The sequence below is a fragment of the Miscanthus floridulus genome, chromosome 2 (assembly GCF_019320115.1).
Source record: "Miscanthus floridulus cultivar M001 chromosome 2, ASM1932011v1, whole genome shotgun sequence".
NCBI classification, from domain to species: domain Eukaryota; kingdom Viridiplantae; phylum Streptophyta; class Magnoliopsida; order Poales; family Poaceae; genus Miscanthus; species Miscanthus floridulus.
Genome location: NC_089581.1, coordinates 135,418,553 through 135,489,283, shown reverse-complemented (window position 1 = coordinate 135,489,283; position 70,731 = coordinate 135,418,553). Strand labels below are relative to the sequence as shown.

Below are 70,731 nucleotides of genomic sequence, written 5' to 3'. Positions count from 1 at the left end.
CAGCGGGGATTCAGCCGGCTTGCAGCCAGCCATAATACTTGCTCTTATACTCCATGCATAATGTCTGCAGAAGAGATTAAGTGCGTGGCAAAAGCGCTACCAGCGGATGAAGAGAAGCACCTATGTCTTGGTGGCCAAAATCGCCGGAGAAGCTGGAGGTTGAAACTTGTAAGGCTCTAGTTTGGTTTAGTCCCTAGACTAAAGTTTAGTCCAACTTTAGTTATATGGTGTTTGGTTTGGGTGATTAAAAGAGACTAAACCTATTTATGATGACCAAAACACTCCTATTTATTGCTTGCTGCTGCCCCTGGAAGATTTGGCTGAACGTAATAATGAGGGGCAGCCTCTATCTAAAGTGGAGGTTTTAGTCTATTCTAGTCACTCTTTGGTGACTAGATGACTAAAGACCTTTTAGTCAGTTTTAATCAGGATGTTTGGCTTCAAAGTGACTAAATTTAGGTGACTAAAATTTAGCCAGCCCAAACCAAACACTCAGAAACGACTAGCTAAGTGCATCATATATATATATATTAATCGTTCTATTTTGATTATCTAAAAAGAACTCGTATGATTGATTATGTCTCACTGTGCCAGATCTGATAATCACCACCCATCGGAAGCTTCCATCACTACCGGAATCCATGTCGGCAGAGGTTAATTGACAGTGATGGGGTGACCTATTGTTGCTGGGTAGGTGACCTTGCAGTGATTAAAGGCATAGCACTGTCGGTTCATAGTAGGAACCGAGATTGATATTTAGTGGCAGATCAAGGATTTTAACTAAGGGTATGCCGCATAAAAAAATTCATATATAATTCGGTAAAGTCATTTACCAATTCGATAAAAGATCACAAAATTTGTACCATAATTCGGTATACAAGCACTAAATAATATTATGATAAGTCTTAAATTTAAAGATTATAAGTTGGAAGCTTCCCCATATTACAATATAAATACTTTAACACCATGTTGATAATTTAAAATGAGGCATGAAAGAGCATAAAAAAACTTACAATCAAGAGAGATCAAATACGATTGTCTTGATTATAAAAGAAAAATGGAATCAATGTCTTTGATTCTCCTTGTAAGTGAACAACTTTTAGAAAAAGCAATGTAAATCACATGGGATCGGGATGACAGCTAGAATCATAGTTCATAGAATTGCATGATCTAGTTTGCTACGTTTATACAACATACATCATATGAATATCTGATATTGATGTTTGGTGATATACACAAATAATGATAAGTAATCTAGCTGGTCTCCATGATATACACAAACTAATGATAGGTAATTAATTTGGCAAATTTCTTAGAAAGGTAATAAGATCAAATCAAGAAAATGCAAAGTTGTTACATGTCAGATTTGCAAGCATATGCTTGCCCAAGTACTAGCAGTGGAATTATTTCAGCTTCTTTGTCTAGTTGTCAATTAAGTAGCTAGTACTTTCTTCTACCCAAATCCCGATTTAGACCTAATTAACACCAATTAGCCTCTGTATTAACTACCGCAGACTGATTTTCTCCCTACGGTTGGGAGCAATCCCCTCGGCCCGCAACCTCCGTCAGGGGAGCTGGCATCCCCCGCGTGTGATCCAATACCTGTCCGAGATTGTCTCTCATGTCGGTGGGGCACCGTCACGGGCCTGCAGCGCGCGTTTCTCGCGAAAGGATTTGGTCACCCGTGCTGCTGCGGTTCACTGTGGCCCAGCCAACAAACACACGGACGGAAGGAGAGCACGGGATCTTGGAAAAAATTCATCCGCGCCCGTGACCTTTTCTCCTCTTCCCCAAATCCTTTCCTCTCCTAGCTGCTGGCCACTCAAAGTAGAACCTCTCTGCCCCCAAGGCCACAGCCAGCAGCGCCGCCGGCCTCCTCCACCAGCAGCATCGCCCGCCGTCCCCTGCCACCACAGCCCCGCCGCCCCTACCATCACCGCCGCCTCCCCAACCATCAGCACCTGCCGTCGGCCAACAGACCCGTCGCCCCCGCCCCTAGCCACCAGATCCGCCGCAATCGCCTCCGACCCAGACCCCAGCCCCGCCGTCCCCATCCACCAGGTTCGGATTTTCCCGTTTTTCTTCCCCCTCTCAACTCATCCCCAAAGAAGTGCTTCAGATCTGAATATCCATAATTGTGTAGGGTTTGTTGCCTAGGCTTTTGGCATGACCACCACGAAATTGGTTGTTGCTGGCGTACATAAGATGATGGATCCGCAACATTGATGGTCTCTAACGAAAGTTGTTCTTTTATATATGGGAAAATTTTATTTTTTTATTTTTGGTCTATATCAAATTGTATTCTTTAATTTACACCAATTGGGAGAGGGGAAGTATGTCAGAGATAATTTCTTGAGCATCCACCATAACGGTAGTGCAAGCTTCCATCATGCAGTCCTCAAATCTTAAATATTGTGCTGGTTAGTTATCTCTCTGAATTTTTTAGTTGTACTCTATGTCCATTGCATCTGGTTAGTTGCCTCTCTGAATTTTTTAGCTGTACGCAGCAGGGAAGCAGTATTAATGCTTAATAATGATTTCTCATATTAACTATGCATTACAATTAGGGTTCTGATGACAAATTGTTCATTGATTTGCATCTGAAAAATATCAGTTCCATTCTTTTTACAACACAGTAGATAGAACTTAGTAGTTTAGTATTTTAGTAGGACCGGTTTAGTGTTTCACAAGACACTGCATGTAAATGTTAGTTTTTTAGTAGGCCTGCTTGTGGTTCACTGATTAATGGAGTGATGAACATTTAGTTATAATATGTGTATACAAATCTGATTGATTTCTCTCTATACAAATTTGATGTGCATACAATGTCCCTGCTCAATGTTAACCCTTTTTCCCAGGTTTAGTGCATCATTGCAAACTGAAAGAACTGCACTAGGAGCCTTTTGGAGATAAATCCGATAAAATGAAATGTACTTGCTTGATATAGCACCGTATGAGATAGCCTGACATACCACAAGGTACAAGTAGTCATACCACCTAACATGCTTGAGGATAGTTGTCATTGCTACCTGCTATATCTTAATATTGTTGTTTTCTTTAGTTTCTTACTGCAACGATGCTCATTTGTTTGTAATTTTTTTCTTGAATCCAACATCAAGTATGTATAATTTCAGATTAGTCACTTTTAATCCTGACTTATTATTTGTGAAACTAAACTTTGTGAATGATAGCTGTAAGTGCTCCCACTTAAGTTTTGTATCAGTGCAAATGTTGTGTGACAACTATCTTATTTGTACAGAAAGCTCCTCTTGATTTTTTTGCTTTATAAATGTGAGGCCTGTGGCGTGTTGATTTGTTTATGGAATATGCAAGTGATGTATCTTTCATGTTTATGGTTACAGGGTCCAGATGTGCAGTAGCAGGTTGGTTGGCAGCTCCTAGATGTGTTGAGGCAACATGGCAGCTTCAGGGTTCTTCACTAATAGCGCGTGGTGCATCAAGGGTGGTGAGCATCACCCTATACCCTCCCATCTCTGGCTCTTCTTGCTTGTATCTGCAAGTTATAAAACTCTAATTTTACCAACTCAGTGTTCTTGGCACTGATCCTACTAGAAGACAACTAGTGCCAAGCTGTTATTTACAATGAGCAGCCTTCTGATATACTCATGGGGATTAAATCTAAACATATATCTTGGGTTCTTTTTGCCTTATGGTTATGTTTGTTGTGACATGAGTTGTACATTTGAGGCATATGCTACTTTAATGTTTTCTTTCACCATATGCATATAAGGGAATCCTTTTCATGCAGGTAAAAAGGATAAAACCGCTTCTGCGGGAAAGATGCTTTGCAGATAGATTAGGTAAAAAAAATATTCATCAACTAATATGCATATAAGGGAATCATGTATTAGCTTGCCTCCTAGCCTGCTAATATTGCCTCTTGCCTGAATGCCTGCTATACTAGTATTGCTAAATGCGAGTCATTGACTCTTCTATATTTGTATAGGTCATTGCCTTAATCTATCTGAGTTACATAATTACAATGGTAGTGTTGTTTGGATTTTTGGCTGATATGCTAATATGATCATTGCCTAATATGCATATTTTACGTTTCCTCAATACATTGGATGGAGTAGCATTGTTGAAATCTCACATTCTAGTTTTTGCATAATTTGTTCTTGTGCTGTGCAAGCTATGAACATATATATAGTCTAGTTGTCAACTAGTACCAAGTTTGCTTATACCTGAAGAACACGATGTTTAGTTCTTAGCATGGATTTAGAATGTACCTGCCATCTAGATATCTTGTGATGACTGAATCACTTATCAAAATAAAGTCAGTAGAACCAAGTTGCATTGCAGATCAAATGTTAGATAATTGTTTATTTTGCTATTGTTTTCTATTTAGAATCTACATAGTGGATGAATTTAGCTATATGTACCTGCCATCTAGATCTCTTTTGACTGAATCACTGGACAACAAATTTTGTAAAACCAAGACTATTACTTACAAGTGAAGTACACTATGAACATTAAGGAGTAACTATATCTGCCAACAAGAATATGTAAAAACATCATAGTGCTTTGCCAATATATTGTAGTGCTCTCTATGGTCACTCTTTTAATTCAAAGACATTGGACATCCAATCAGCTATATTATTTTACTACATATTTAACAAGATTTCTCATGAATTGTTATTTTTCTTGTTTTGACTAAAGGATATGGAGATGAATGGATGTGTAGCAGCTGTTGTGTATTGCTGTCGAAGGGCTTGTAGGAAGTAGCAATTACTAAACTTCTATTTCCTATACGTTAGCTACATGAACTATAGCACTGTAACTTGGGTTTGCTTACTTTATTTTGCAAGGCATTTAGAATGGCTAAAGATTTGTTAACCATTGAACTATCTAATGTATGAACAATTTGAATGATGATATGTATTAGACAATTGAGTATTTGAGTTACATGTATCAGACAATTGAGTGTAACATTTAATGCTTAAGGATCGGCTAATGAATTTTTTGAATAGTTAAATGAGCTTTTATGGATATTAAAAATAAGGTTTCCCTGACAGTTGTTGACTGACACAGAATGGTGGAACCTTTCCTGTCGGTGTTGTAACTGACAAGGAAAGTTTAAACCTTCCCTGACGGGGAAACTCTCTCCTGATGGATAAGGAAAAACCGATGGGGAAACTCTCTCCTGACGGTAGCAACCATCAGGAATCATTCCGTGATGGTTTTTCGTCAGGGAAAGTAGGCTTTCCCTGTCAGTCTATCCCTGACGGCTTACCTCTGACGGCAACCATCACAGATGATCATCCCTGACGGTTTTTGACACTTCTCCTGACGGAACAGGCCGTCACGAAAAAACTTGGCTGGGGTAGTGATTGTAAAGCTTAGTATGACTCTAATCGGACTCTGCCTCCGCGGTCGGCATGGCCAAATCTAAGGCTCTTGGTGGGTGCTGGGCTACTGGCTTTGTTCACGCTGATGACTGGACGACGAGGATAGTAGGCACAGGTGCAGTGCTTGGCGGCTTCTTGGATGGGATCGTAAATCGCAAGTCGCGAGAAAGAGTAGCGCGGCATGGGTCCGCGGCAGTGCGGCACCTGGGGTCTTGAGCTATCATGATGGTGTGGCTTCTCTTCATTCATGATCCATGTCACGTTAGATGCCAGCTACATCCTTGCTTCGTTCTATCTCCGTGCCCATTGGCGGATCTAGAATTTTATCGTAGGGTATGCCGTACAAAAAAAAATCTTATACAATTTGGTAATACCATTTATGAAATCTGTAAACAATTGCAAATCCGCAAAATAATTATACATACATCTACTAAACAATATGACAAGTCTTAAATTCAAAGATTAAATCAAAATTCAGAAACTATTTCACAAATTGTGATGACATAAATAGTTCAAACGCGATAAAGATATAGTTAAAATTATAGGCATAAAAGAGAGTTAAATACTTACAATGCTAGTTATTTGACTTATTTAGGTGATTTACAATGATTTGAAGCGGTAGTAGTAGCCGTCGCTGCCTTCTTGGCTGTGTGTTTCTGGAAAAGAGATAATATCTCCGTTTCTTTTCTTGAACAATTCTAAAAGATAATGTAACTAATTATGTATGCTTAGAGATGATAAATTATAAAATAATTAAATCTGGCAAACCTGTGCAAGTCGTGTTGAATTCTTGAAGTCTTTGCGAGTCTGCGTACTTTACAAATTACAAGTGCAGTGGTGGCAGCAGTGGTCCAGGTAGCTGCTGAATGCCTTCCCGGCCAGAAGCCCAGAACGCCGGCAACAGCAGTTGGCCAGCCGGCCAGAACTACAGAACGTAGGCACCGCTGTCCGCGCTGACTTCTTTTTCAGGAACGAAATGGGTAGAATCACAGCTAGGACGAGATCGCCAGAACGCGCCTCGCGAGTTCGTGAGGCAGGCCATAGACGAAGCGAGAGCGGCGCGGCGGCGGCTGTTGGGGATTGGGATCGTGACTTCGCAACGCACCCAGTGGACTTAGCGGGAGGCAGGCAAAGCATCGTGTGTGTGTTTCTTTTTCTTTTTACATTATATACACAGATATATTACTCGTGTTGGCTGGACCGGCTGTAGATCCGCCACTGTCCGTGCCGATGATCGAGTGGGAGGGAAAATCCTACTCATTCAGGTCTGGTTTGGAACGCAGGAATTTCATAGGATTTGTACAAGAATTTCACATACATCCGTTCAGTTTCATAGAAAAAAATATAGGAATAGAAAAAAAAAAGTTCTCGTGTTTCAAACAGGCCCTAAACACTTCGAGCGGTAGCTGATTGCTGGAAAAGAAATGAGTGAAGGCAACATCAGAGTTTATTTTTCTCATAAGAAAAACCATGGGGATCGCTACCACTGTTGTCAGTTGTCACACACTCACACCCTGTTAATAAGCCAACCAATCAACGTGACAGCTTAATTAGAATAGACTCGTCGCAGGAGGCCGATCGACACGCGAGACCGGCCACGTGGACCCGCTGTAGCCATCAACGTACAGGATGCCCAAAAGGAAGGTTCCACCGGTGATGGATCCGCCGACCACGCCGTGCAGCTAGTGTGTACGTGGCCGTCCACGGCCCACGGCGACTCCCTTTTAGTTTTCAGGGCATGATGGGCTCTTGTCGTCGTACAACGACGACGACGACTCTCCTCGACGTGCATGTGTACCAAGTAACCGCTGACACATGTACATTTATGTATACACGCTAGGACTACCTTTAATACCGTCCATGGCGATCACCTGCCTTAAGTTAGTTTAATAAGAAAAAAATACCTTAATCGTCGTATCTGTTCAGAGAGAAGCTTTGAACAAGTATCGATCACCACCGGCACTACATGCAAGACTGATGTGAATGAATGGTAAACAAGAATAATACACAGGACCGAGGAGTATGTACATATGGGTTAGTAGCTTCTACCCAACTCTAGCTAATCATAACTAGGTGACGTTTTGGACAGAAAATCGTGCACCAACGTATTCTACAATTTCTTTTTCAAAAAAAAATATACTTTCATGCATGCCACCTAAATTAACATAACTAAGTGGCCATTATTTGTTATAAGATTTGGAACAAAATGCTGTAAAAAATACCCTAAGTCCTAAGATATTAGCCGTTTTTTGGAAGAAATAAAATGCTAGAGGGAAGGGAATCAACAAATCGTCGGCTATCAACACATAAGCTTAAAGAAAAGTCGGTCGTCCTACTTGATCGCAGGTGCTAGCAAAACCCTTTTCTCATCTGCAGACGAGCAACTAGGTTTCTGGATTCTTGGCTTCCACTGTATATATATTTCGCTGAGTCACTATAACCTATGCTTCTATATATTCTGGATGCTTGACTTCGAATCGTTTAAAAAAAAAAAATAGGACAGGAAAATGGCTGGTGAGGTAGCCACACAAGTCACTGAATGAAACCATGCATAGTACATGCGTCAACCGGGGCTGCTCTACACAAAAAGTTGCTTTTTTATCTTCTTTTAACCTTAGCCCCTCCTACCTAATACATATATGCATAAAATTTTAAGAGAGGGCTTAGGGGGGCTCCACGTGCCCAGGATCGGTAGGGGGGCTAGAGCCCCCCTAGTCCCACCGCTGGCTTCGTCACTGCTTACGAGGCCAATTTAGTGCTTGACAGATAAAATAAAGAGAGAGGAATTTGTATGTAGAGACCCCGAGAGAGAAATGTGTGTAGCGCAGCGCAGTCTCTGTCATCAGAATCAGGAATTGCAACTACAGACAATTTAACTGATAGAGTGAGCTAGGAGATATCATATAATTAAAATAATAATAATCCGCGGCTGCTACATACAGTATTTATATATGTAATGGTCGATTATATATTTATTTAACCAGCAGTCAAGTACTGACTGCTTGATACTCCAGCAGTAGAATAGAATAGGGAGAGGCTGGAGCATCAGTGAAGTAAGCAAGCAAGCGTGTTGTATGTAACTTGTAATCTAATAACAATAAACAAAAAACGGTTGGGTTAACGTCTAGGTGTCATGTATCCTACGCACGGCCACAACTAACCACGTACGCGCATGTAACAATGCAAGGACAAGGCAGCTGAGATCATGCGTGAACGGTGTAGGGAGTGGTGAAACTTTGTGCGTCCACTCGATCATGAGAAGAAGCAAGAGCGACGAATGTTACTGGAACGAACGAAAGAATGGACTCTTGCGTTCGCAAGCAGCAGCTAGGTCGAGCGACAGAAGTCACAGAACGAAGGCAGGCAAAAGGCGAGAAGGAAATAATAATAATAATAAAAAAGAGCAATGCTAATTCTGGTCTGTTTCTGCTTCGTTTATTTTTACCACTCCTACGTACTGTGGTGTCGGACAAAGATCGACCGTCTTCTTGTCTGGCCGGCGCCAAAGTTCACCCCTCTTTCACACACGAACGTGTACAGAGTGGGCTCTGTTATGCAACACTTTCGTCGGTACTTTTAACGAACGAACAATATTTTTCTCTCATAACAAATCAACATAGGTATCAGCATATAAACCAAATTTCAGCGAAACGAACAGGGCTAGAAATAAAGAATCCTTCATCCTAATAAACAGCATTTGAAAGAAATCAAATCAAATCATTTTTTTCGGATCTTCAATCTTGTCAAATAACGTGGCTACATTTGATAGCTAGACCGTAAGCGGATCTTCAACACGAAGTGTATAAAAGGCCACCTAAATAATAAGTTATAGTGTTACTATGATATGATTAACGTTAGAACAAAAAGTCTTCTCTTTCACTAAATTATTAATATGATGATTTTTTTATTGCGATTACACAATACAACGCAAACAATCACAGCGCACATACACTCAACCCTAGGAACACATGCACATAAACTCTATCCCTTTGAGCATCTTCGAAGACTGGACCGGTAAATTCTCAACATTGACAAAGTCATTTCACCATAGGCGTTTCGCTGTCGTTGCCTACCACTGAAAGCACAATGCTGTGAAATCCTAAAAACTTCACTCCTCTAGGGACTTAAACACAGGATCTGAGGTGCTATTAAGGCTCTTATAACTAATAGGCTACAGTCCCTTTCGCATTAATACGATGAATTGAGATGATGGATTGAGGACCATCATACGCTCTGTTCGTTTGGGCTTGTTTCGGCTTGTTTTCAGTCAACGAACAATATTTTTCTCTCACACCAAATCAGTCAACCGTACTTTCAACTATGGCTTATAAGTCAAACACGACCAAGCGAACATGCTGATAATTAGTTGAAAATTTTATTTTCTTTTAAGTAAAAAATGTCAAAAAAAACTCTTACTAATAATTTTCAAGAACACATTTTTACAAACAAAAAATGTTTTCCCAAAAATCGAGAAAAGCAGTGCATTTCCAACAAGCAATAAGCGTATTCTTCTGAGGAACTTTACGGGTAGGCTTTTCTGAACACCCTGTTTTCCCAGCATATATATTGTATATAAAAGTAATGAAAACTACCTGCCTTGAATTAAGAATCACCGTGCATTGCAGCGTGGACTGCGCCGATTACACAGTAACACGTTCATTACTTCATTTTTAGAAGTATTATAGAAAATATGAAGCCAGCAGCTTGTCCTGTTGTTAATGGCAGCATTAGAGACTTTGACTGTAGTTTTCTTGATTATTTCTACCGGTCTAGAGTAACTTTGAATTTGTAATAGTACTAGTAGTTTATAGTAGTACAGTACATCAGTTTAACCTTTTGTATTCGGCTACATATCTTTGGTGTTCCGACCCGGCCGTCGAGATGCGGTACGCATGCTGTCCAGAATCTTGGGGGCAAAGAGTAGGAGTGTCCAGTCCACACCCATCTGTGTCGCTTCTTGTATCGGAGTATTCATTTTTAGATTTATTTATATATAAGTGCATTTTATTTTTTTTATCATACTATGCCACTACCAGTCTGCCAGCCTCAGACAACCACCACCGGATTTAAGGCCTGGATCTACAGCGTGTTCCTGGGTCATGTTTGGTTTATAAACCATGGCTTATCAGTCAGTGAATAATTTTTTTTTTCACATCAAATCAGCCAAAAATACTTTCAGTCAAACAAGCCCAAACGAACAGGTCGCTATTCTGTGTTGAGGTGAATGTTGGCGACTGTTTCAATCGTCTGAAATTTTGGAGCGAAATAGGTAGTACAGTAACACTTTTAGATCTCTTTAGAATGCAAGATTTTTTGTTCCAGTTTTTTTTTTTTAAGTCTTTGCCTCTTTTTAAAGTAAAATTAGTCCTGTGAAATTTCTAAGTGACGGCGGACGCAGCAGGAAGGTGCGAGGCAGCTTCGACGGCTGTCCACCAGGCGCGGGGCATTGAGTCGGTCAGTCATGCCTGCAGATGCAGCAGCGGCAACCTTTCTGTCCAAGAGTCAAAGTCAGGGTAGACAGGAGACTTGGACTTCTTCCTTCTCCCAAAGTTGCAGAGCAAAAACAAAAGAACAAAAAAGCCGAAAAAATATGCTAGCATCCTACAGTGGAAAGAATCAGTACCGTAGCGTCACATGCATGCAATTGAGAATAGTTGGCGGCACAGCACAGGTCTAAAGCTGAGGCACACACACCGGACTTGTATGCATGCGTGCATAAAATAAAATAAAACTAACCAAAAAGAACTAGTAGTAGAAGGTTAGCGTGCATCAAGGTGCTACTACTAGTACTACATTAAGCTACGTATGGTGTAGGGGGTGCCGATGCACCCACGGCAAAAACGAAATTAAGTGCTAATCATCTCGATTTACCATGTGTGCACCCCCCACAATCCAAGGTCAGGCACCCCCACGGCGCAACATGAAAGTGTGAAAGCTTGAGCAAACCAATACTCCAAGTTCTGCATGTGAATCCTAATCTATTCTAACAGCTTCATGCTGTTGAAATAAATGCATGTTTATTGTCAGAAAAAAAAAGTCCTGCATGTGTGACCGTAGTGAGGCCTAGGACCAGGACTCCACGAGCATATGATCCATGGGCTAATCGAACAGTATATTATTATTGTATATCCGTTCATGCTGCCTCCTACACCCTCTCATCATTCCTTGGTTGCACAAGCTAAGTACTACTCTTTGTTTCTATACTTCGAGTATTCTTGATTTTGTGTATATATATACATATTTATTGAGTTTGTATAATTCTCTCTATTTTTATATATAATTTTCTAGAACCATATATATTACCTTAGAAAAAGAAAATTTTACCATGTAAATATTGCATATCAAGATCAAGGCCTGGTTTGTTGGAGCTCCAGTCGCCTCCTCTATACATTATAGTAAGGAGCTGCTTTTATCTCTTTTCTTAAAATAAAATAGGAGCTAATAAAGCCATTATTTTAAGCTTCACAACTCTGACACCTCCGCGTGCCCTAGTAAGGAGCCACAACTATTTGGAGTTGCGCCGAATGAAAATCTAGAATCGGGCCGAACAGAGTCTAAGGGTGTGTTTGGTTCCTTTGGCAAATCTTGCTTGACCATACCAAGCGAGAAACTGAGGGTTAGAAATGTGTTTGGATAGCTAGCTAGTCTCAGGGCATGTGGCGGCAAGGTTTCTTCATAATTTTCCTTGTTAGAACAAGCCAGCCAAATTTGCTCCCCTCTTATGGCAAGCTCGCCATGAAACCAAACACGCCCTAAGTAGTATGAAAGTGTTGCAAACCCCCCCCCCCCCCCCCCCCCCCCCCCCTCATATTAGCTCCAGCTTCGCCACTGTATTACTGTATGTATGATGCTGATGTGGGGGTAGTGACCTAGAAACTGTGACTTTGACGGCCCAGCCCCGGCCCATTAATTAATTATGGCATATCTTCCAAGGGGCGTGCATTTGAATATTGCATGCATCTGCGGCCTCCGGATCGAGCAGCAGCCTCCTAGATGCGTACTCCTCCCTACGTGATGCCTCTGAAACTTCTACGTGGCCGTGTGAAGTTTGCAGTGTTGGAGACTCTGGAATTGGTATGGATATCTTCAATTCCCTCGCTCCACAAGCAAGCGAGCAATCGAAACAGATCCCCACCTTCTTATGGACCAAGGTAACGCTGCCTGCTAGGAGCTACCATGACGTCAGGGCTCAGGGCACGCACACACCACCAGGCGTTTTACCGTGGAGAATGAAGAAATGCCGTGCATGCCACCATTTTGTGTGGAGAGAGAGTTGTGGTTTTAATTACATCGGACAATTCATGAATGAATTACATGACCGTTTGTTCTCAAACTAGCTAGACTATGATGAGAGGACTTATGACAATGTTAATTAATTGGTCTTCTTTTATAGCAATATTTGAGAACTAGGATTGATGCATGCATGCTTGTTATATATATATATATATATATATATATATATATATATATATATATATATATATATATATATATAAGTATTCCGGGTTGTATCAAAGAGCTATACTCATTCATTCGTGGATGGTGGGGAGACTAGAATGTGCTTTTAATTTCTGTTTTTTTAATTAATTAGAGGACATTTTGTAAATCACTAACCTTAATTAAATTAGCATCTCATAATTTTTCTCAGGACATAAAGTAATGAAACTCCAGCTCTAGAAGCAATGTTACAATAAGGAACTTTTCATTTGGAGTGGTACCATGTCCACGATCGAAAGGTGAAACAGCCCACAGATGCACAAGGGTATTCCAATGGGCGTTAGGTAGGGTACGGCTGTCTTTAGGATTCACAAGCCTCTGTTATACTATATATGATTCCGTGGAATCCAATTAACTCACGGCTTCCTCTCAAAATAGTGCACTGGAATACCTCATGCCTTGGGAAACAAAAAAAACTAAGTCGCTTTTTGCGCATAAAGTAGAAATTTATTCAGAAGTTATTATCAAGCCAAAAGTGCCAAACTTCTTCCAAAAAGACATGACAGAAGAGAGCGTGAGCACCAAATTCCTGCCTTATAACACTACTTTTGCCATTCTAAAGTGGGTAAGATGCTACATGGACTCCTAAACCTGTATGGCATATACACGTACTCCTTCCAATTTAAATCATTTATCATTTTAGGATTCTTGCAAGTAATCAACAATATATGAAACCACTCGAGTAAAAATCTTGAGCAGATGTTAAACTTGTCATCCGAGTTCATGCACCGTTAATAAAATCATATAGGGCCCTTAAACTTGTTAAATATGTCATCAAGATAAGATGCTTACAAGTATAAATTATGTTTGCATGCATTCGTAGGGGATGAGCGTGCGTTCACATATATTTGATCATCTTTATTTGAAAATATCACGGTAACGTAAAAGATACTAATCAAGATCTAATCGTGTTGATATTTTAAATGGTAAATATTTGGAACTTGATACACTACTATGGATTTGTTTTTAGAGACAGATCAAAACCATTTATAGAGGTATGTGAGTCAACCGTGTCTACTCAAATGGATGTTAGCTCTCCCGCCCTTAGAGATAATTTTCAAAGGGGACCACCAAAGTCGATTACCTCTGAAAATCGATTTTCATAGGTATTTGCTTTATGTGGTCTGTTTCTATAAATTGATTTTCTAAATTTTAAAAGCATCATCTGAAAATAAAGGCTTTCAGGACCGTCCTCAAAAGGACCTGCCTCTAAAAGTAGACCTATTTTCGGAGCCAGTTTGTTAGAAGATCTGGCTCTAATATTCAATTTCTTGGGGAGGGACGTGGCCCTTAGCTACATAGACTTTATTTTATATGGTTTAGCCGTCTCTCGTGAAAATCTAGCGTCTCTAAGAAACGTTTGTTTTGGAAGATATATTTCCATATATTATTATGTTTTCTTGTATTTCAATTGCGGACCACATATCTGATTAACTAAGAAATACTTTCTCGGTCATTCAATCTTCGTCCACGGTACACTACTGGTCTGACAAAAGAAGTAGTATTCTGAAGGGGAAAAATGAGTGAATGACCATCTATACCCCTAATAAACAAATATGATATAACAATTGTCTTTGAAAGAAAGTAGAGAGTGAAAATATTAATGATAGCTGCTAGTATTTCTTTTTCAAAACGCAATAGTGGCTGATGCTCACGTACATGTATTTCTTAAAGTCACGGACTACGAGTAATCTTAATGAAAATACATTTTTGTATGAAATAATCATGTGTTCTCTTTTACTTGTTATTACTACTCCTTCCGTTTCAAATTACTCCTATATAATAAATTTTTTTCTAGATGCATTGTTACTATGTATCTAGAAATATCGTAAGTGCATGTATAGCAAAACCTATGTATCTAGGAAACCAAACCATCTTAAATAAAGTTTGTAATGAAGGGAGTAATCAAGAAATAAATAGTAGCACAGTGTGCATTTCCAAACCACCGTCGTGTTTTTTACTTGGGTGCATGGATCGCATGCTTGCGAAGAATCCAAAGAATTAAATTGCACTGACACTGACAGTGAACCCAAGTTGCAGCTTCTTTTCTGTTAAATCATCATTATTACAAGACTCGTATTCCTCGCGTGAATTAAACATTTGAGCGTGGAGATGAGTCACGGAAAGAGAATACTACTAACACTTGCACAGCCCGACAGCGACAGGAGCTGAGCTGAGTCCAGGAAGGAGAGGACAGACAGGAACAAGCGCGCAATTGCTCGGCGCATGCGGATGTTGTGGGCCCCCGGTCCTGCCACCCTACTAGGGCCCTTTCGCGTGTCCTTAAATTTGGCTTCGTTTCTTTTTTTATTCGAAATAGTCAGCCTGTTCGGTTGGCTGGTTCATATCGTTGTTGGTTTATGAAGAAGTACTGTTGGCTGGTTTGTGTGAGAGAAAAATATTGTTCCGACTAGAAATTTACGATCATTTACGATAAGCCACCGCCAAACGAACAGGCTGAGTGTTTTTCTCTCACGGATTCTTCCAGATTCATCCAAATCCCTCTAAACGAACGGGCCTAGCTAGCTCTCGGAGGAACACGTGGACACAACAAGCCTGCGCGCTGGGCCCGGGGTGGCACGTCCGAGCTGGCGCGGCTGCGTGGACGCGTGGAGGGCGACAGCGCAACGGTGACCAGATCCGACGTGGACCGTCCAAGGCCGCGGGGCCCCTGCGTGGCGCATCCCTTCTTCCCTCCCGTTTTTTTTTTTTGGATCGGTTCTTCCCTCCTGTTTGGTCTCGCGAGAAATTGCCAAGTCGCCGTTAGTTAAAGCGGTTGTTGCGTTGGTTAACGCAAGGTTTTTGTATTAGTTTAGTATAGCTGCCTAGACTTTGGATCCATCGCCGGTCTGCCTGCCTGCGAGCCTACCTCAGTTGCAAACGTTGACCATTCGTGTTTTTCTCTTGAGGAAGCTGCTTCGTCATAAAGTTAATTAAGTGCATCAAAAACCAAAAGACATGGATGATCCTAATCAATACCCTTCCGGTTTCATATTACAAATTATTTTAGTTTTGCTTTTTTTTTTAGAAAAAAATAGAAGAGATTTCTTACTTCTGCGTTTCCTCACACAGCATTTACATTATTATATAGTTTCAGCGACATTGCTGATGAGTCGAAGAAACAAGATTTTGTTAGAAATCAAATGTATCAAATTTTATAAAGTTAACTACTTTTGATTAAGTTTATAAGAAAGTGATATATGTACATCTACAATATTAAATATCTAAACATTAAATAAATATGCCATGAAGTATATTCCAAATTGATTTCAAGGCTTCTCTTGAATATTAGGATTTAAAAAAAAGTAAAAAAATCGTGTAGAAAATTGTATGAATCAGATTAATTTTATAGAAAAACATAATATTTAGAGAATTTCCTCGTACTGTAAACCCCCCAATTTGTGCAAATAAAATATGCACACACATATCTTGGTAGAGAAATAATGAAGCAACCAATGTACTTAAACAGAAAAAAAAGGAAGGAAAGGCAAAGGCCCCCACACAAATACCACTTGTGCTTCCCTGAGCACTGAGGTGCATGTTTCTCAATAACCCAAGGTGCAAGTGCAAGAAAATTCTCTCAGGTTTTTCAGTTCATATATATATATATAAAAAGAAAATAGACAAACAGAGAGGGGCAAAAGCAGCGGGCGCCAAAAAAGTTTGGTCATCCCTGCCCTCTTCCGGTCTTCCCCTACCTATAAATACCCTCATCCAGGCACCCAGACTCCCCACACAGCCAAAGCTCCGAGCAGCTCGACCCATTCAGCACCCATCTCTCCCTCTGCATCTTCTTCACATCTGTCTGTCCAGCCAGCGGCGACCACCACCGTTCAGTTCTTCACACAGATTGTCGGTGATTGTCGGTTGCCGGTCGCGGCCACTAGTGACTAGCGAGCATGACGAAGCACGGCGTGGTGATCGCCCCGGAGGACGGCGCGGCGGCGCGGCATTTCTCGTTCCCGCCGCCGAGGACGACGGCGGCAGTGGGCGGCGGCGACTCGTGCAGGAAGCTGGCCGCGCAGGTGGACCTCGGCGCCGCCGTCGTGGGATCCTGGCTCGACTCCATGAAGGCCTCGTCGCCGAGGCACAGGCTCATGGCGCCCGTGCCTGGCGCCGCCGACGCGGAGCACGACGACTGGATGGTATGTACGCACACCACCGGCCGCTGGGCGGCGAAATCAACGCACGCGGAACAAAGCTAAGAAATTGATCCCGTTTTGATGATGCAGGAGCGACACCCGTCGGCATTGGACCGGTTCGACGCGCTGGCGGCGGCGGCCCAGGGGAAGCAGGTGGCGGTGTTCCTGGACTACGACGGCACGCTGTCCCCGATCGTGGAGGACCCCGACCGCGCCGTCATGACGGACGAGGTGCGTGCTCTTGTTCTCTCTGTTTCTTCCACCTCTAATCTACTAAGATGGACAAGAAAGCAGAGCATGCTCTGCTTCCGAGTTCCAACAACAAGAAAAGAAACAAACAAAACAAAGAGATGAGGATCCCTCTGGCTCTGACGCCGACGATGTTTGTGAACACGCAGATGAGGGACGCGGTGCGCGGCGTGGCGGCGCGCTTCCCGACAGCGATCGTCAGCGGGCGGTGCCGGGACAAGGTACATGCACTCTCTCACCTTCCAGAACCTCTCTCCCTCCTCCCCCTCGCCCTCTCAGCGCCACACAAGAGGCCTAGTAAAATCCAGCGGCCACCGCCCACCGGTAGCTCGCTCTGGATCCCGGCGACCCAGCTAGAAGCACCTCCTCCACTTGGCGTGGCGGGAGCTCTGGGCCCCGCCCTTCCTTTTCTCCCCTCACTTCTCTTTCTCTTTTGGTACTCTCCTACTACTCGGTGCTGTGAAAGTGACGGCGACGACGGCGACGCTGACGTGCTCTCTCGCGCTCGCGCAGGTGTTCAGCTTCGTGCGGCTGGCGGAGCTCTACTACGCCGGGAGCCACGGGATGGACATCCGAGGGCCCACCGCCGACCCCAACCACCACGGCAAGGTACGACGACCTTTCCAAATTTACACCACCACGTGTCCATGTCATCATCTTCTTCTTCTTTTTCATTCTCGCAAGCAACGAGGAGGTTTTCTTTCCTTCCCGTGCCTTCCAACTGACTGACCGTCCCTGCTGCATCATCAGGCGGAGTCGGAGTCGTCGGTGCTGTGCCAGCCGGCGAGCGAGTTCCTGCCGGTGATGGAGGAGGTGTACGCGGCGCTGGTGTCGCAGGTGGAGCCGTCCATCCCGGGCGCCAAGGTGGAGAACAACAAGTTCTGCCTGTCGGTGCACTTCCGGTGCGTGGAGGAGCACGCCTGGGCGGCGCTCTTCGAGCAGGTCCGCGCCGTGCTCAAGGACTACCCGGGCCTGCGCCTCACGCAGGGCCGCAAGGTGCTGGAGGTCCGCCCCATGATCCGCTGGGACAAGGGCAAGGCGCTCGAGTTCCTGCTCTGCGCCCTCGGCTTCGCCGACGCCGCCAAAGACGACGTCTTCCCCATCTACGTCGGCGACGACCGCACCGACGAGGACGCGTTCCGGGTGCTGCGCGCGCGCGGGCAGGGCGCCGGGATCCTCGTGTCCAGGTTCCCCAAGGAGACCAGCGCGTCCTTCACGCTCCGGGACCCCGCCGAGGTCAAGGAGTTCCTGCGCAAGCTCGTCGTCGTCAACGCCAGCACCAGCTGATTCTGTCTTCTGTGTGTGATTTGAATCCTTTCCCACCATGACCAACTCGATCGATCTGTATCAAGCTAACTCAACGCGGCTAGCTACGCCTGCACCGGCAGAGGACTTCTTGTTGCAACTGCATCTCCATCAGCTTGCTTTGGGACAAGAAGGGACCTAGCTAGTGGTAGCATTTTTCATTCCCAACCCAGCCCAGCCCTTATGTATCTTCATTTTTTTTTTTTGGTCATCCTGCCTGCTGTTTACCATTTGCATGGGTCCCTAAGCCTCGGCTGAAAAGGCTTGTATTTTCGCGCCCTTCTCGCGAGGCACTGTAACTAGTTGCTTTGTCTGTACTTGTCACTCAATGGAATCCATTTTCAGAATTCGATCAACCCGCTCCTCCCCTGCTCATGTTGATTCTTGAGAGGTTAGATTCGGAGACGACGATGATTCCGTGGTCCTCGTCCATCAGATCTTTAATCTTTATATAATTTTCCAACAAAACGTTCATTATGGCTGCCGGATTTGTCACAGCGGCAAGAAACCGAAACACAAGGAAGAGGCCATGACCACGGGCACAGCACGGTGCTGCTATATAAATGCAACGTGCGTTTGTCAAAGGCTTTGAGAACAGCAGGTCCCAAGCAAGCAAACATCATGCTGCTGATTAATAAATTTGCCATTTATCAAAAAAAAAAAAAAAAACAAGCAAACAAACATCATGCTGCTGCTGCTGCCCACAGGGACCCGTAGCTTTCTGACAGATCTCAGCACGGAGGACCCAATCTCCACACCATTTCAGAAATGGTGGTGAAATTCACCGGAAGAAACTTCAGTCGCCTGTCGTCATCACACTCCCAGAAATGCAAAGAGAAACTGCACTGCACATACTACTGAAATTCTCGGAGTGGTTGCTTGCTTGCTGCTGTTCCTGACAAAGTACTTCCGTTCTAACGAGTGCGTTTCCGTGTGTGTGTGTGTAAGTGTAACCTTTTTTTTTTGAACTCGTGTGTAAGTGTAACTGGAAACACCTGCTCCGGCCTCTGCCAATTGTAAACCAGCAGTAATTAATGTAATAATGAGAATTTTGCGGCGAAAACCGCTTCAGCCTTTTTTTTCTCTTTTTTTGAAAAGGACGGGAGAAAAACCGGCACTATCTCGTACGTGCGCATTCTCCTCATTCATTCATTCACGGAACATAGAACAACAACGTGCGCAATTTTGGTTTTCGTTGATTAGGAACAGTAATTCGCCTTTCCGGTTCTGTCCTTATTAGAGCAAGGCTAATAATACAGTCGGCTTGCTGGCTGTAAGGTTCTTTGCAGCCTTCTCTTAGCCCACTCATACAGTGGTTAGCTCTTTACAGTTAATACATGGCCCACTTGTCTCTCTCACAGACTTTCTTGGTTCTTGTGCCCAAGCCGGCTGTAAGCTTACAGCCCACTTCTCCTCTCTCTCCTTCCCTCTCTCCTCCACCTCAGCATTTAGTCGGCTTACGGCCTGTTATTATAGTTGCTCTTACGATGGGTTCTTTGGCTTGTCGCTGTGGTGACAGTACGCCATGAACGGAACATACACTTGTCACTTTTTTCCATGAATGCAGCAACAAAGTGGTCAGAGGAGTAGTAATTGCAGCTCGCCTTCCATTGGTGGACCAGCATATAAAGTGGTCAGTTTGGAGCATCAATGCGGAAGAGGAGAAGAAGAAGCTTCTCTGAATTTCAGTTTCAGTTCTTCCTCGGAGTGCTTTCCGTTTCGCATTCACAGGTGGAGTACTCTATTTCATTTCAAAATCAGTAGCAAATCAAGTTCTTTTCCGTGTTCTCACTTCTCAGTGAGAAGGAAGATGGAGCCAGTGATGATCGCAACCGATCGAAATGACACGCGAGCGAGCGCGACTGTGCCTTTTTCTTTTCCTAACACTAACGCGTAGGAGGCCTGAGCGCCTCACCTTTAATTTGCGCAGCATGCGGCTTAACCAAAACCAAGGAGCATAATGGCGTTGCGTTGTTGAAGGTCCGGTCGCTGAGATAGTCCACATGATCCCCGCGTTGCGTAAGTAGCCACTCCCCGTCCGTCCGGCACCCCGCCGGCGTCGGTGTCTCGGTGTCTGGCAAGCATCATCGGAGACGAATTCCAACAGGACAGGCCACGCCACCGTCGCCATCGTACTGGTACTGCTGCTGCCTCTTGGAAGAGGAGGAGGAGGCTTCCATTCCATCAGCAGGCAGGCAGCATCACGAGACGAGAGCATTCACGTACGGTACGGGAGGATAGGATGGGGATGGGACGGACGTCGTACTGCCACACTGGGCGTGGGTGATCGCGGCAGGCGAGCCGATGGATGAACAATGAATACGGCACGTTGCGGCGGACGCGGAGCCCATGCGGCGTCGCCATCGTCGACCGGCGCCGATGCCTGCTGCCGCGCGCGGAAAGGAGCGGTCCAGCGCCATGGAGCGTGTCATGCATGGCAGGGGCATCAGACCAGACACTCCAGAGTGCAGAGGCAGGAAAACGAAGCTCGGTTGGTTGGCACCGTCAGCCTCTACCTATAGCTAGCGTTCAGTTGCTTGCTCGAATGCTTTCGTGCCCGGCAGGCGCCACGGCGGCGGCGTGCCTAATTCAGAGAATGAATGCGACGTCTCGCGTGCAATGTTCTCTCTCCCGCTACAATTCGTGTAGCTAGGCTCGACGACGGCACAACACAACACACGCGGTGAGCCAGTGATCATGCATGGTCAGCCCAGCCGGGGATCTTGTCAGGCACTCAGAGCAGAGTCGATCGATCTTACTCGTCCTGTTCGCTTGGCTGATAAGCCAAAAGCATACGGATTATGATATCTCTCGACTCTCTTGCTTATGCCAAAGTTTGCTTTGGGCATGCTTGCTTGCATTCCGGTAACTAAGTAATTATTAGTTAATCATCATCATGCATACGAATATACTACCAGAAATCGATGCAGTCAATAATTCTGCGGGATCCGGATTCCGGGACCGGATGCATGCATCGTGTACCCTGCCTTGTTCACGACCACTTACGTCTCGTGGCCGGCCGATTCCAATAAACCGATCGACGCATACGCATCAAGCAGCTAACTATTCATGTCTGGCCGGGCAGCTGAAGCGCATCAGCCTATGGCGCAGGCATGACGCCACGCTCGAGTGCGTAAGCTTCTGGGTGGACACATCGGGCGTGTTTGGTTGCCCGCATAAGGGCAAACCAGCATCTCCGGATGCAGCCTCCTTATGTTTGGTTTCCTGGCCACCGTCCCGAGCCAGGCTCCGCTCGTGCAAAAGCCGTCTCCTGGCCTGGCTCGCGAGGAACGCCCAAATCGTCCGTTTTTCTTCAGCCTGGCTCGCTCCGTGCTCCCGCGAGCTCGCGCGCCTGGCGATTCCGTGCCCGGGGAGATGGCGCGAAGATCCTAGGGTTACCTCCCCCGTTCCCGCCATTCACCGCCTATATATCTTCCCTCCCGCCGCCTCCCTCTCTTCTTCTTCTTGTCGCTCCCCGTCTGCGCCGCCGGTAAGCTCCACCTCCTCTTCCTCCTCCCCCCGGTGTTCTTGATGGATTCGTGGCCTCCTAATGCCTACCCTCTATCTCGATTTGTTGCAGGTGCCGTGGATTTGCATCCTCTCGAAGCAAGTGAGTTTTTCCCCTTCTCTTTCTCCATTTTTCTTTGCGATTTGAAACCCTAGGTCACCAGTGTTTGTTGATCTCGCTGCAGGCACACCAGATCTGATTTCTTGGCTGTTATTGCGGTATGGATCCTTGTTCTTAGGTCTCATATTGTTTTCTTGTTTTTTTCAAGTAAAAATCCTATTTTGTGTATGCTAATCCTCTTTTCTTTGCTTGTGTGCTTGCAGATCTGAGCTCCCTCACCTGCTGGGTTGGGCTTTAGCTGGTGCTGCTGCTTGTTGACGTGGGTATTTTGTATATCTACTCCCCCTCTCGCCTCCCCCCTAATCTGTACCGTGCGATAGTGAGTCCTGCGTTCTTGGATTCGGATGCATGTCCTACTTTGTGAGATTATGAGCAAGTATATGAAGTTGCCATTTTGTCTGAGCTATTGTCCAAATCTGTGATGATTCCTTTTGTCCTGAGCTATTGCCTTAGTCTATGATGATGCCTTTTTTTCTGAGCTATTGCCCTAGTCTGTGATGATGAAAGTCTTATTTTTAGCATGTTCTAGTATATGATGAATCCTTTTTCTAAGCTTTTGTCCAAGTCCATGATGATGACATTGTCATTCTGAGCATTTGTCCTTAAATTCCATTCATTTTTTCTAGATGGACTTGGAAGAGAAGAGACGCATTCTTTTTGCTCGTGCTGCTGCTCTTATCACTGCTATGTATGCCCTGCTGTTTGCTAGACTTAGAATGCTTCAGAGTCAGCGGCCTCAGATCAATTATGGTCCAATGAGCATTAGGGATGAGGAGCGCCAAAGGAACTTGAACTTAATTTACAACTACAATGATATAGAGTGTGTGAACATGCTTAGAATGAGAAGGGCACCCTTTTTTAGTTTGTGCAACTTGCTTAGGGAGAAGAAGCTACTTGCTGACAACATAAATTCTTGTGTTGAAGAGCAAGTTGCAATGTTTCTCCATATTGTTGGTCATAACCAACGATTTAGAGTTGTAAAGCAAAATTGGAGAAGGTCTATAGAGACAGTCCACCGCCATTTTAAAGACGTGTTGTATGCTATTGGTGAGCTTAGACAAGAGATGATTAGACCTCCAAGCAATGAGACACCAGTAAAGATTAGCAACAGCCATAGATGGTATCCTTACTTTAAGGTAAAAAAAACCTGTCATATAGCTGCTAGGATATTGTTGCATTAGCTCATGTCAATTTACTATGCAATTTTGGATGCCATGTAGGACTGCATTGGGGCCATTGATGGGACTCATGTATTTGCCAAAGTTCCAGCCAAGATGCAAGCTGCATTTAGGGGTAGAAAGAATGCCCCCACACAAAATGTGCTAGCAGCAGTTAGCTTTGACTTGAAATTTACCTATGTGCTGGCTGGTTGGGAGGGATCAGCTCATGATGCCACAATTCTTGCTGATGCATTACAGAGAGAGGATGGGTTGAGGGTTCCACCAGGTAATTAAATCAACTGTGATAATAAGAAGCAAATGTAACTGCAAAATGATGAATCTAATTGAACTCCACATTTGTTTTAGGCAAATTCTTCTTAGTAGATGCTGGATATGCTTGTCGGCCTGGATTTCTTCCTCCTTATCGAGGTTGTAGGTACCATCTTAAAGAATATGGGAATAGGAACTACCCAACCAACCCAAAAGAGTTGTATAATTTGAGGCACTCTAGTTTGAGAGTAACTGTAGAAAGGGCATTTGGGGCTCTGAAGAACCGTTTTCGCATCATTGACACCAACAAACCATTCCATCGCTTGAGGACACAAATCAAGCTTGTGCTTGCATGTTGTATAATGCATAACTGGATCCTTAGTTTTGGGGTTGATGAGGTTATTCCAGAAGAGTTCTCTTGGGTACCAAATGACACAAACAGTCAGCCCCATCCTGCTCATATGGATGACAATGCTGCCTGGGCACTTCAGAGGGATGAATGGGCTAATCACATGTGGGCTAATAGGGGTCTTTCTAGAATCTAGAGTTCTATTATGTATCATTAAGTTGCCTGTAATTCATTTTATTCATGGACAAATGCTGTTTTTTTCCTGTGATTCTGCACTTGATCTGAGACTTTGGGCAATAGCAATGATGTTTTTTTTTCTGTGATACTACACTTGATCTGAGACTTCGGACAATAGCAATGATATTTTTTTTCTGTGATACTACACTTGATCTGAGACTTTGGGCAATAGCAATGATGTTTTTTTTCTGTGATACTACACTTGATCTGAGACTTTGGGCAATAGCAATGATGTTTTTTTTCTGTGATACTACACTTGATCTGAGACCTTGGGCAATAGCAATGATGTTTTTTTTCTGTGATACTACACTTGATCTGAGACTTTGGGCAATAGCAATGATGTTTTTTTTTCTGTGATACTACACTTGATCTGAGACTTCGGACAATAGCAATGATATTTTTTTTCTGTGATACTACACTTGATCTGAGACCTTGGGCAATAGCAATGATGTTTTTTTTCTGTGATACTACACTTGATCTGAGACTTTGGGCAATAGCAATGATGTTTTTTTTTCTGTGATACTACACTTGATCTGAGACTTCGGACAATAGCAATGATATTTTTTTTCTGTGATACTACACTTGATCTGAGACTTTGGGCAATAGCAATGATGTTTTTTTTCTGTGATACTACACTTGATCTGAGACTTTGGGCAATAGCAATGATGTTTTTTTTCTGTGATACTACACTTGATCTGAGACCTTAGGCAATAGCAACGATGTTTTTTTTTCTGTGATACTACACTTGATCTGAGACTTTGGGCAATAGCAATGATGTTTTTTTTCTGTGATACTACACTTGATCTGAGACCTTGGGCATGTGCAATGATGTTTTTTTTTCTGTGATACTACACTTGATCTGAGACTTTGGGCAATAGCAATGATGTTTTTTTTCTGTGATACTACACTTGATCTGAGACCTTGGGCATGTGCAATGATGTTTTTTTATGTGATACTACACTTGATCTGAGGCTTTGGGCATGTGCAATGATGTGTTTTTTTTATGTGATACTACACTTGATCTGAGGCTTTGGGCATGTGCAATGATGTTTTTTTTTCTATGATACTACACTTGATCTGAGGCTTTGGGCATGTGCAATGATGTTTTTTTTCTGTGATACTACACTTGATCTGAGACCTTGGGCATGTGCAATGATGTTTTTTTATGTGATACTACACTTGATCTGAGGCTTTGGGCATGTGCAATGATGTGTTTTTTTTATGTGATACTACACTTGATCTGAGGCTTTGGGCATGTGCAATGATGTTTTTTTTTCTATGATACTACACTTGATCTGAGGCTCTGGGCATGTGCAATGATGTTTTTTTCTGTGATACAAAACACCTGTGCTGAGGCTCTGGGCATGTGCAATGATGAATTAGGCTATGGCTGAGGAGATGATGCCTGCTGATGACCTTGTGTTCCCTGGACTGGATGGTGGTCTTTTGGCTGGTGACAATGTGGTTGCTGGGGATGATGTGACTGGTTTCATACCAGCATCACAGGAACCTGCTCAGCAGAGGACCTCTCTGAGGTGGACTGAGCCCATGTCTGCCTTTGTGCTGAAGCAGATGTGCCAGCTCATTACCACTGGAGTGAGGACTGATAAGGGCTTCAAAGAAGTGCACCTGAACAAGGTGGCAAAGGCCCTGCAAGAGTTCTGTGGTCATGAAGTTAGTGGTACCCAGGTGTACAACCACCTGAGGAAGTGGAGGCAGAGGTGGGTGAAACTGTCCAAGCTGAGGGACCTTAGTGGAGCTCAGTGGGATGAGGACAACTGCATGATTGTTCTTGAGGAGGAACACTACAATGGTCATACCAAGGTGAGCAAGAACCTGTGATACTACAACTTAATTTGTTAGATGTCTCTTTGAAACATTTTGTCATTATGGCTAACAAGGGACAGTTCATTTTGCAGGACCACCCCAATGATGCTCCACTGCTCAACAAGCCCATACAACACTACAAGCAGATGATGGTCATCTTTGCCAATGGTCAGGCAACAGGCAAGTGGGCTATGGGCTCCAATGAGCCACTTGGCACACCATCTGACTGTGCTGAGAGCTCACTGAAGACTGAGATCCTGAACAGTGGCAAGACTGTGACTCCTGAGGATACCAAGAGTGAGGGAGGAGTTGGTAACAAGAGGAAGAGATCCATGCTGGCAGAAGAGGATGTTGTTCTGTTCACTGGCATGGCAGAGGCAGTGAAGGATGTTGCTGATGCTATTAGGTCGACCAAGGTTGAGGATTCCCACCCTGAGCTGTATGGTGCTGTTATGTTTGTGCCAGGCTTCACTGAAGAAGCACTGATGTGTGCTTATGGCCATCTGCTGGATAACAAGGCCTTGGGTTCAGCTTTTGTCAAGATGTCTGACTCCCACCGTGAGCTGTGGCTAAGGACCTACTTGGCCAAGCACTACTACATGTGAAGGCTTCACAGCTTGGGGTTGATCCTTTTGTGCAGTGCCTCTTTTGTGCATACCTAACTACAGCTGGTGGATGTGTAGTGGGTTGACCTTCTCTTTTGTGCAGTTGATCTGATCCTGCATAGCTTACTTACTAACACTAACATATAGTTAGTGTCTTAGATAACCCTGCACCTACAACCTAGATCAACCTAGTGGTGGCAATCTGACCATGAGTCCATTGCTAATGGTGTGAACCTTGTGGTTCTGAACTTGATATGGGCACCAGCCTGTGCCTGTGATTTGCACAATTTCATTCTGAGCACTTGCCTTATTGCCTGTGATTTTTGTTTTCTTATATCTGAGCACATGTCCATTGCCTGTGATGCTTGTTTTCTTATATCTAAGCACATGTCCATTGCCTGTGATGTTTGTTTTCTTATATCTAAGCACATGTCCATTGCCTGTGATGCTTGTTTTCTTATACCTGAGTCTGCATTCTTTACCTAGCTGGTGCATCTCTTTTTGCCTGTGTTGACATTGATGTGAACTTGATGATCTGAGAACTAATCTGATCTTGTTTGCCAATGATGTGACCATTTCAATATGAGCTTTTGTCTAATGCCAATGATGACGTTTTTTAAAACTAAGCACATGCCTTGTGCCAATGATGAGGTTTTTTTATATATACTGAGCACATGCCTTATGCCAATGATGCTTTGGTTTATTATACTGAGCACATGCCTTATGTCATTGATGAACTTTAATTTTTTGTTTGTCATTCCATGGTCTAAAAGCTGAAGAAAAAATGAAGCCGATGGCGTGTTCGTAGTGGAGCATGCGGTATGCATTGCAAAGAAGGATGTAATATTCATTGCAAACAAAGTGTTGTAGCAAAATGATGTAATTTTTAGTGGAGGGTGTAATAATATTAGTCCGGGCTTTAGTAATTTTAATTTAGCTTTCCAAAATGATGTAATGTTCATTGCAAACAAAGTGTTGTAGCAAACTTTGGACTTGCTAGTGGTAATCTTACCACTAAATCAAAGTGGTAACTCCACCGGCTTCTATGCGGGCAACCAAACATGGTTCCTGCATCCTCTTGATTTGAATCCGATACAGGTTCAGAAAACCAAACACCGGCTGCATGGGACCAGGCTGCTGGGAGCCAGCCAACCAAACAACCACCCCTTGCATGCGCTCAACCTGGCCAAAGGGGGCCTGGCTGGCTGATGCGAGCTAGGCTGGGCTGGGAAATGAACCAAACACGCCCATCGTTGTCGTCGTTGCAGGTACAGCGCGCGCGAGCACAGGCACAAGCGAGGGCGGGCGGCTCGTTATGGCAAGCGCGCGCCGGTCAGGCCGGGTGGGTGCTTATTGGGTCGATCTCGGCGAACAAGGACGGGACGACGACGGGCGGGCGCGGCCGGCCTAGCTACTCGTGCTCTGCCGCTTGTCCCTCACCGGTGCAAGATCGACCTCCATGCATGCAGTTATTGATCCGTCTGCCTGCAGCCGCTGCCGTGCCAGGGACATATAGTATACGGTAGGCACAACGCAAGGATGAAGGTGGAAGATAACGATAAACTCGCAACTTTACCTCCCCTGAACTTTCATCTTAGATCTGCCACATGGAGGATGGCTGCCATGTGACGGGTAGCTCCAATTGATGCGTGGCAGATTTAGGATGAAAGTAAAGAGGGGCTGAAGTTGCGGGCTTACCGTGACTTTCAACCTCCGGTCTCTCCTTCTCAAAATAGTTATGACAAAAAAAAATTAAGGGGCTCTAGAAGGGCTCCATGGGATTAGCGGCGGTAGGAGGGCTTGAGCTCCTTCCCCTGCCTTGCCCCACCGCTAGATCTGCCCCTGAGTGTTCTCAATGCACATGCATGCATGTGTATGCATCGATACATCTCATGAATAGGCCAAAGACAGGCTATACCCAAAATATAAGGGAGAGCACATCAAGCAAACACAAGCAAATTTGCATCTGAATTTGGAGAAAAAAAGGTCCAGGAGACTTTTCTTGATAGAAGAATTGGGCTGGCCCAAATAATATTGTCAGATAAATCCTAAAGACCCACTCTCATATGCATGGTATGGTGGGAGACTTTAGTCCCACGTTGCTACTCTAGAAGGAGTAAGACCAATTTAAATAATTTAGTTGTCTCCGACTAGTTGAAGTTATTAGGGGGAGAGGAAAAGGAAGATACATGCACGCTCGCTTGCATGCGTGTGAATGGTCTGACAATTTCTTGCTTTCACCTTACGGGTTCACGGGTTCCTTTTGCTACTCGATATTTTTTGCATGTATGGAGAAAAATTGCGCTGGCCTGTTTTGACGAGCAATTATTCTCGTATTAATGGTGATTGATTGCTCTAATTGCTCTAGTCGACTAACGGCAGGTCAATCACGTTAATGATGTGATTGCGTGGCTAATGACTTTCCCTAGCTGCGACACGTGTATATATTAGGACGAGACGTCGTCCTCAGTACAGACAATTCATCTCCTTCTTTTGGCACTGTGCTACGCTGCCGCCGTCTTCCCCATCCCATTGTCGACGTGTCATCGGCGCCGGAAGAGCAGGTCTTTGAAGCCTATGTCTGCTCGTGTCCCTGCACGGGTAGGGGGCATATCAGTTTTTTGGGAAGCGCGCGCCATCGTGACTGCTCGTTGGACGTCTTCTTCCCTCTGCGCCGGTGCTTGCTGATCTTCATCAATGGTCTTCTTCACCTACTCTTGCACCGACATCCTCACTGTAAGAATGTCTACACTTTCTCCATTATTCATTCTAGCGTTTCTTCTGTTACTAGCACTAGAGAGTTTGAGTTTATCTCGGATCATAGCGCTAGTGTTAAATCACACACCTATGATACATGATGTTGTTCTTTTTCTTATTGTCAGAATTAATTTATGGATCACTAATAAATTGCTATTATTTCCAACATTTCTTCTGTGCCGCCATCGGAGCCCCATGTGTGTGTGGGCCTGTGGGGGATCTTGCCCCTACAATGCAATTCGTATGTGTACATGTACATACGTCCAACAAGCAAATATATCTAGTCTACTATAGCATGCACATATACAATACAAAATTTATACTCTAGCTAGGCATATATGGTAGTAGTATATACTGTATACAGAAGACACTGCGTGCATGGGTCGAGATCATCAGATAATTATTGGAGTCAAGCTGCTATGTAGCACTACCACATCTCAAGGGAATAATGAACTTGCTAATCGCTTGCACTTGCACTTGCACTTGCAGGCCAATGCAACCGCACGCACGCACGAGCAAAAAGCAGGGCCGCTTTTGCAGGGGTGGGTGCGTGCGATCATTCATCGCTCCATCCATACCATACCAGATGAAACAACAAACAAATGATTGGCCTGCTGGCTTGGCGCCGGCCATCATTCATGCATGGTGCACTGACGATGACACTGAATCTCTCTGTCTCTCTCTCTTCTCACGGTTGCTTAACGAGGGATGATCTCGATCGATCGAGGCCAATAAACATGGGCATAGAATCTTTGTCACTCGCCGGGGCTACAAGCATCGATCGGAGCAAGCTAGCCGTCACGCACATGCCGGCCATCCTCCTCTCCTCTCTCCTCGATCACCTGCATGCTGCCCCTAAAGCAGCCGGCGAGGGTTAAGCAGCCGTTTCTTTAGCAGGAAGGCACGCACGCCGCCGCCGCAGCGCGCGCGCGCACACACACGTGATTGCTCCAGAGGCGAGGTGGTCCTCCGCTACCGCGGTGGCGTGACCCGGCGGCCCGGCCGGCGTAGTGGCCACGCACGCCGGGGAAAAAGGCGCCCGCGCGGTCGGCCGCGGCTAAAGCGTCTGGACGAGCAACGACTGCAGCTGCAGGAAATTAGGCCACAGCGCATGCGAAGCCCCCCTTTTCGGTGTTGCTTCGACCTTTCCTTCCTGCGTCTGCGTGTACGTGATCCAGACTGATGCTACCTCAAGCGTTGCGACACATCAGTGACACACACACAGTTTGATTCATACATGCATTCCTGTTGCTGCCCAAAAGAAAGATTCAAAAGCTGATGGATACGTACTGTCTAGCTTGGTGACAACCAATGTTAAAAGTTGAGAACACTTGTCGATCGCGTAACCCCCCGTTTGCTTGCAGCCTCGTTCGAATTCAGTAATAGTCCAACAACCACTTCTCATGCATCTTTTTTGATGTTCATATACCTACAACATATATTAATTTGTCGATTTTTTTGCTTTATATAAAAACTTAGTAAGGTGCCTATAGGGTAAAAAACTTATGAATACACGGGAGCTTGCATTGGATGCATGTACCGTGAAAGTTAGGTTGGGGTGCCTTCAGGGACGATGGTGTCAGCCGGGATCTCCTAGAGCTGTTGGTCCTCAGTCCACACACTATGTCCCAAAATAGATGATATTTTTTCACTTTTAGACATCTTATTTGACTGTTTATCTTATTTAAAAAATTTGTATAAATATAATTTATTTTTTATGACTTATTCTAATATTAGAGGTACTTTAATAATGATTTATCTATTTTACTATTTGCACAAAATGGTCAAACATGATATCTAAAAGTCAAAAGCGTCGTGTATTTTGGGACGGAGGCGGTATATGAATGAACATGCAGTGCAACAAATATGATGAAGCATATATGCATGATGCAATGATCGTTAGGGGAGATTTACAAGGAACATGGTTGAATTTTGATCAAGGTCGTATAACCCAAAGTTAGTTATGATGAAGCATATATGCTTGGTTCTTAGGCGTCATGGCCCCTTCAAACACGTCGGCGCTCAAATTGAATTTGGGGCACTACTGTCACCACCCTCTTCGTCAGAGCTCAGAACCAAGGCAAGCACAACCAACATCACAACCAAATCCATGGTGAGATTTGTGACCTCTACCTCTGATCTCATTGGGGAAAAAAATCATGCAACACTATAATTATGTCTATTTTTGGGGCATCACGATATTTCAAAATTTCTAGAGATTCAGTCGCATAACCTTCCATAACAATCAAATTTAAATTTTTAGACCCTATAGTTCGAATTTAACTTTGATTTTTTTTTGTAAGTCACAATTTTTTAAATGTCAAAACATAGATAATACGGGTACTAAATTATTGATTATTTACAAGAAATACGACCGCTAAGTTTGTTTAAATATTTGGTCCCGTATTTGACAGTGAAGGCCATTTTCTTCAAAAAAAAAGTATGCTGCCACCTAGAATTGGTGTACAAAGGGAGGGAGCTGCCATTGGATTGCTGTTTTATAAAATAAAGAGAGAAAACAAATGAGAGAGTATTTGAGGGGTTTTGTGGAGATGCCTTAGAGTAACATACACTAGGGTCGTGTTTGGATTAAGCCTGGTTAAACTTTAGCAAGCTAATTTTAGCCCGTTAAAGTTTAGTTGCGTCTGTTTAGATCCTCTAGCTAATTGGTGTTTATTTACCATGTTATCCTTACTTTTGTTGAGCTCGATGTGGACACGAAAAAACAGATGAACAACTCCGTCTCTAACCATGCTTCAGATGGGTTTAGTTGGGTTGGAACAACTAAAGGGATTGTGTAAATTTTGGTCTTCAGCTAAAGTCTAGCTGAGTTTTAAAAACCTCCATTTGGATTCTAGCAGAAAGTTTAGCCAGTGGATCTAAACAGGTCTAGATATGTGGCCATTACGGGCGGCCTATTATGCTTGTTCCTTTTTTCTTTGCAAAAAGAAACGTACTACATCTGGATTGTTCTTTTTCTTTCTTTCTTTTGTTGTTAATTTTGGTATGTACACGAGATCATCGGTAGCTAGCAATGTCCACTTTACTTCTTCACTGAAAACAGTATGATTTTCCTTAAAAAAAGAGAGTTAAATACACCAGAGGTCCATAGGTCCATCAACTTTTAAAGTGGTTTTTTGGGTCCATAAACTTTGTATAAAGTATCACTTAGATCCATATTCCTCCACGTAGGCTTCTTATGCTGACGTGGCCTGCTGACTTGTCCAATAGAAACAGCTCTTGACCCTTCATTTTGTCGAACACGTTGTGGGCGCGCGAGCGGGATCCGCCGCCGCCGCTGCGGGCGCACGAGCGAGCCGTCGCCCCGGCCACGCGGGCGTACGAGCAGCGGTGCCTGGCGGAGGCACTGGACGCCATCAGTTTGTTGGTCTCCGCTTCCTTGTCCGTGACGCTATTCCCGCTCAAGTGGCAGCACATCAGGGACCGGCTCAACCGGCTCCACGCCGGCCACGCAGACATTCCCCGCAGGTGACGAGAACGGCGAGGGCCGGTGCGACGTGTTCGTGACCCTCCTGTGGGACGTTGCGGTGGCCGCCCAAGAGGTGCAGGAGTTGGTGCCGCGGAGCCAGGGGCGGCGGCAAGTTGCGGCTGTGCAGCGACCTCGACGTCCTAGCCGCGCCCCTTGACGCGCACGTGGCGTGGTTGGACGAGGTGTACGCGTCGAGCGCGTTGATGCGGGAGCGGGCGCTGGTGGTTCCTCGTCCCGACGTCGGGGCCAGCCACGACGACCTCTTCGCCAGGCCCAGGGTCGGCGGCTCCGAATGTAGAGGGAGGTCATGGCCATGCTCACCGAGGCGCTGCGCGACGACAAGAAGTGGGTCCGCGTTGTGGCGTTCGATGTCACAAACGGTGTCGGTGTCCTCATGGCGCTGCTCGAGTGCCCAAACGCCCGCGTCTAGGAGGAGGCCCTCGAGGCGGTCTCGGTGATCGCCGGGTCCGATGCGCACAGGGAAAATCTGGTCGTCGTTGGCATCATCGCGCCCGTGGTCCGTGTCCTCGACGAGGGCGACCACGGGCGCCGGCAGCGAGGCGGCCAAGGAGAGGGCGACGCAGTTGCTCTGTAGGCTCATCGAGAACTCGAACAACGCGTGGGCCTGCTCGCGCGCCTATGTGGCCGCGGCGGCAGCTCGCTCGTGCGCCCACAGTGGCGGCGGCAGCCCCCACTCGCGCGCCCACAAGGTGTTTGATAAAATGAAGGGTCAAGAGCTACTTCAGTGGGACAAGTCAGCAGGCCATGTCAGCATAAGAAGCCTACGTGGAGGGATATGAACTTAAGTAATACGTCATACAAAGTTTATGAATTCAAAAAGTCACTTTAAAAGTTAATGGCTGAAACCACTTCACGAGTTAATGGAGTTAATGGCTGAAACCACTTCACGTTTGTGGATACACCATCTAATTATTGTCGTAGTTTATGTTCCTATTTCGACGTTTTTTTCCCAAACTATTGAAAATTTTCTTATAATATAGGGCTGAGGTATCACGATACTTTAACAAAATGATCTATGCGCAGGACGCTACTGGAGAGGTGACATACAAGGTGCTTCCTTTCTTTGTCTATCTTCGTATTTTGCCTCTTCAGTCACTCTTTCCATAATTCTGCTCCTTTTTTACCACTTAAAGTAGATCTTTCTATAGTTCAGCTATGCAAGGCAAAACACACCATATTAGTTCACTGATTCATAACTATTGTGACATGTCAAATGCCTCAAACTTGACCCATCCTGGTGCACGTTATTGCAAATTATCCGTAGGTTTATCAGTCATATCAAAAAAGGAAGAATGGATTTGAACTCTTGCAGTTTCGCTTTTATGAGCTATCCTTTTCCTTTAGCTGAGTCCACGGAGGTAATTGGTTTCCCTTCTTTTTTTTTTTGTTCTCATTACCATTGTAATTTGCCCGTTTACACATGCAATCAATCAGTTCAAGGGACATGTTTGCTTCAATCCTGACCTCATTCCAATTTACATAAAGCCTTAACCATACGTATAGTAATATCTGTGATTTTGTCTTCGTAGCTTCTGTGCGCTTCTTAATTTATTAGACCTCCACCTGGTTACTTATGCATGGTTATCTCAGTGACCATAGAAATTTATACATTATTGTGCGTTATGAAGGTGGCAGGTGTTTCATTGCACCGAGTAGGGGCAAGGCAGCTGGGGCAATGGGGCCAGCAGTACTGCCTGCAGTGGTCTGCAGAGTAGTAAAACTAGTTCAGCTTCATAGCAAGGTAATTTATTACTTGGTAGCCCTGCAATATGAGGGTATTTTGATTTTTTTCTTTAGATTTTTTTCTTTAGATTTCTGAACTGAAGCTCGGGTTCTATCCGTTCCCCCACACTCACTCCCCACCGCTCTCGCTCTCTCCCTCCGTGCAAACCCTAGCTCCGCCTGCCGCTCTCGCTCTCAGCCTCCGCGGCCGACCAGATCCAGCTCCTCCTTGCCGGTCCCCAGATCCAGCTCGTCCTCCCCGGCCGCCAAATCCAAATCCACGCGTCGCAAATGGACAGCTACAGCAACAGCAACAGCGACCGCACCAGGGACTTCCTGTCGCAGGCTGATCCGTATTCCCCCGCCGGCGGCTAAGACATCTTCAACGACGCGGCATATCCCTTTCCGGGCTCGAGCAGCGTCAATGCTCCCCGGGTGGGCATGGCGACGTTCGACCTCAACTCACATGGCGAAGAGTGGCCCAGAATGGCAGGCTATGAGGGCCTCCTTCGCTCTGGCCCGCAAAGTGGAGGCATCGGCGGCAGCATGGGCCCCCTCCCGTTCGCGTCCGCAGCGGCAGTCGTACCCTCGGCTTACGCGCGGCTCGCAGTGGTGGTGGAGGAGGCGCCACGGCAGCTCGCGCCTTGTCGTCATCCTCCGGTGGTGGCCGTGGCCCTCCCTTGCCTCCTGTGACCGCCGGCGTGCGCGGTTCGCGTGGATCTGCATCCGACGTGACTGCCGGATCCAGGGGCCACGGTGGGGCCGCGGTGGACGTCGGTTGAGGCTTTAGGAATGTTCCTGTGGATGCTTGGAGCACCACAGTCAGTTAGGCAAGCTGATGATAGATTTGAGAGATCACTAGGCATAGTTCACAACAACTTTAAGAAAGTTTTGCAAAGTGTGGTTAAACTAGCAGCACACATCATTAAGCCAGTGGACCCATAATTCAGAACAATTCATCCTAGATTGAGAAACCCTAGGTTCTATCTCTTCTTCAACAATTATATAGGAGCAATAGATGGCACTCACATACCATGTGTGGTGCCAAGTAATAAGCTGGTTCAGCACATGTGCCGCAAGGGCATGACAACACAAAATGTGCTGGCAGTTTGTGACTTTGACATGAGATTCACATTTGTTCTTGCTGGATGGCCTGGATCTGTACATGACATGAGAGTGTTTCACTGATGCTATGACCAAGTACAGCCACGTCTTTCCACATCCACATACAAGTAAACACCTTCCTGCTGTTCCATTTGTAGCTTCTACTTGAACTAGGCTTACAAAACTGTTCCATTGTGTAGGAAAATTTTACTTGGTGGACTCCGGCTACCCAAACCGTCCAGGTTACCTTGCGCCCTACAAGGGAACCAAGTACCATCTTCCGGAGTATCGAGACGGCCCGGAGCCACGAGATAAAAAAGAGATCTTCAACTACGCACATTCATCTCTTAGAAATGTTATCGAGAGGTCGTTTGGAGTTTTGAAGATAAAGTGGAGGATGTTGTTGCAAATGCCAAGTTATCCACCTCATAAGCAAAGCCAAATTATCGTTGCATGCATGGCACTCCATAACTTCATTAGAACGAGTGGAATAGTGGATAGGGACTTTGATCGTTGTGGCGAGCAGCAGCAGCAAGGGCGAGCAGCAGCAGCCCAGCATGCAGCATGCATGGCTTTGCATGAGTGACAATTAATGAATTTAATCATGCATTAAATGAGGGCAAATCAGTCTTTGTTTGGTACAGTGCTAAAGTTTTGCCATGCATCTAAACACCAAGATGTAAAGTTTGAATGCCAAAAGATTTACAACAAAAAATTAGGGCCAAAAGTTTTGCCATTCCAAAAGCATCTAAACACCCCTAATTCTGGCTTCTATTTAGAGTCCTGTCCTTAATGCAGGCAGGACTTGCTTGTTGCTTCAGCAACGTTTTGCTTTCTAGGCATTGATACTATCTCAAAAGACCTCATATCTCAAATGTAAATCTACCTAATTACTATGGAATTCACTAGTGCGTCAAAGGGACTAATAAGCTTATCCAACTCAGCTCTATCATTTGTAAATCAACCGAAACGATAAAAAAAATTATAATAGGAGTGTAGGACTAGGGTATTGCACCTAAGCTTACATTTCACAGTTTTATGTATTATAGAGAACACAGTCCATTAGCATCACAAATAAGCAGAAACGGAAGAACAAACATCGAACACCAAAAGCTTACCGCCAAAAAGCATCACCAACATCAATTTTAACGAGATATGTTACTGGAAATGATTTAACATATACGCTGTGATGACACAGTAAATTATAAAAGAGAAGTAACTATCCATGGTGTGATAACTTCCATACTGACACAGTTGCTGTATAATAACCTGATGAAGAGAATGTTGCTGTACACTAACAGCTAGCAATAGCAAGGTAGAAGTAATCTCAAGAGACGTATGGTATGAATAAGTACCTTTTATTGTTTCTATAAAAACGTTACTAGTATTTTTTCAATAGCATAGTGCAAAGCAGTGACATAATGGTCTTCTTTCTTTGTCCAGAAATAATAAGAAAATAGAATCTACGGAGGGGCTCTCTGTCCCTCGGTATAGGGAAGGATTTATTGAGGTTAGCAATAAAGATTGTAAAAAAAAAGAGATAGCTTTCATAAGCCCATTTATAGAAGTGACACAATGGTTCTGTTTGCCCTAGCTTGATAAGATAAGTACTCAAGTGCTGAAATAAAGATTGTGAAAGCCGCACCAATGGTCAATGCAGCATGGAATTGGTCATGAAGAGTGTGGCATAAAAAAAAGTAGGGAGTTATTTGACTAGAACTTAAGTGCAATTTACTTTAGTCCAAATCTGTAGGCATACAGCCACTGAGGTCAACAAGATGTTCTACACACAATCTTTATCCTTCTTGTGGAGTAAAAAAGCATGAATGACTCGAGCAGTAAATGCCTAACATAGCTGGATTGAAACCATTACATTGCTGTCTTAGTGATCAACCACGCATCTACCCCCGATCTCCTGTCTAAATATCCCATACCTAAAAACTAGCATTTTAGGAGATAGAGGTGTTGCAACAGATCTCCTATCTCATCTCCCATCTATAATTTTTAAGACATCTCCTAAAAACAGCCCTTTCTAGCCTAAAGAAAGGAGAGAACCCCCTCTCCTCTATTCCTAAAGAAATATAGGAGACAAATTTAAGGTAATTTGCTGCAGCAGTGCTCGCCTATATGCTGAAATGGTTTTAGGGTACTCTCCTACAAAAACTTACTACATAATATAAGAGATCTGATGGAGTTGCTCTAAAGAGGCTTATCTTCAATGTATAACATATCCCAACTTCAAAGGGTAAAACCTATCCACGACCCCATCGTCAGGAATACAAATAATTTCAGAATCATTTAACAAATTCGGAGGCTGTAATAACAATACATTCCAATTCCAATACCTTGATTCCCTCGAATTATTTTCATGCTACACATACCACTCAACAATCAAGTAAAAAATGTATTCAGAACAAATACCCCCACTTTTGAATAGCATGTTCCTATCATCATTTAACTTTTATACAATTCTGAAGATGATGCCTAAAGTTACTAGTCTACCATTAACATCGCCAGTGCATAATCAATTTTTTATTTTGGTATCCTAGCTTTTGCTGAGGCGACAATATCATAAATGTATATAATCTTTTATTCAGAAGATCAAACATCCTAGAAGATTTGAGGACCACAGTGACATGAGCAAATCTTCCATCTACTTTCCCCTGCTCCCATCGCAAGACAGCATCTAAGCTATGAGCACATTTCCCCATCTACTTTACATCCTTGAACCGATATCTAATACCTCCATATAAAGCAGCAATTCTAACAAACAAAAAGAACAATTAACATATCCAGGGTGAGCATTACCTTTGTCATCAACTCAAAAATGCCAGGATCCTCTCTCTAAGGACCCAAAGGCTGCGTCTGAGGGGTCTCTGGAACAATGTCAAAAATGAACTTTATCAGCGAGCAGAGCCCGCCCAGGAAGTTGTGGGCAAAGTCCACCAACTTCACCCTCACCCCATCCCACCTCCGCTTGCTGCGACTGCACTAGCATCATAGCCCGGAAGAATCGACTACGAGTAGAAGTGGAACTTGGCGACGTAGGGCTCCGTCGAGCTCGGCGGCCACGTGATAGCGCCGATCTTGATGTCGACGACGCAGGGCGCCTCAAGCCCCGCGAGGAGGTCGTCGAGGACGAGGTGCGGATGCGGTTCCCCGGGCCGCGCCTCGGTGGGGAGGAGTCGCGTGCCGTGGAATGGAACCGCGGGAAGAATGTGTCCCGGATGCGGGCCGGGACGCCGGCGTGGGCGGAGAACGCCTCGCTTAGGGCGTCCCCAACAACAGTAGCTATTCGACGTGGACAAAACAAAAAAAAAAAAAGCGACGAAAGCTGATCTATTTCATTCAATATTATATAAAAAAATAAGAATGTATAAAACAGCTTTTGTTTCTCACCTATACGTAAGGCAGTTACGTAGCTACCACCGCTATGGACGCCCTTAGTCGTGTCTGGCCTCCTATTGGTACCGGACACGGCAACTACTGGGCTGCCCCTCGTCTCGTCAAGAAAATAGTGATTTTAGCATTATAAAACGTGGACTTCACTTTTTTATTATCTCATAAATGAAATTCGTTCTTTTGCTATTATCAAATGTGGCTCTCCAGTTAAAATGACATTTGAGTAATTTTATATCAAATTTAATTATTTTATTTTTTTGTGACATCTTTTCCTTCCCGTTTTGCCCCTGGCTGAACGCACGTTATTCCATCCTTCCTTTTTCCATTCACGGTTGTTGACGGAGCGAACTGGCAAGAGAGACGAGACGGAGAGCTCGGCCGGCGCAACTCCAGACGGAAGCCGCCGCCACCGCCCCGAGGAGAGGGCACCGCGTCCGCGTTCTGGGCGGCGCTGCCGGCGGCCGCGCCGCGGACGACAGAGGCCGCCACTGGAGGCGCAGGCGGCGGCCGCCGCGACGGCGTACGTTCCCATGGCGCAGGCGCAGCACCACCACCACCTCAACCTTCTCGCCGCGCTCTCCGGCGCCTTGAGGCGCGCCGAGGAGGAGATCCGGTGGCTCCGCCACGGCTTCTGACACGTACTAGCGCATCCGTCGCTCGCGCATTGATCGTTGTCCGTCCGTGTGTTCTTGGCAGCGTTTACGTTCTTCTTGATTTTGTGTGTGCTCTTGTGCGCCTTTTGGATTCCATGGAACTTGTTTCAGTTAGCATCTTGTCTGTATCAGCCCCAAGAAGTCATTTAGTAGTACAAGCATAAATTCATATAGTTCATATTCTTTTGCGGTCATTTCTTATTGTCAGAGTCAGCTAGCGATGAAATTCTCTATTGGAGAATGGAGTAGACTTAATAAATTTTAGGCGCGGTCTTATTGGATGTTTAACACATGGAGTATTAAATATAGACTAATTACGAAACTAATTATATAGTTGACGACTAATTTACTATATGAATTTTTTTAGTCTAATTAGTCCATGATTTGATAATGTTTGCTACGGTAAACATATGCTAATAACAAATTAATTAGACTTAAAAAATTCGTTTCGTAAAGACATACTCCCTCCGTCCCATTGAGTTTATCGCTCGGGAACCGGAATTGTGAGGGGGGCACGGTTTTCCAACGACAAACTCAATGGGACGAAGAGAGTACTATGTAATTTGTTTTTTATTAGTATTCGAACACCCATACGCCATCCAGCCGAATCCAATACTGCACAAGAATCGATGACATCTGAAAAACGTTCAGATGTGCAATGCCCATCAATTCAGGGCAGGAGGCTAGCTGCAGATGAGCAGATTACAGCAAGGATAACCGGCCTGCGGAGAGGGGAGAAAGAAAGAAAGAATCAAAGAATTCCCTTTCGCCCGTCGGTCACTTTTCCTCGTGAGACCTCGCTTTCTTTGCCCTCTGCGGCTGCGTCTGCGGAGTCGCGGAGAGGGGGAAAGCGAAGGGCCACGGCAAAAGGCTGCGGGCGGGCTGGCGCGAACGCGGCTTCCGTTTGGAGTTGCGCCGGCCGAGCTCTCCGTCTCGTCTCTCTCGCCCGTTCGCTCCGTCAATCGATCGTGAATGGAAAAAGGAACGATAGGATAACGTGCGTTCAGCCAGGGGCAAAACGGGAAGGAAAAAATGCCGCGAAAAAAAAATTGATTAACTTTGGCATAAAATTACTCAAATGACATTCTAGCTGATAATAGCCGAGCGAATTTCATTTGTGGAATGATAAAAGAGTAAAGCCCACGTTTGCAAAATCAAATTTTTCTCCGTTTCGTCTACCGCCGCCCACTCGCCGGGAAACCGAACTGATTCCAGATTTCCAGTGGCTCGGATGTAAAAGGACCCAAAAGTTCACGCCGCACCCACCGGCAGCCCGAAAAATACGGGCAATTTAATTTATTGCCACTCTTACGGTTGCCACTCCTCTAGTTGCCAGCGTTAAAAGTGCTCATACGTATTTGCCACTGCATGCAATTCGCCTCCTACGGATTTGCCATTTTCGCCGACGTGTCGTGCCAGATGGACTCGCCAGCGTGGAAGGCAGCCTGGGAGGCCTGTTTGGGCCTGACAAATGACCTTCCTGCCCCTCGCCCTTTTGTTTTGTTCCCAGGCTAGTCCCGGTTGGGTCAGAGGCACCCCACAGCACTCTCGCAGCTTCTCTCACCCCCACTCCTCCTGTGTACTACTGATGGAACATGTATATGGAACATGGTGAAAAATACATGCTGGAACATGGTGCATATATGCTGAAAAATGCAAGCTCAAACTGCCACAAATTACCATAACAACATACATAACTGATCCAACAAAATGCATAGATCCATACATAAAAGGTCCACGGTCATTGACATTAGTTCTTACAGCAGTGGCACATGACAACCATTAGTGGTACATGGCCATACAAAATAGGTCCTTGATCCATGACTGAATAGTTTCGTTAAAGTAGTGGCACATGATAGCCATTAGTTATACATGTCCATACATAACAGGTCCATCCAGAAAAGAACACGCATGCAAAATATTCAACAGAGAAGCCTTAGTTGGCAGCCTTTGTTGGTGTGGATTTCTTCACCTTGGATGCTAGTTGTTTCTTTCTTGGTGTCATTTTCTTTGGAGCAGCTGCTGGTACTATCTCCAATGGCACCGGTTCCTCCAAGTCCAACCTCCTACATTGAACAAATAGTTAGATTTGTATTTATGGTTTTTTTGTCAAGTCAATGGTGGCAACAAACCTCTGGCATGGTGGGGCTGCCTCCATTGATGCTGCTACTGGGACAAGAGCCAAACATGGCGGCTATGCTATTGCCTCTCTTGCTGCTCCTGCTGCTTGTGCCGCCGCCTTTGCCTCCCTTGCTGCTGCCCTCTTGGCTCTTGGTGTTTCCTCTCCCACTTCTGCTGAATCTTCAATAGTTTTTTGCTTCTTCCTTCCAGGCTTTGTTGCTGTCTTCTTGGTCCTCTTCCTGTACACAAATATTTGTGAAAGTTAGTAATTAAGTGTGACAAGAAACAAAGGAAGTGAAAATGTAATATACCTTTTCTTGGTCCCTGTGAGGCTACACCTCCAGCTAGTTGCTCTATGGCCAAGTTCACCGCAGCCCTTACATGTCACTTGTCTTGTTGGTTTGCCTGACCTCTCCAAACAGCTTAGGGTTCTATTCTTCTTGGTCCTGCCTAGTGGTTTAGGGTCCTTCACCACAGGTGGAAAAACCTTGAAACCCTTGTCTACTTTAGGCCATTGTTGCTTGTCAGTTATGTGTGGTATGACTCCTGCATAAGCTGATTGCAACTTCTTCACACTGTATGCCTCATGCACATATTTGCTCATGTCTGGCTGCCTCTCAATAGTAATCACTGCAAGAGCATGTGAGCAAGGCTTGCCACTAACTTGCCACTCCCTACATGTGCACTTCTGCTCTTCAAGGTATACGACATGCCTTCTAATTTCCTCACCCTGGTACCATACAGCAACTTCAGCTTCTCTAGGATTTCCTTTGAGCACTTTTAGATGACCAAGTCCCCTGCTGGCAGCATTTAACTGATGAATTACAGCTGGTAGAATGTCCCCTGACATGGCTACCGAAATCTTCCTTCTCCTTTCCCAAAGTTCCAGAGTCTTGATCCTGATTGCATCAGCTAGTGAGTCTAATGGCAAGTCTTTGAACTCTTTGATCCAAGAATTCCAGGACTCTGCCAGATTGTTGTTTATGTAGTCACATTTAATTTCTTCTGAGAACTTGCTTCTGGCCCACTTTAGTTTGTGATGCTCATTTAACCAAGGCCAAATGTCTGACCTTCCTACAGTAGCCTTTGCCATTAGCATGTCAAACTTCTCCTCTGAGTATGCTCTAGCTGCTGGCCACATGTACTGACCAGCATAGGTGGAACCACATAACCTCTTCTTCATGTTCTCCATCAAATGCCTAAAGCATTCCCTCTGCTCTACCCTGGGGAATACTTGCTTAACTGCAGCCTCTAGGCCCTTGCAGGCATCTGTGCAGATAGCCAAATGCTCTACTGGCCCAAGTGCCTTAGCCAACTGCTCCATGAACCAAATCCAATTTTCCTTGGTCTCAGACTGAAAGAATCCAAAGGCTATTGGAAACATCCAATTATGACCATCTATACCATTGGCTGAAGGCAACTGACCATTCCACTGGCCATTAAGATGAGTAGAATCTATGCTAATGTATGGCCTACAGCCCTCTAAAAAACCATCAATCTGAGCTTTGAATGCACAGAAAAACCTACTGAAGTGAACCTTATCTCCTACTTGAACAGTGTCTGTCTCAACCACACTTCCAGGTGACCTGAGCTCTACCTCTGCTTTGAATCTATATAACCAATCAAAAGAATCATCCCACTTACCAAAAAGCTTATCTGTAGCCCTCTGCCTACCATACCAGCAAGTCTGGTAGTTGATCTTGACCTTGTATTGCTTCTCAAGTTCCTTCCTGACTGCCTTTGCCCCCATTGAGGGATCATCTCTAAGCAAAGGAACTGCTCTCTCAGCAATCCAGGCCTGGGATGCCATCCTGTTGAGTACTCTTGATCTAGAAGCACAAGTATGAGTATTCTTGTTTATTTGTATCTGCAAAAGAACAATGACAAATGTCACATATAAAATTCACATATAAAACAATGACAGAGATGTTTATTAAAAAACAATGGCAAGTTATTCAAAAAATAATGGCAAGTTATTCAAAAAACAATGGCAAGTTATTCAAAAAACAATGGCAAGTTATTATACCCTGACACTGCCATCAATCTGAGTTTTTGCTCTAATAATCCATTGGCATCCTCCAGATCTGCAGAAACCCCTAAACCTCTTTTTGTCTGATTTTTCAGTGCCCAACTCAAACTCTTTAACTATAGAATGTTGTTTCACTGCCATTCTAAATTCAGGCATTGATGGATAGATTTGGCCTACAGACATATCAGGATTATCTCTGTCATAGAAATACAAAGGCTCAAACTCAGCATTATCATCAACAAGCATAGCTGTTGCATCCATCTTTGCTTGCAACTCAGGAGGAATGACTGGCACAGGTATCTCGGCTGGACCATCACCACCATCTACAAGATCATCTGCAGCTTTGAAGCCCATGGCTTCATATATTTTGTCCTCATCTACTAAGACAGTGGCATCCCCATCTAATTCTTCCTCTTGTAATATAGTGTAAGCTGACCAATCAATTCCATGATCATCTAAGTTAGTATGGTCTGGACTGCTACAAGCATCATCAGTGCATTCAACATTAGCTTGAGCATTAGCTTGCTCTGCTGTTACACCAGATGTGGAATGAACACCAGATGTGGAATGAACACTATGCTCATTTGGCACATTTGTCTTTCCTACATCCCATCTAGGCTGTCTGGACGATTCCTTGTCCCTGTCAAGCACCTCACAGTTCACATCCATTTCCTTCTCATCCCATCTGGCCTCTATCATCTCCATGAACTGCTCATCAGTAGTAACCTTCCACTCTGTCCCACTGTCTTTGTCCACACCCCAAACAAGTAACTGCTGATCCCTACCCCAAATGATGTTTGTCCTCATTTCTTCCACAAACTTAGACAGGGAGCACTGGGTGCTAAGATCAAACCACACATCATGCTCTTGCTGAACCATTTCCACACTGTCATCATAATCACCAGTGGCTATGTATTTATCAACACAAACATGGATTCTAAAAGCATTTCTAGGATCAATCCTGGACAGAACCGTAAGCACATTAAAAAATGTAGAAGAAAGGACTGCTGGATCCCAAAATCTACAACACATGCAAGCTCGAACTTACCAAGGAGGGCAGCCAGTCCCCTTCATCTTAATGCATACGAATCAACAATAACCGCAGTGTGACTACATTGGATGTAACAAAAATAAGATTGAAACCCTAGGTTCAGCAGATTTGGGCGAAATGGTGTTCAGGGGAGTACGATTCGTACCTACTGCTCGTCGTGCGTCGAAGAATGGGGACAGTACGTCGGCTATGGCTGGGGAAGTGGCCGCCGCCGCACCCCCTTCCTGGCCGCCGCCGCTGACTTGACCGCCGCCACTGCCTTGACCGCCGCCGCGGCCAGAAGAAAAATGGGGGAGAGGAGGATGAAGGCAGGAGCCGGAGTGGGGGTGGCGACCCGGCCCGAGGCCGGCCTGGCTACGCCGACGGGGAGGTCGCCGGCGCCTCCTGCTTGTCTGCCGCCGCCGCCATGAGGTTCAGGGAGAGGGCGCTGCGTGAGTTGGAGTAGAGTCGGGGGCTTCTCGGTCCAGGATCGGTCCTTTGCCTGGCCCAGAAAAGAACGTGAGGTGGAGGAGGGGCAGGAAGGTCATTTGCCAGGCCCAAACAGGCCTCCCAGGCTGCCTTCCACGCTGGCGAGTCCATCTGCCACGACACGTCGGTGAAAATGGCAAATCCGTAGGAGGCGAATTGCATGCAGTGGCAAATACGTAGGAACACTTTTAACGCTGGCAACTAGAGGAGTGGCAACCGTAAGAGTGGCAATAAATTAAATCGTCCGAAAAATACTATTCAACTGAAAATTTATAATCTTTTACGATAAGTCACGGTCAAACGAACGTGCTCTTGTCCCTCCTCTATTAAAATCTCACCGGTCTCTGTCCTCGCCGGCAATCCTCCTCCTCCCTCCCATCGCCGCTCCCCAGTCCTCCTCCTCCCTCCCATCGCCGGTCCCAAGTCCCAACCGTTTCCTTCTCCGCCCTCCCCGCCGGCCAACATGATGCACATGACCTTCTACTGGGGCAAGTCGGCCACGATCCTATTCGACGGCTGGCGCACCTCCACGTGGCCCGGCTACCTCCTCTCCCTCGTAGCCCTGCTCCTCGCCGCCGCCTTCTTCCAGTACCTCGAGGCCCTGCGGGTCCGCATGAAGCTCGTCGCGGGAGGAGAAGGAGGCGGCGCTAAGGCTAAGGCAGCCTCCTCCATCCCGCCACCCGCCAGCTCCGACCCGCGGACGCCGCTCCTCGCGCCCGCCTTCGCGGCCGGGCGCTGGCCGGCGCGTGTGGCCGTGGCCGCGATGTTCGGGGTCAACTCCGGCCTCGGCTACCTGCTCATGCTCGCCGTCATGTCGTTCAACGGCGGCGTGCTCATCGCCGTCGTCGTGGGCCTCGCGCTCGGGTACCTCGCGTTCCGCAGCAGCGACGGCGAGGATCTCGTCGTCGTCGACAACCCCTGCGCCTGCGCCTAAGGGTATGTATGGGGTCGCCGGATTGCCTTGTCCCCAGGTTTGCCTTCCTTGTCGCTGTTGTTGTATAACACAGGTATCATTTCGTAATAAAAATCATGTACAGATCCAATTCTGCGTTTGGAGGATTTGCAGAAGTGTTGTTTAGGGGACATTGTAGGGTAAAGAATCAAAAAAAATTGTATTATTATTGTCTTATTCCTATCGATGAATGTCATGAATCGATCGGAGGAGATGGATCTTAAGCAAGCAGTTAACTTGATTGACTTAATTTGAGATCAAATTTGACAGCATCTAGAATGGACATATTTATTCTGTTTGCTTTGCTACTATCCAAGAAACGGAAAGATCAACTGCATGAAGCATAGCCACACCTGATGGAAGAATTTGAAGCTAGCTAGCTCAGATCCGATCACTGGAAAGAGAAGAAGGCTTGTCCTCTATGAATTGTACTCCGTAGCTATATGTCCCTACGACTGTGAATACAAAGTACAGGGTAATGGATGGAGGGGGAAACCATTGTTACTGTTCGTTGTAAAAGTGTACTATCCGGTTCTTCAAAAGAGCAGATTGATATGGACCAGACTTGTTTAGAAACCGCAGTAGAAATTTCAGGTTATATCATCATGCTCGTTCGTTCATGGTTTGTTATCTTTATGTTGAGCTAATGTAGTTTAGCTTGCGTGAATTGTGAAATGTATGAGTTGATTCATTGATCCTTGGATTAGCTGTGGGCGTTGACTATTGACAAAGGCAGGCCATTGCTGCCGCATCGGCATACGCCGCCGTCGTCCATGACTTCGGAATAAGTTCGGATATGACGGGGTGCCTCCTTTTTCAGCAGGGATGGTCCCTTCGCTACTGCCCTATGCCGTGTGGTATATGAACTCCTTTTGCCGGATAACATACCTAATCAGATTTAGTTGTCCACCATATTAGTCCGATTTAAAGCTTTGGTTGCAAAATGAGCTCAAACAGAGGGCATGTCATTTAAAAAAAAAATCAAACAGAGGGCACGCCATTTGACATGGATTCGTTTTATTGTAATTGTTCTCTCTTCATTTTTAATAACAGTGGATACCTAGTTTTCTAACTACTCTCTTTGCCCTAAAATTCAAGATACCTTAGAAATCATAGAACAGATTACAAGTTAAAAAAAAACTACAATAATAACTATGAAGAGATTTTTGTACTTATCGTATTTGAGCTTGGTGGTAGATATCAATAGCAGGTACACGGTGCTCCGGGGGAATTAATAATGGCCTAAAGTATTTTATAATTTAGGATAAAAATTTGAATGATTCAATTCCTTTATATTTCATGAAGACGACGGAGGTAACTCCATTGCCATTTTCAATACTTACTGCCTACTACGTTGCTAAAAAAGGAGGAATTCGGGGGCAGCCACCGGCGCGTTGGTGGCGCGGCCGCCTGCGGTGACCCCCAGCTGCCCGGCCGGCCAGCAGGACGAGGAAGACAGAGGCCGGAATACGTGCATCCGAAGCTGTACCCGGTATAGAACCAATCGGTAATTCAACAGCACAACTTACCAACAGTTCATAGACGATAACCTGGTATCGGTGATTCAGTGGCCGATTAAAAAATCTTGCCCAATCCCATTGACGCCCGGAACAAGCTGCTGCTGAATTTACTGCTCAAATCTCAAAAATTAAATATGTTTTTTCATGCCACTTCATTTTCTGTTATCCGAATACCTAGCCCAAAGTCCAATATGAAATGTGGTCCTTTTTTCTTTAATTAACAAATTGTTTAGATTATAACGTCATAGCACTGCTTCGTAGAACTAGAATATTTATACGCCTTCAACCGGCAGAGCTTCACTCAGCTAGTATCCACCTAAACAAAAGAATAATAGACCTAACAGTCACTGTGCATTCAAAAAGATGAAAAAAAAACTCCATCTATTCTAAATTATAAGATATTTTGGTTTTTCTAAATACATAGCTTTTTTTATTGTGCACCTAGATATACACCACCCTGTTCGTCTAGTTGATTTTAGGCTGCTGCTGATGCTGATTTATTGTGAGAGAAAAATACTATTCAATGGCTGGAAAGTAGTGCTGATTTTGGCTGATAAGCTTAAGATGTATCTACAAAAGCCAAAATGTCTTATAATTTGAAACGGATGGAGTACTAATTACTACTAACACAATATGAACCATGTACAGAACACGTGCATTATTATGTAAACCCCATCAGATAAAGAAGCTGGGAAAATATATATATTCTGATCACGTAGTGTTGGGGATCAATACTAGGGTACCCGAAAATGAGGAGCTGATATTTATCCGAGCGGTCAAGACCACGACTACATCTCTTGCTGGGCTCCGCCTCGTCATACCACCGAGGCCATGGGCTCCACCTCGTTCGACCCACGAGGGTTGGCTCCGCCTCGGTGGACACTGAGGCCGTCGGCTCCGCCTCGCCCGACCCCCGAGGGTTGGCTCCGCCTCGCCCGATCCCTCGGACACGGTTCCTAATGGAAGTTCACGCCACCGCCAACCATTACGGGTCAGAAAGTACTACCCAAGGTCAAACATCTGGCATCGTGCAGGAAGCGGTCACGTCACAACATGACCCGTCCCCACAACATGTCATTCCAGGGTACTCACATCGCCCACAGTGACAGACGCGTGGTCACTATGCTGCCCACTCCCTGTACAGCCGCTGACCAACACGTTGGTTCACCGAGCCACCTGCCGAGGCGGAGCGGGACGTTACGCCCCGCTGACAACGCCAGGGCATGACAGTGTCAGCGGACAGGCGCCTGGCATGGGGCTATCCCTATCGCCACCTGCCATGTCAGCGGGGCCCACATGGAGGAAAATAAAGGCTGGCGACCCTGAAGGACTTCCTCCGCCTCTCGTTCTCCTATTTTTTCTCCCATTTTGTAACCATGCTTTCCCTTAGCCTATAAAAGGGAAAGCAGGGTGTCCCACTAAGGGGCATCGGTTCACCACATCGCATATCAAACCGTATCACAGCAGAACCACTAGCATCGAACCTCAAACACATAGCTGAGCAGCGACCGAGCTCTCGGCATCCATTCGTTCTTTCCACTAAAGACTTGGGATATGTCCCTCTCTCGTCCGTTTGTAACCCCTACTACGAACTTTTTAGTGTTAGTAACATGAGCAGCAGCCACGAACTAGATATAGGGACATTCTGCCCAAATAAGTATAAACCTTGTGTCTTCCTAGCACACCATCTGGACCAGACGCGCAATAATATAAATTTACTCGTTGGTGTTTACTCGAAACACCGATAGTTGGCACGCCAGGTAGCGGCCTTTTGCGTGTCACAACATCAAGACTGGGCCTCGGATGGCTAATCACAACCTCAGCTGGGTCCCGGGCGCGCACGTGCGCTTCGGGGACCTGAACTTCATCATCACGGTGGGAGGAGAGTTGGCAATGGCTCACGCCGCCATTCAACCTCTCCCCTCTATCGGCCTCGATGCAATCGCCGAGGCATTTGAGGAGCTATGGCTACATGCACTAGGGGCCCGCACCCCCAGAAGCAACCAGCTCCTCAACTTCAACTATGGGAGGTTCGAGCGCTGGCTCGACGCCTTCTTGGGACCCTAGCCATCCTGGCAAGACCTGTGCCACCTTACCTTCTCGTTCGCCAATGACATGGCATAGATCGCTGGAGGTGAGCCACTCCCTCCGGAATACCTCATCCGGAGCACTCCGACAGTGCTCCCATTCGGTCTCCACAATGCCACAGAGACCGTTGGCCACCTTGTGGTGCAACGCATGATTCCATCCCCCACGAACGATGAGTTCATGGGGGTAATCGAACACGTCGTGGAGTCTTTTCATGACCTCCTCGTAGAGGAGCCAGATTTGCCCTCTGGCTCTGACTTCAGCAGGGGGAGCCATCACCCCTCTCGTGAATGTTTTATGGCAGGTACCCTCGAGGGACACGTCAAAAGCATCCATGAAGAGGAGGCTACCCCGATGAACGACCTCGACAACGAGTCCGAGGAGGAAACAATGGCCCCACCTCACATGCAGGTGGAGCAGTTGAGGGCCCGACACCGAGAGCTCGAGAAAGCATGACTCTAGCTCGAGCAGGAACACACGGGGCTCGATCGAGAGATCAAGCGCCACGGAGACGGTGGGCGCGCGCGTGCCACGGCTCGTGACGTGAACCAAAGGATCATCGCTGATGGTGAAGCCCTCCCACACTTTGCTCGAGCGAGCCAAAACATAGCTGCTGCTGTGGCCTTGCTCCGTGGGCTTCTGGGGCCCACGACGCCCGAGGATCATTGGGTCCACCATGAGATTCACATGCTGCTCGAACGTGCGACGGCGCAGCAGGCCGAGAGTTCGCTATCTTGGCGACGTGAGCTCGACGCCAGCCACCGCACGCCCTTAGAGTGCCCCAGCAAGGACACGTCCGTCCACCAGTCGCCACAAGGTGGCAGGCAGCGCACCATGGTCCCGGCCACAACCATGACACACGTGACACCCTCGACGCCCGCAGGCGTACCTACGACAACCCAAGAGAGGGAGCTAGCCTGGCTATCACCCTCGCCATGGTGGCCACTACGACAGCGGTGAGGACTGAAGCCCAAGCCCCGGCCTACTAGGGCCTTAGGCCTTCGATCGACACATCCTCAACGCTGCCTTCCCGCCAAGGTACCGGCCACCAACCAATATCCCAAAGTACTCTGGGGAAACAAACCCCAGACTATGGCTCGAGGATTATCGGCTTGCTTGCCAAGCCGGTGGAGCGGATAATGACGATTTCATTATCCGCAACCTTCCATTATTCCTGACCGATTTGGTGCGAACATGATTGGAACATCTTCCGCCCAATAGAATCTAAAGTTGGGCGAACCTAAAGGAGATCTTTGTGAGGAACTTCTAGGGCACGTACAAGCACCCTAGGAACCCATGGGATCTCAAGAACTGCTGATAGAAGGCCGAAGAAACCCTTCGCGGGTACATTTGACACTTCTCTCGGTAGTGCAACGAGCTACCTAACATCGCCGACGCCGATGTTATAGGAGCTTTCCTATCTAGGACCACCTATGAGTCCTTGGTTCACAAGCTAGGACGTAAGGGCCCACAAACCACTAAGGAGCTTCTCGACATCACCACCAGCCATGGCTCGGGCGAGGAGGCGGTCGGAGCAATCTTCGACTGTCTCAAGGGCAAGGCGAGGCCAGACGAGGATGCCAACGAAGGTGCCTCCAATCATCCTGCCAAGAAAAAGAATAAGCAGTGGTGTGAGGGCTCGCTCGTAGCCACCACCAACCGCAGGGGTGGTCAGAAGCCCGCGGAGGGCACTCCAAACCACTTCGAGAAGCTGTTCGAGGGGCCATGTACAAACCATGCCTTCCCCTTAAGCATCTATACAAGGACTGCGGCCTCATGAAGCGGTTATTGTTCGGAGGCTCCAACAAAGAGGAGCATGGGAAGGTCCCCGACCCGACCACGGACGACACCGAGGGGAAGGATGGCAGCTTTCTGACACTGGATGGCTACCTCATGATCTTCTGAGGGTCAACGGCCTATGATTCCAAGCGCCACCAAAAGGTCACGCGCCACGAGGTCTATACGACCGAACTGGCCATGCCTACCTTCCTTCGGTGGTCGGAGTCCGCTATAACCTTCAATCGGACCAACCACCCGGAGAGCATCCCGCAACCGGGGAGATACCCGCTCGTGGTCGACCAGATCATCGGCATGAAGCAGCTCACCAATGTACTGATGGATGGAGGTAGCGGCCTCAACATCATGTACGCCGAGATGCTCGACGCTATGGGTGTTGATCGAGCGTACATTCGGCCAACCGGAGCGCCTTTCCATGGCATCGTGCCTAGAAAGCAGGCCATGTCGCTTGGGTAGATTGATCTACCCATCACCTTCGGGTGTCCGTCCAACTACAGGATGGAGACCCTCACCTTTGAAGTGGTTGGGTTCCATGAAACCTACCATGCCATCCTAGGACGACCGTGCTACACGAAGTTCATAGCCGTCCCTAACTACACCTACCTCAAGCTGAAGAAGCTAGGCCTAGGTGGGGTCATCACTGTCGGCACCTCCTTCCAACACACCTACGAGTGTGAGGTTTAGTGCTGCGATCACAACACAGTGATCGTCGCCTTTGGAGAGCTCGCGACCCTCGGGAAGGAGGTTGCCGAAGAAGCACCTGACCCCAAGAGGTCGATCGGGTCTTTTGAGCTGGTGGAGGGCTCCAAGGAGGTCCTCATAGACCCCGGCAGCCCTGAGGGCAAGGTGGTGCGTATTGGCACCATGCTTTCTTCTAAATAGGAAAGCACGCTCCTCGGCTTCCTCCACGCCAATAGTGACATCTTGTGTGGAAACCCTCGGATATGCCGAGCATTCCGAGGGAAGTCACCGAGCACGCCTTGAAGATCCACCCAGGCTCCAAGCCGGTGAAATAGCGCCTATGTCGCTTCGATGAGGGGAAACACAGAACCATCGGCGAGGAGATCGCAAAGCTTTTGGTGGCCGGATCATCAAGGAAGTGTACCACCCAGAGTGGTTAGCCAATCCCATTCTTGTACGAAAGAAGAGTGGGAAATGGAGGATGTGTGTTGACTACATGGGTCTCAACAAAGCATGCCCAAAGGATCCATTTCCTTTGCTACGCATAGACCAAATAGTCGACTCTACCTCAGGGTGTGAAACCCTATGCTTCCTTGATGCGTACTCCAGGTATCATCAAATCGCGATGAAAGAGTCCGACCAGCTCGCGATATCTTTCATCACCCCCTTTGGATCACTCTGCTTCATCACAACGCCGTTCGGTCTGAAGAACATTGGGGCTATGTACCAGCATTGCATGCTCAAGTATTTCGAGGACCTCATTGGGTGGACCATTAAGGCCTATGTGGATGACATTGTGGTCAAGTCCAAATGAGCTGACCACCTCATAGCCGATCTTGAGCAGACCTTTGCAAAACTCTTAGCAAACAACATCAAACTCAATCCCAAGAAGTGCATTTTTTGGGTCCCGAGGGGCATGCTATTTGGTTTCATCGTCTCTGAGTGTGTCATCGAAGCCAACCCAAAGAAGATTTTAGCCATCATGAGGATGGGCCTGATTTAGAATATGAAGGGGGTATAGCGAGTTATAGGGTGCCTCACCGTGCTTAGCCACTTCATCTCATGCCTCGGCGAATGAGGTCTCCTCCTTTATCAACTTCTAAAGAAGGCCGACCACTTCGAATGGATGTCTGAGGCCTAGGAGGCACTAGAAATGGTGAAGCAGCTTCTGATGAAGGCTCTGATCCTAGTTCCTCCTACCAATGGAGAACCCCTTCTGCTCTACATTGTAGCCACCACGCAAGTGGTTAGCGCTGCCCTATTAGTGCAGTGAGAAGAAGAGGGGGACGCCCTCAAAGTATAGCGCCCTATGTACTTCATTAGCGAGGTCATATCCGATTCTAAGACCCGCTACCCCCAAATCCAAAAGCCCCTATATGTTGTCCTCATTGCTAAGAGGAAGCTACACCACTACTTCGAGTCACATCTGGTGACAGTCATGACATCCTTCCCCCTCGATGAGGTCGTCCAAAACTAGAATGCCACGAGAAGAATCGTGAAGTGGGCACTTGAGCTAATGGGTTAGGGCATTGCATATGTCTCCCGGATGGCCATCAAGTCCTAGGTGTTGGATGATTTTGTGGCAGAGTGGATCGAGGTCCAAATGCCACCGGCGATCATCAACCAAGAGTACTGGATGATGTACTTCGATGGATCGCTGATGAAGAAAGGCACCGATGAAGAAAGTCATGGAGCTCGAAGAGGACCCAGCGATAGAGTCTAACCCTCTGGTCTACTGGAGGATGCTTGTGGCAGAACCTCCTAAATAATCGGGCCCACGTGCATCTATCGTTGTCTCAACAGACCTCTGATAGCGTACACGAGTACCCAACAACTTAATAGGTCTGTCGGGTGTCCTCGGGAAACCCGAATCATCCATGAATCTTTTTTGAACAGGATCCCACTCATAGACATTGTAGATTACAATAGTTTATTCAAATATTTACATCAGAATAAAGATATAGTGGAAGTCTTACGATAACATAGTTTACAAACCAGTTGTTTCAAACTTACAAAACCATAAGTGTCATACAACCATAGTAGCGGTATAATATTACATTAACATTATTTATCATACAAACTAGTGCCTTGTCCAAAGGCCATTCATCATTCCTCATCGTCATTGACTTCAAACACAGACATGCAGCAGGGACCAAAACAAGCCTGCGCATGCGACTCACCTGCAACAAGGGTTAACAAACCCTGAGTACAAAAGTACTCAACAAGACTGACCCGACGTAAAAGGGGTGAAATACTTTAGAGATGCAGGTGTTGGGCCAAGGTAAGGATGTAGCAAGATTCAAAAGTTCTTTGCCAAAAGCTTACTATTCTTGATCCTATTTTCAAGTTTTATCCCTAAGTCTTCTTAGTTCATTATCTCAAACTAAGTGTTCATATCCCATGTTCCATTCCTTCTCATTCCATTCCTTTTCTCAAGTTTTAGTAATTCACCAGTCCTGCATTGCTTCTGTAATGAAACGAGTCTCCATATCCACGGAGCATCGGCAATTCGAATCCTAGCTGAGGATTCCTTATCACACGGCATATGTAGAACTTAATCTTGCATATATCAACCTTGCTACTAGATCCTCCTATACTAAGCCATCTCCACGCCACCCGAGAGCACAGCACACCTCAAATCCGGCCACATTCTAGCCACGAGGGTACACGCTACTCCTGCCATATCTCCACTCCTAGTGCGTGGGCATTCGTCTTAGTATCGGATTAGCCGAAGTAGGCTTATCGGAGTATGTGACCAGTACTACAAAGTGTCTCGTTCAGAAGATCCACAATGAGTGGCCTTTAAGCGACCTAGTCGGCAACATTACCCAACATTCAAGATAAGTCACCCGACTAGTCTCTAGTTCATTCTACCTTCTTTCTTTCTTTGGCCAATATGCCATCTTTGATTGTATCGAAACTTTTACTTTGAAAGCCTACCATAAAGCATACTAAGCATTCTACGCCTTTGTAAATAAAATCATCTTCAAGGATGGTAAACAATTAACAAGGTAGGCAATGCATCAAGTAGGTAACATCTGAATAAATCAACTTAATGCAATAGGTAACATAGGTGATAAACTTTTCAAAGTAAACAAGGTAATGGTTTAATGCATAAACCGGGGCTTGCCTTCGTTGATGATCTCGGGTTCCGGATCAGTACCACAATTATCGAATCCCGTGACAACCGGGGATTCTTCCACAACTTGCTCAACTAGAATCATTTTACTCTTAGATTCTACACGAAATAATAACATATGCTTCAACATGATGATAATGTAAACATGATGCTTTCATGGTGCATGAAATATAATAACACCTTGAATACAACTTTCCTTCACGGTACAGTTGCAAGCCAACAAAACCAACTTGCAATTCTACCATCAAGGACCTCACAAGTGACTTGACCAAATTGATCTTGAAACCCTACTGGTCACAAAACATGACCAAAATAAGATCAAACCCTAAACTAACACTTAGGGTTTGCTTTCATCCATTTTTGAATTAATTTGGAAATAAGCCCAAAAATGAACTTATTCCAAATGACCTCAAAATTTTATGTAAGCTTCCTCATGACAAATTAGTGTACCAAAACAAATTTCATAAATTTTGAAGTTATATAGTGGCCTACAAAAATCATGGAAATCACATTTATCAATTAATTGACTGAATTTTTGAACATTAAAAATTTCTTCAAATTTCAAGTTTCATATTTTTAAACCATAATAGAACATGTACAGAAGCTACACACAAATTTTCAGAATTTTTGGAGCTATAATTATTTTCTTATAAATTTCCAAAGTTACTGCACTATTCAAAATTCAGAAATAACAAAATCTCACTGTTCTCCCTCTCTCTCTCACTGACAGCCGGCCCCCGCATGTTAGCGACACAAACACAGAACACGACGGCGCTGCCAGCTTCGGTCGGTCAAAATGCGCCGGCGATGATGCTTTGGCGAGGCAGACCGCACCAGCATGATCTACACCACCCTGCGAACCTATCCCAGCCCTCAGAATAGTAGCAGGTGCACCGGATGGAGCTCTACGCCAGCCATGGCGGCGCGGGCACGACGACGCACGACGTAACTATGGCTATGATGTAGTAGAGGCTAAAGTGGAGCGAGCATCACGCTCAGGAGCTCACCACAAACACGACGGTGTGCTTGGTGAAGGCGGAGACGGGCTAGAACGACGTGGCCACGGTGAGGTCGGTGGTGGCGGTGCTTCGGCCGGCTCTAAAGAAGAAGACGCCGTGGGTTGGCGCTGGACTGCTAGAGGCAAGGCGAGTAGGCCTGGAAGGTGCGGCAAGGCGAGTCGGAGCTGCTGGCAAACACAATCGGCACGAGGTGCTACGGCGAGGATGAATTTTGCAAGCGCAGCAAGGACACCGGCAGCGAGCAGACGGGAGGAAAGAAGAACGACGGCGGCGGTGCTCCTATTTATAGAGGAGAAGGACGTGTCCGGCTTCGACAGCTCCCGTACGAGGTCGCCACGGAGACGGTAGTGTGTCACCGTGCGAGAAAGTGGTGAAAAACGATCGGCGGCAAGCGGCTGCGTGGCGCCGGCGGCAAGCAGGGAGGTGGCGCTCGGCTTCATTTGGATTTTTGAATTATTTACAGAAATGCCACTGCGTTTATTTTGCAAATTACTCACAAATTTTCTAAAGAAGTTGAAAATCTCCAAAAATGAAAGTTGCTTAACTTTTCAAACTCTACAACTTTGCTTTAATGAAAATTTTCAAATTCTGCCTCTATTTTAAAATTTGAATTTGGGGTGCATTTGAGCATTTGAATCATTTCAAAATTACTCCAAATTTTATATGTAAACTTTAAAAACTTTGAATACCAAAGTTGATCCTTATAAAATAAGCTTCAACTTTGCTTTTTGTCACAACCCCAAATTCCAAATGGATTTTGAAATAGACAAAAGGGGCAAAAATGACTTTTATATTTTGAATTTGAATTCACATTTAATTTGTTTCCCTTTTTACTTAATTATGGTTTTTGACCAATTACATGGCCCATTAGGGTTATTTGAGTCAAATAACACATGGCCTCACAATATCACATGAAATTTGACCCCTGTGGTCATGATTTTCATTTGGAGTTTTGGATCACATTACATCACATAAAATACAACTTATGAAATAAAGCTTATTTAGTGAATGCATTCAAAATTTTCTACTTTATGAATGCTTTGCAATGCATATAATGACATGTCAAGTTTTAATGCTAGGTCAAAACACCAGAGGTGTTACAACCCTTCCCCCTTAAAGAAATCTCGTCCCGAGATTTAAAACCTAAGGCTAAGTAATGGAAAAGAAAATGTGTCAAGCTAACACATCATAACTTTATTCAAAAGGCTAGTGAGGGGGTTTTCCATTCTATTGACAAATGAGACAAGTTACAATATAGACAAGGCATTGCAACTAGATAGAAGCAAAGAAGTTAGGAAAGTTTTCTTCTAAGTAATCCTCAGACTCCCAAGTAGCTTCCTCTTCAGTGTGTTGATTCCATTGTACTTTGTAGAACTTGATTGTACATCTTCGAGTGATTCGATCTTTCTGATCTAAGACTCTAATGGGGTACTCGGCATAAGTCAAATCAGGTTCTAGTTCTACATCACCAAAGTCGATCACTTGGTCAGGTACTTGAAGACATTTCTTTTACTGGGATACATGGAAGATATCATGCACAGCTGACATGTGATCTGGTAGCTTGACGCGATAGGCGACTGGTCCACATTGTTGTTGGACTTGAAAAGAGCTGACATAACAGGGCGCCAACTTTCCCCGAATCCCAAAACGATGAACTCCTTTCATCAGCGATACCTTGAGGTAGACATGATCTCCCACTTTGAATTCTAGTGGTCGTCTCCTCTTATCAGCATAGCTTTTCTGTCAGGATTGAGCTACCTTCATATTAGCTTATATGAGTTTAACTTTCTCTTCAGCTTCCTTGACCACATCCGGCCCAAAGAACCAACGTTCTCCAGCTTCTGACTAATTTAAAGGTGTCTGGCATCTACGGCCATACAATGCTTCGAATGGTGCCATTTTAATGCTCTCTTGATAGCTATTGTTATATGAGAATTCAGCTAAGGGAAGGCATTCATCCCATTTAGCACCATAGGAAAGGACACATGCTCTTAACATATCTTCAAGAATTTGATTTACTCTTTCAGTCTGTCCATCTGTTTGCGGATGATAAGCAGAACCGCGGATAAGTTTGGTTCCCAAAGACTCCTGTAGACTTTTCCAAAACTTGGATATGAACAATGACCCTCTGTTAGAGACAATGGTCTTGGGTGCCCCATGCAGACTGAAGATTCTATCAAGATAAAGCTTTGCATACTGTTCCACTCGATATTTATCTCTGACTGGTAAGAAATGAGCTATCTTAGTTAGGCGATCAACAATAACCCATATTGAATTGTAGCCTGCAGATGTCCTAGGCAATCCCACGATGAAGTCCATACAGATATCTTCCCACTTCCAAGATGGAACTGGTAATGAATGTAATGGACCTACAGTCTTCATGTGAACCGCTTTGACTCTCTGACAAATATCACATTTGGCCACATACTGAGCTATTTCTATTTTCATTTTGGTCCACCAATATCTCTTTCTCAGATCATGATACATTTTGTTACTACCTAGATGAATGGAGTATCTTGTAGAATGAGCTTCATTAAGAATCTGCTTTCGTAGCTCTGGACTCTTGGGTACTACCAATCTATCTTTGAACCATACGACATTGGATTCATCAATATTGAAACATGTTGGTTTTCCAGATCTGACTTTATCTTTGATATGGGCTATACCCTTACTTTTCTGTTGAGCAGCAATGATTTGATCTTTGATAGTGGACTCAACTACAATATTAGACAGGGAACCTTATTCTATAATTTATAAATTCAGATGCTCTATTTCTTGACACAATGTTCGTTGCATAGGTTTCATAGTCAGACAATGGCAATGACTATTGCGACTCAGGGCATCGACAACCACATTAGCCTTGCTCGGATGATAATGCACTTCTAAGTCATAATCTTTCATAAGTTCTAACCATCTTCTTTGCCTCATATTCAACTCTGACTGAGTGAAGATGTATTTCAAACTTTTGTGATCCGTATAGATATGACAGATATTGCCCAATAAATAATGTTGCCAAACCTTGAGTGCATGAACAACAGCGGCTAATTCAAGATCATGGGTGGGATAATGTTCTTCATGCTTCTTGAGTTGTCTAGAAGCATACACTATGACTCTGCCTTCTTGCATGGAACACAGCCAATACCAATTCCAGATGTATCACAATAGATATCAAACGGCCTCTCGATATCAGGTTGTGCTAATACTGGTGCAGTTGTCAGCAACTTCTTTAGTGTTTGAAAGGCCTTCTCACATTCTGTTGACCATACAAACTTAGTTTGATTTTTCAGCAGTCCAGTAATTGGCTTCGCAATTCTGGAGAAGTCAGGGATGAACCAACGATAATACCCTGCCAACCCTAGAAAACTACGAACTTGATGAACAGTGGTAGGTGCTTTCAGTTAAGGACTTCTTCTACCTTGCTCAGATCAATAGCTATACCTTCAGCAGATAACACATGACCCAGAAATTGTACTTCCTCTAACCAGAATACACATTTACTGAATTTGGCATATAATTTGTGGCCTCTTAATCGTTGTAGAACAATGCGGAGATATTCCGCATGTTCCTCTTTGCTCTTAGAATAGATAAGAATGTCATCAATGAACACCACTACAAACTTATCCAACTCGGGTATGAAAACTAAGTTCATCAGGTACATGAAATGAGTCGGGGCATTGGTCAGCCCAAAAGACATGACTAGATACTCATAAAGACCATATCGAGTAGTAAACGCTGTCTTCGGCACATCTTCTCGTCTAATCTTAATCTGGTGATAGCCTGATCTCAAGTCTATCTTTGAGAACACCTTAGCTCCTGCAAGTTGATCAAAAAGCAAATCAATTCGGGGTAAGGGGTATTTGTTCTTTATGGTGACTTCATTTAATGGCCGATAGTCAATACATAACCTTAAGGTTTGGTCCTTTTTCTTCATGAAGATAGTAGGGCATCCCCAAGGTGATGAATTGGGTTGAATGAAACCCTTGTCTAACAACTCTTGTAGTTGGATCTTTAATTCAGCTAGTTCTTTGGGTGGCATCCTATATGCTCTTCTAGACACAGGTGTCATTCCTGGTTTCAGATCAATTCTAAACTCTACATCTCGGTCTGGTGGCAGACCATGCAGATCATCAGGAAATACATCCATAAATTCACATACCATAGGAATTTTTTCAGCTTCTTCAACAGTAGTTGCACAGACTATTCCAACCGTACTCTTATGAAAGGGAAGTTGGATGAGAAGTTGGGTTTTGCTGTCAGGTGCATTTACCCTTATAGTTCTACGCAGGACATCTATGATAGCCCCGTGTTGGGTTAACCAGTTCATACCAAGGATCACATCTATATCTTGATCCTTTAATATCAGCATATTGGTAGGGAACTCATATCCTCCCAAATCAATAGGTACATGCTGAACTACCTCCCTTGTATAGATTCGTCCTCCGAGCGACTGTATATGATATGGTTCTTTTGTTTCCCTAATAGTTATCCCATGCTTCACAACAAATGTACGATTGATGAATGTATGAGATGCACTAGAATCAAATAAGGTAATTGCAGGATGCTTAGCAATGGGAAACATACCCATCATTACTTGTTCTCCTTCTAGAATAGATTCCACCTGAGTATAGAAGACCCTTCTAGTTTTCTTCTCAGCCTGACCCTTCTGACTGTTTTGAGCATTGCCCTTGTACTGATTCTGAGCTTGAGTAATCGGGGCTTTAGGTGCATCAGGATTATTCTTCCTGGGATACGGACATTCTCAGGAAAAGTGTCCGGGTTTACCACAATTATAACATGGATAATTGTGATTCTGGGGAGTAGCAATGCGGTTTGCATTATTTATATTATTTTGCTGCTGTGGTGCTTGATGAGGATAAGGCGTATTAGTTGCAGGGCGAATAAAGATTTGCTGCCTGCTTTGGCTTTGTTGTGGGCGGAATGGCGCACGGTCATGATTCTGAGGATGGTAGACTATCTTTTGATGCTTTCCACTCGATGATCTAGAAGCAGATATTCTCTTTTTCTTCGCCTCCCTGTGTCGGCGGTAATTCTCCTCTAAAGCAATAGCAATGTTGACTGTCTCATGATAAGTTGCATTGCCACAAGTTGCCATCATGGTCTAAAGTTTAGTGTTCAGGCCTCTAAGGAAATGATTCTTCTTCTTCCTATTAGTATTCACATACTCTATAGCATACTGTGATAGGTGATTGAAACGCCCAACATAGTGCATCACCGGGTGCTCCCCTTGCTTAAGAGCCAAAAACTCTTCTAACTTCATGGTCATCACACCATCTGGAATATAGTGTGCCCTAAAGGCATTCTTAAACTCCCTCCAAGTGATTTGGTGACTAGTGGGCTATACAGCTACCAAATTTGCCCACCAGGCACCAGCAGCTCCTCGGAGTTGTTGTGCCGCAAACCTTGGTTTTTGAACCTCGGTACAGTGAATTAGCTCAAACTTTTACTCTAATGTCCTAAGCCAATCGTCAGCTTCTAAAGGCTCTTCTGCCTTAGAGAACACAGGCGGACGTGTGTCAGTAAAATCAACATAGGTTGACTCGTCATTTCCATTATTACGGCAGCCACGATTAGGGTACGGCGGCCATGATTAGGGTGTGGTGCCTATTGGTTCTGAGCCAATTCCCTTAACAACCTAGCATTCTCTACCATTGTGTTGACGAGTGCGGCTATGGCATCTGCCATAGTCAGAGGCATTGGTGGAGGATTTGGGATATCATCATTGTCATGCGAGCCACTTGCACCAGCTCGGGTGATAGGACGAGGCATCTGTTAGAGAGACACGTTGATTTACATTATTATTTATTGAAAGTAGTTAAAAGGTTTCATGCTACAAAGGGTTATTTATTTATATTACATGTCTTGTATCCCACAAGACAACCCTGGTTTACTAGAAAAGCAGTAAAGGAACTATTACTACTCCAAGCTCTCAGTCGTCGGCGTCCGTGTCCATACCGGACGAAACCTCATCTTCATCTGAGAAGTACACTAATTCCTCAGGGTCCTCCTCCTCTTCTTCATTCTTGACTAATCCTAGATCTACAATCATTTCTTCATCTGTAACTTCACCATCCCCATGAGGAGGATGAAGTTGAGCGTATAGCATGTGGACATTCTCATGAAGAATGGCATTGTCCATTTCCAGGTCTTCTACGTAGAACTCCAACTCATGGACGCGTTCATTGGCCGCATCCTCTCGTGTCCAGGCTTCATTCTGCAGCTCCATGGTCATGGTGATGCCCCTTTGCATTTCTGCCAGCTCCTCTTGATCTTTGGCATGAGCTTGATAAAGAGTGTTGAGCTCCTTGGTAAGGTTCTCGATGTTGGTGGGATTGCTTGAAGATCCTTCATCTCCTAAGTTCCTAGAACTTCCTTCACCAAGCTTGTGGTTTCACGGTGCCAACTGGTGACGAGGGACTCCATGAGGACTGGTGGACTTGCGTGCGGTTATCTTGGTCTTTGCCATAGCCTGAAGAAGTTAGGGTAGGACTATAAGAATAGCTTGAGGATAATGGAGGTTAGCAAGAATGGGATTGACATTACTTACCCAACCACTTTTAAGAGGAATTATTATGCAAGGTGTTCAAGCATGATGCATGAATCGATCTTATGAATCTAGGTACAAAAGATTTATATAATCAGAAGTACTAGATTTTTAATACATAGGACAAACCTAATCATATTATCCGCCACAAACTTTCAAATAAGATAAGATTGAGACTAGATCAGAGGTAAGAAGAAAGAAATTTGAACTTTAAAATATCAAGTTTACTTTCTTTGATCCAAATCAATTTGAAGGTTTTCCAAAGTAACCTACAATGATCTTAGATAGGACCTGCTCTGATACCAGCTGTGGTAGAACCTCCTAAATAATCGGGCCCATGTGCATCTATCGTTGTCTCAACAGACCTCTAATAGCGTATACGAGTTCCCAACAACTTAACAGGTCTATTGGGTGTCCTCGAGAAACCCGAATCATCCACGAATCTTTTTCAAATAGGATCCCAATCATAGACATTGCAGATTACAACAATTTATTCAAATATTTACATCAGAGTAAAGATATAGCGAAAGTCTTACGATAACATAGTTTACAAACTAGTTGTTTCAAACTTACAAAACCATAAGTGTCATACAACCATAGTAGCGGGATAATATTACATTAACATTATTTATCATACAAACTAGTGCCTTGTCCAAAGGCCATTCATCATTCCTCATCGTCATTGACTTCAAACACAGACATGCAGTAGGGATCAAAACAATCCTGTGCATGCGACTCACCTGCAACAAGGGTTAACAAACCCTGAGTACAAAAGTACTCAACAAGACTGAGCTAACATAAAAGGGGTGAAATACTTTAGAGATGCAGGTGTTGGGGCAAGGTAAGGATGTAGCAAGATTCAAAAGTTCTTTGCCAAAAGCTTACTATTCTTGATCCTATTTTCAAGTTTTACCCCTAAGTCTTCTTAGTTCATTATCTCAAACTAAGTGTTCATATCCCATGTTCCATTCCTTCTCATTCCATTCCTTTTCTCAAGTTTTAGTAACTCACCAGTCCTGCATTGCTTCTGTAATGAAACGAGTCTCCATATCTGTGGAGCACCGGTAATTCAAATTGATTCAAGTCCTAGCTGAGGATTCCTTATCACACGGCATATGTAGAACTTAATCTTGCATATATCAACCTTGCTACCGGATGGATGTCTGAGTTATAGGGTGCCTCACTGTGCTTAGCCACTTCATCTCATGCCTCGGTGAATGAGGTCTCCTCCTTTATCAACTTCTAAAGAAGGCCGACCACTTCGAATGGATGTCTGAGGCCCAGGAGGCACTTGACATGGTCAAGCAGCTTCTGATGAAGGCTCTGATCCTAGTTCCTCCTACCAATGGAGAACCCCTTCTGCTCTACATTGCAGCCACCACGCAAGTGGTTAGTGCTGCCCTATTAGTGGAGTGAGAAGAAGAGGGGGACGCCCTCAAAGTACAGCGCCCTATGTACTTCATTAGCGAGGTCATATCCGATTCTAAGACCTGCTACCCCCAAATCCAAAAGCCCCTATATGTTGTCCTCATTGCTAAGAGGAAGCTACGCCACTACTTCAAGTCACATCCGGTGACAGTCGTGACATCCTTCCCCCTCGATGAGGTCATCCAAAACCAGAATGCCACGAGAAGAATCGTGAAGTGGGCACTTGAGCTGATGGGTTAGGGCATTGCATATGTCTCTCGGATGGCCATCAAGTCCTAGGTGTTGGATGATTTTGTGGCAGAGTGGATCGAGGTCCAAATGCCACCAGCGATCATTGACCAAGAGTACTGGATGATGTACTTCGATGGATCGCTAATGAAGAAAGGCACCGATGTGGGGCTGGTCTTCGTGTCACCCCTCGGTGTATGCATGAGGTACATGGTTCGTCTCCATTTCCACTCCTCCAACAATGTGGCTGAATATGAGGTGCTCATCAATGGCCTATGCATCACCATCAAGTTAGGCATCTGATGCCTCGATGTCCGGGGCGACTCCTAGCTGGTCGTTGACCAAGTCATGAAGGAGTCAAGCTGCCACGATGCCAAGATGGTTGTATACTACCGAGAAGTCCACCAGCTGGAGGACAAGTTCAATGGCCTCGAGCTCAACCACATTCTGATGCATCTCAATGAGGCGGCTGACGCGCTGGCGAAAATAGCATCCGGCCGAGATCCGTTGCCAACGGGTGTCTTCGCTAGCGACCAGCACAAGCCCTCGGTTCACTACGAGGGGTCAAAATAAGCTGGTGATGGGCCACCCACCTAGGGCTCGAGGGCTAACCAGCCGTCGGCTTCGCTCGACCCTAAAGTCATGGAGCTCGAAGAGGACCCAGCGATAGAGTCTAACCCTCTGGTCTACTGGAGGATGCTTGTGGCAGAACCTCCTAAATAATTGGGCCCACGTGCATCTATCGTTGTCTCAACAGACCTCTGATAGCGTACACAAGTTCCCAACAACTTAATAGGTCTGTCGGGTGTCCTCGGGAAATCCGAATCATCCATGAATCTTTTTCGAATAGGATCCCAATCATAGACATTGTAGATTACAACAGTTTATTCAAATATTTATATCAGAGTAAAGATATAGCGGAAGTCTTACGATAACATAGTTTACAAACCAGTTGTTTCAAACTTACAAAACCATAAGTGTCATACAACCATAGTAGCGGTATAATATTACATTAACATTATTTATCATACAAACTAGTGCCTTGTCCAAAGGCCATTCATCATTCCTCATCGTCATTGACTTCAAACACAGACATGCAGCAGGGACCAAAACAAGCCTGCGCATGCGACTCACCTGCAACAAGGGTTAACAAACCCTGAGTACAAAAGTACTCAACAAGACTGACCCGACGTAAAAGGGGTGAAATACTTTAGAGATGCAGGTGTTGGGCCAAGGTAAGGATGTAGCAAGATTCAAAAGTTCTTTGCCAAAAGCTTACTATTCTTGATCCTATTTTCAAGTTTTATCCCTAAGTCTTCTTAGTTCATTATCTCAAACTAAGTGTTCATATCCCATGTTCCATTCCTTCTCATTCCATTCCTTTTCTCAAGTTTTAGTAATTCACCAGTCCTGCATTGCTTCTGTAATGAAACGAGTCTCCATATCCACGGAGCATCGGCAATTCGAATCCTAGCTGAGGATTCCTTATCACACGGCATATGTAGAACTTAATCTTGCATATATCAACCTTGCTACTAGATCCTCCTATACTAAGCCATCTCCACGCCACCCGAGAGCACAGCACACCTCAAATCCGGCCACATTCTAGCCACGAGGGTACACGCTACTCCTGCCATATCTCCACTCCTAGTGCGTGGGCATTCGTCTTAGTATCGGATTAGCCGAAGTAGGCTTACCGGAGTATGTGACCAGTACTACAAAGTGTCTCGTTCAGAAGATCCACAATGAGTGGCCTTTAAGCGACCTAGTCGGCAACATTACCCAACATTCAAGATAAGTCACCCGACTAGTCTCTAGTTCATTCTACCTTCTTTCTTTCTTTGGCCAATATGCCATCTTTGATTGTATCGAAACTTTTACTTTGAAAGCCTACCATAAAGCATACTAAGCATTCTACGCCTTTGTAAATAAAATCATCTTCAAGGATGGTAAACAATTAACAAGGTAGGCAATGCATCAAGTAGGTAACATCTGAATAAATCAACTTAATGCAATAGGTAACATAGGTGATAAACTTTTCAAAGTAAACAAGGTAATGGTTTAATGCATAAACCGGGGCTTGCCTTCGTTGATGATCTCGGGTTCCGGATCAGTACCACAATTATCGAATCCCGTGACAACCGGGGATTCTTCCACAACTTGCTCAACTAGAATCATTTTACTCTTAGATTCTACACGAAATAATAACATATGCTTCAACATGATGATAATGTAAACATGATGCTTTCATGGTGCATGAAATATAATAACACCTTGAATACAACTTTCCTTCACGGTACAGTTGCAAGCCAACAAAACCAACTTGCAATTCTACCATCAAGGACCTCACAAGTGACTTGACCAAATTGATCTTGAAACCCTACTGGTCACAAAACATGACCAAAATAAGATCAAACCCTAAACTAACACTTAGGGTTTGCTTTCATCCATTTTTGAATTAATTTGGAAATAAGCCCAAAAATGAACTTATTCCAAATGACCTCAAAATTTTATGTAAGCTTCCTCATGACAAATTAGTGTACCAAAACAAATTTCATAAATTTTGAAGTTATATAGTGGCCTACAAAAATCATGGAAATCACATTTATCAATTAATTGACTGAATTTTTGAACATTAAAAATTTCTTCAAATTTCAAGTTTCATATTTTTAAACCATAATAGAACATGTACAGAAGCTACACACAAATTTTCAGAATTTTTGGAGCTATAATTATTTTCTTATAAATTTCAAAAGTTACTGCACTATTCAAAATTCAGAAATAACAAAATCTCACTGTTCTCCCTCTCTCTCTCTCACTGACAGCCGGCCCCCGCATGTCAGTGACACAAACACAGAACACGGCGGCGCTGCCAGCTCTGGTCAGCCAAAATGCGCCAATGGTGATGCTCCGGCGAGGCAGACCGCACCAGCATGATCTATACCACCCCGCGAACCTATCCCAGCCCTTAGAACAGCAGCAGGCGCACCGAATGGAGCTCTACGCTGGCCATGGCGGCATGGGCATGACGGCGCACGACGTAACTATAGCTATGATGCAGTAGAGGCTAAAGCGGAGCGAGCATCACGCTCAGGAGCTCACCACGAACACGACGGTATGCTTGGTGAAGGCGGAGACGGGCTGGAATGACGTGGCCACGGTGAGGTCGGTGGTGGCGGTGCTTCGGTCGGCTTCGAAGAAGAAGACGCCGTGGGTTGGTGCTAGACTGCTAGAGGCAAGGCGAGCAGGCCTAGAAGGAGCAGCAGGGCAAGGCGGAGCTGCTAGCAAACGCAATCGGCACGAGGTGCTACGGCGAGGACGAATTTTGCGAGCGCAGCAAGGACACCGGCGGCGAGCAGACGGGAGGAAAGAAGAACGACGGCGGCGGTGCTCCTATTTATAGAGGAGAAGAACGCGTCCGGCTTCGATAGCTCCCGTACGAGGTCGCCATGGAGGCGGCAGTGTGTCACTGCGCAAGAAAGCGGTGAAAAACGATCGGCGGCAAGCGGCTGCGTGGCGCCGACGGCAAGCAGGGAGGTGGCGCTCGGCTTCATTTGGATTTTTGAATTATTTACAGAAATGCTACTGCGTTTATTTTGCAAATTACTCACAAAATTTCTAAAGAAGTTGAAAATCTCCAAAAATGAAAGTTGCTTAACTTTTCAAACTCTACAACTTTGCTTTAATGAACATTTTCAAATTCTGCCTCCATTTTAAAATTTGAATTTGGGGTGCATTTGAGCATTTGAATCATTTCAAAATTACTCCAAATTTTATATGTAAACTTTAAAAACTTTGAATACCAAAGTTGATCCTTATAAAATAAGCTTCAACTTTGCTTTTTGTCACAACCCCAAATTCCAAATGGATTTTGAAATAGACAAAAGGGGCAAAAAGGACTTTTATATTTTGAATTTGAATTCACATTTAATTTGTTTCCCTTTTTACTTAATTATGGTTTTTGACCAATTACATGGCCCATTAGGGTTATTTGAGTCAAATGACACATGGCCTCACATGATCACATGAAATTTGACCCCTGTGGTCATGATTTTTATTTGGAGTTTTGGATCACATTACATCACATAAAATACAACTTATGAAATAAAGCTTATTCAGTGAATGCATTCAAAATTTTCTACTTTATGAATGCTTTGCAATGCATATGATGACATGTCAAGTTTTAATGCTAGGTCAAAACACCAGAGGTGTTACAACGCTCTACCTCGACTACCTCCTCCGCGAGACTCTACCGACAGATAAGATGGAGGCTCGACGGCTCGCATGTCGCGCCAAGTCCTTTGTTCTTGTGGAGGGTGAACTCTACAAGAAAAGTCACACCAGGATCTTATAGCGCTGCATCCCCATCAAACAGGGGAAGCATTTGCTGAGCGATATCCATGGTGGGGACTGTGGTCACTATGCCATGCCTAGAACCCTGGTTGGAAATGTGTTCCAACAGGGTTCTACTGGCTGACTGCCGTAGCCGATGCCGAACAGATCATGCACACCTATCAAGGGTGTTAGTACTACGCTCGACAGACTCACCTCCCAGCCCAAGCGCTCTAGATGATCCCCATCATGTGGCCGTTCGTAGTCTAGGGGCTCGATCTGGTCGAACCTCTCAAGAGGGCGCCCAAAGGTTACACCCACTTGCTTGTCACCATAGACAAGTTTACAAAGTGGATAGAAGCTCAGCTAATCTCCACGATCAAGTCCGAGCAAGCCATGTTGTTCTTCCTCAACATCGTCCATCGCTTTGGAGTCCTAAACTCCATCATCATGGACAACGGCACGTAGTTCATCAGAAAGAAGTTCCTCCAATTCTACGATGAAGACCACATCTGGGTTGATTAGGCTGCCGTCGCACACCCCCGAATGAATGGGCAGGTCAAGCGTGCAAACGGCATGGTCCTACAGGGCCCCAAGCCTAGGATCTTCAACCAGTTGAATAAGTTCAGTGCACGGTGGGTCGCCGAGCTTCTCGCGATACTCTGGAGCTTGAGGATGACCCCTAGTCGAGCCACTAGCTACACACCCTTCTTCATGGTCTATGGTTCCGAGGCCATCCTCTCGACCGACCTCGACTATGGAGCACCAAGGATTAGGGTGTATGACAAACAGGGCACCAAGGCGTCGCTCGAGGATGCCATGGACCAGCTGGATGAAGCACGTGATGTTGCTCTCCTCTGCTCGGCCAAATACCAGTAGACGTTGTGATGGTACCACAACCATTGAGTACGAGGATAGGCCTTCAATGTCAGAGACCTAGTCCTTCACCGATCATATAGAGCAACAAGGACCGCCACAAGTTCTCCCTGCCATGGGAGGGACCATACATAGTTGCGGAGGTGCTTTGTCTAGGCGCCTACAAGCTCAAGACCATCGACGGTGAAGTCTTCACCAATGCCTAGAACATCGAGCAGCTACGTCGCTTTTATCCCTAATAAATGCACACTTTCTCTTATCAGTTTTGTTGTCAAACTCCCTGATCTTTCATGACATCTGACCCCAGCAATGGTAAAGGGTTGAGCCTCACTCGGGGGCTGATATGAGCATATCTATCCGGCAAACATTCTCTGTGCCTGCCCCCCTTTTCATGTTAAAACCTAGGAGCTAGGTTTATAGGAACAAGCTCTGAGTATAACTGGTCAGACTATGGGAAACCTACACCCTAGCGGCTACGGTGTCTTTGCTCACCAGTGTGATCAGAATTGGCTCGCCCGCACTCTGAGCTTTTATGACCTTAATGACGGAAAGGGTCGGAATGCACTAACTTTTTATACAAAAAGGGGAGAAGAGCTAAGAAGTCATTTGCTATATCAAAATTCAAGAGCTTGTCCATTTGTTATAAGTTTCTC

The 70,731-nt window shown here is 45.2% G+C and overlaps 5 protein-coding genes across 12 annotated transcripts; 4 read left to right on the top strand and 1 right to left on the bottom strand.

Moving 5' to 3' along the window:
• The first annotated feature begins 16,626 nt into the window (after positions 1-16,626).
• Positions 16,627-18,918, top strand: LOC136539770 (probable trehalose-phosphate phosphatase 9). Its single transcript, XM_066531752.1, has 5 exons — positions 16,627-17,011; positions 17,099-17,239; positions 17,407-17,478; positions 17,771-17,866; positions 18,008-18,918. Exons 1-5 carry the CDS (start codon positions 16,766-16,768, stop codon positions 18,542-18,544), a joined length of 1,092 nt encoding a protein of 363 aa, XP_066387849.1. The 5' UTR covers positions 16,627-16,765; the 3' UTR covers positions 18,545-18,918.
• Positions 18,919-21,802: 2,884 nt separating this feature from the next.
• LOC136539769 (protein ALP1-like) lies at positions 21,803-27,277 on the top strand. 7 transcript variants are annotated; one of them, XM_066531750.1, is made up of 6 exons: positions 21,803-22,052; positions 22,143-22,172; positions 22,255-22,288; positions 22,394-22,449; positions 25,590-26,030; positions 26,126-27,277. In XM_066531750.1, exons 5-6 carry the CDS (start codon positions 25,593-25,595, stop codon positions 26,636-26,638), a joined length of 951 nt encoding a protein of 316 aa, XP_066387847.1. In that variant the 5' UTR covers positions 21,803-22,052; positions 22,143-22,172; positions 22,255-22,288; positions 22,394-22,449; positions 25,590-25,592; the 3' UTR covers positions 26,639-27,277. The 7 variants fall into 7 exon arrangements, with proteins under 7 accessions (XP_066387847.1, XP_066387842.1, XP_066387846.1 ...); XM_066531745.1 differs by having other exon boundaries at positions 22,394-23,326; XM_066531749.1 differs by lacking the exons at positions 25,590-26,030; positions 26,126-27,277 and adding exons at positions 23,411-23,636; positions 23,717-24,185 and having other exon boundaries at positions 22,394-23,326.
• Positions 27,278-41,738: 14,461 nt separating this feature from the next.
• LOC136537117 (uncharacterized) lies at positions 41,739-45,618 on the bottom strand. The gene is made up of 7 exons (XM_066529192.1): positions 45,520-45,618; positions 45,206-45,469; positions 44,986-45,011; positions 43,935-44,898; positions 42,220-43,775; positions 41,920-42,147; positions 41,739-41,853 (listed from the first exon to the last, which is right to left on the bottom strand). Exons 1-6 carry the CDS (start codon positions 45,616-45,618, stop codon positions 41,982-41,984), a joined length of 3,075 nt encoding a protein of 1,024 aa, XP_066385289.1. The 3' UTR covers positions 41,739-41,853; positions 41,920-41,981.
• A 198-nt stretch (positions 45,619-45,816) lies between these two features.
• Positions 45,817-47,014, top strand: LOC136539768 (copper transporter 5.1-like). Of its 2 annotated transcripts, none has more exons than XM_066531744.1 (2): positions 45,817-46,392; positions 46,726-47,014. In XM_066531744.1, the coding sequence occupies exon 1, from the start codon at positions 45,920-45,922 to the stop codon at positions 46,388-46,390; it is 471 nt and encodes a 156-aa protein (XP_066387841.1). In that variant the 5' UTR covers positions 45,817-45,919; the 3' UTR covers positions 46,391-46,392; positions 46,726-47,014. The 2 variants fall into 2 exon arrangements, with proteins under 2 accessions (XP_066387841.1, XP_066387840.1); XM_066531743.1 differs by lacking the exon at positions 46,726-47,014 and adding an exon at positions 46,494-46,719.
• Positions 47,015-69,748: 22,734 nt separating this feature from the next.
• Positions 69,749-70,081, top strand: LOC136537116 (uncharacterized). Its single transcript, XM_066529191.1, has one exon. It carries the CDS (start codon positions 69,749-69,751, stop codon positions 70,079-70,081), a length of 333 nt encoding a protein of 110 aa, XP_066385288.1.
• Positions 70,082-70,731: the final 650 nt, after the last annotated feature.

What these genes read in the sequence shown, in the direction of transcription:
- LOC136539770 (XM_066531752.1), top strand. Translation starts at nt 16,766, where the DNA reads ATGACGAAGCACGGCGTGGTGATCGCCCCGGAGGACGGCGCGGCGGCG. An exon ending in CGGAGCACGACGACTGGATG is followed by an intron (nt 17,012 to 17,098) that starts GTATGTACGCAC and finishes TTGATGATGCAG; the next exon opens with GAGCGACACCCGTCGGCATT. An exon ending in ACCCCAACCACCACGGCAAG is followed by an intron (nt 17,867 to 18,007) that starts GTACGACGACCT and finishes CTGCATCATCAG; the next exon opens with GCGGAGTCGGAGTCGTCGGT.
- LOC136539769 (XM_066531745.1), top strand. Translation starts at nt 22,817, where the DNA reads ATGGACTTGGAAGAGAAGAGACGCATTCTTTTTGCTCGTGCTGCTGCT. An exon ending in GATGGTATCCTTACTTTAAG is followed by an intron (nt 23,327 to 25,589) that starts GTAAAAAAAACC and finishes ATGATGAATTAG; the next exon opens with GCTATGGCTGAGGAGATGAT. An exon ending in ACTACAATGGTCATACCAAG is followed by an intron (nt 26,031 to 26,125) that starts GTGAGCAAGAAC and finishes TTCATTTTGCAG; the next exon opens with GACCACCCCAATGATGCTCC.
- LOC136537117 (XM_066529192.1), bottom strand. Translation starts at nt 45,618, where the DNA reads ATGCAATTCGCCTCCTACGGATTTGCCATTTTCACCGACGTGTCGTGG. An exon ending in GGGACTGGCTGCCCTCCTTG is followed by an intron (nt 44,899 to 44,985) that starts GTAAGTTCGAGC and finishes GGTTCTGTCCAG; the next exon opens with GATTGATCCTAGAAATGCTT. An exon ending in AGATTGATGGCAGTGTCAGG is followed by an intron (nt 43,776 to 43,934) that starts GTATAATAACTT and finishes GTTCTTTTGCAG; the next exon opens with ATACAAATAAACAAGAATAC.
- LOC136539768 (XM_066531744.1), top strand. Translation starts at nt 45,920, where the DNA reads ATGATGCACATGACCTTCTACTGGGGCAAGTCGGCCACGATCCTATTC.
- LOC136537116 (XM_066529191.1), top strand. Translation starts at nt 69,749, where the DNA reads ATGAATGGGCAGGTCAAGCGTGCAAACGGCATGGTCCTACAGGGCCCC.